Genomic DNA, 62,979 nt, shown 5'->3' on the forward strand with positions numbered 1-62,979 from the left:
AGGAGGAGGTGAAGCAGGAGGAGGATGAGGAGCTGAAGGGTGAGCAGAGGAGAGTCACCTGTGGGATTTTCTAGAAGATAACAGATACGAGCCTAGCATGCTAGTTAGCATGCTAACAAAGTTTGTTCAATTGAGCTGATATTTGGGGGACGGCCTGGGGGGGGGGGGCTAGAGTTACGGCTCGCTAGCTGATGAGCCGGGTCCCGCCTACTTTTGACCCCACCCTCAGGTTTGGGTTTGGGTTACGGGACCGACAGATGAAAAATGCTAATGTGTGTTATGTTGGCGAGCTGACATGCTAACTGTGTGAACGTGGCCTGACGTCGGTCGGCGGCGGGGGGCAGGCACTGAAAACATTTCCTCCGGGGATTTTCTAGTTGGTTTTACACTCACTTTTTTCAAGAGGGCTTTTTCATGTGACCCTCAACACAAGGTTTGAAAATCCCAGGCTTAAATTATTACTACAACCACCTTGACTACTACTATAATAATAACGATGATAATAACATTGATAACAGTAATGATGGTAATAGCAGCTAAAACATCTACAATTAAAACAACTTTTACTGTCATGCAAAAAACCCGTGACTCTTCCGGCCCTTGGTTTATCACGCTCGTCTGGTTTTTGCCCTCGGGAGGAAATAATTAAAGACCCCTGTCCTATGAGATTTACAGGGGTGGGGACGGGGGGGTCCTCAGGGTTGATCTTAAATATGCAGGGTGTCCAGGATGAGAAAAGGTTGAGAACCACTGATGTAATTGACTGAAATGAATTTCTCTGAAAAATGTTTGCAAGAGGGTTAAGCACAAGTTTGTATTGTTGAACTTAAACTCGCTTTTTATTTCCAGAAAAGAATTCTAATACTGACATTTATAATCACAATCAATCATCTTCTCTGCAGGACTGCTTAAGTTATCATATGCAAATGGGATAACCTTTGGCTGCTAACCAGAACACAATGTATGGTGTATTTTGTGTTTGTGCAGGACATCAGTGATGGGATGCCATGGTGTGAAGAACGTCTGGTCCGCAAAGTTCTGTTCCTCTCCCTCAGGGAATTCAGAGACAAACACAGTTCCACACACAAGCACTCGCACATACATAATCGTGTGCGTAAACTCGCTTTGAAAAATACACATTTACACACTCAGCAAAAGACAACACGTCTAACGAACAAACTCACACACCGAAACGTACGCAATGCAAAGACTACATGCACACAACAACGAGTCATCTGCAGGCCACGCAAAAACAGATGCAAAAGTACAAATGATTTGACACGCCTTGACGCTTATGATCGCACAAACGACCAGCAAGAAATAAAGAGATGTACTACTTCAGTACATAAAATGGAAAAGCAGTCCAAAACGTCTACAAGGAAACTTACACCCACTCCAAAGCACAAACAGCTACAGCATGGGCATGTGTATGGGAATTCCTTATCAACCAGAACTCTCCGATCCCATAAAACACAGAATACATTGCTGCTGCTGAATCCAAAATATCCAGAACCAGTGAAACTCCCGGTAAAAAACCCTTACACATCTAAAATCACGCAGACGCTGCGGAGTTCTTCCATCCCAACCAGGACGTTAAGGTCACAAGGCCCCAGCAGCCTCAGAGGTCAGTACCCTTCCAATCCTAATGCACTTGGTCTTGATTGTTATTGTGCCACCAGTTGCTCAGCAGAGCTGAAGGTGCGTGTACCTTTCGGCCATTCGATTTTTATTTTGATGTCGGACAACGGGAAACCATCCGATTTTCGTTTTCCAATTTGATATTGGTCGAGAGAAAACAGGAGACGCCTCATTCACTGCTGACACGGATGAGGTGGTGCAGAGCCTCCAGAAAGGGCGTAGGGTGGGCACTCAGTGGCAGTAAGGACTCAAACTGGCTGAGGCCAACGCTGGTGACCTGCCATGCCAGGGCTGAGACACAGAACCTAAAAACCCCATCTTGTAGACTGAAGACCTCTTGATCCTGCAAATGTGTCAGGCAGGCCTTTATTTTATAGTTGACTTGGTTATTTACCTACAAAGTTGTCAGGAGAATTGTCCTAGTTAAAACCTCAGGGAGACAGAATACACAGGAATCAGAGTGATTTAAAAAGTTGAAGACAATTTTATTACATTATTGTTGAAAAAGAAATTGCACAGTACAACCTTTGCATGATTGTTCAGAAGTTTTTCTAACTATGAAGTCGGACAGCGCCTCTTAAAGGCTGTTTTGTTTTGAGAAAGATCCACTTGTTTCCTGCACTGTAGACTTAAGTTTACTACAAGTAGCATAGAGGTTCTAAAAGTGCTGACACAGGTCATCCTTGAAACTCAGACTGCAAAATTAGACGTCATTCTTTATGAGATAAAAACAAACTTTCTCGGCTCGGGGACGGAGCCAAGAAGTAATTCGCCTCGGCGGTGGCGGCTGAGGCCTTTGCAGCTTCCTATCAATGAGTGCCGGCGGATGGCTAGCCTGGCTTAGCCAAGCCTAAACAAACAACTTTAATTATGGACTGTTTACATGGTGTTTGTGGTATTTTCCTGAATACCACTCGACCTACATGGACCTCAAATTTCCGTGGTACCTAAGTAATATTTCAAGCTGCATCCTGTGCCTTATATTTTCTGCAGCATATATAGTTAAGAGATTGTTCAAATACTACAAGCTTCTGTGTTTATGATCATGTTCAGGGGACATATTTGCCAGTATTAACTGCTGTTGCAGTTCTTGTGTATTTCTAACACTTAATCTAGGGTTTTTTATAAAGGGATACGGATGCTGACATGTCTTAAGTAAGGAAGTAAGGGTGTTGTTTTTGTGTATTGGTTTATTCTCGGTGCAGATGTGATACCTTTTATGGGAAGTGTATTTAAAAGATTTTTTAGTAACATTAATCTGTTCATCCTCATTCAAACTGAAAATCATTTAGAATGAAAAAAACAAGTTTGCTTTATTTGTAAATCAGCACAATATTTTATGTGTGCGCCAAATACAATGAGTGATTACATAGCGATTGTGCTCCTCTGTGTTTTCTGAATAACATGGGTGAAGAAACAGGTCTGCAAACCACAATATTTCAATAAATTGGAATTCTCCATGAAGCTTTAATCAGTAGCATACCTCTCTTGTCAGATACCATAATTAATATTTGTATACGTTTCCAAATATAACATTAAATTTATTAAAACTGTTGACTATGACTTGATATTATTGTTATTTACAAAGTATTTACTTGTCTAATGTCTGAAGGATCTGTGGTGAACGGTGTGAGACGGTGTCAATCCCTCCTCTCACCTGGTCCCAGCTGGAGTTGGCCTTTGCACCCTGTACATGCTCCCTGCTTCTATCATTGCAAAGATGACTTTTCCAACAAAAGGTAACTATCAATGCATTTTTGCAAGTTTGCATTTTTGTTAGCTGGGAGTGTAACTTATCTGTAGGGCTTGTCCTTCACATCACAACTTGAAGTAGGGGACTATCTGGACAAAAAATCTCCTTTTTGCACAGCTTTGGCTCCTAATTTACAGATGTTTTGTTCATGTTTATATGGGTATAGTTGAGCTGTTCATCATTGTTTATAACATAACTCTCAATTAGTTAAGTCAGAGAAAATAGTTTCCCCTGTTTTTTAAGGAGGTTCAATGATGTCAGAATACTTTCACAGATTAGTCGTAGAATTTATGAACTAAACATATTTCACTTGTCATTTTAAGTTTTGATTTGACTTTCATTTGTTCTCTTTTCTCAGTAAATTAAACTACAGACTTGACTCAGTCGCCTGTCTGCTCACTGTCAGGATATAAACCAAGGGTTGTCAGAGACCAAGAGCAACAAAAATAACCGTGGTATTTCGAAGAGGTACACATATACATTACAAACAAACTTCCTCTCACACAAACCCGAAATGACATAAAAAGAAAATCCATACATTTTCTAAGCTAGATTATTTATCTTGCACACACAAAAGAATGTATCACATTTCACCTTTGAAACAAGATGAAGGGAAAAGAAAGAAAAAAGAAAACAAACTAGGGGTATGTTAATTATTTAAATAAATTTGCATTTGAAAGAAAATAAATGGTAAATGAATCAGAAGAAATAATGCCACCGTACCATGTCATACAATCAATACAAGGTGAGACCCAGCTGCCAGCCCCCCACCCCACCTCGCAACCCAATATCATTCATACTATAGTGAGTAGTTTTCCAAGATCTTTTACAGTCAAACTTAATATATACATGAAAACGAGACACAAAGACAAAAATTATGTCAGTCCGTAACCTCATCACAAGTTGAGTACATTTTTTGGGTAAATAGCTGAGGCTAGGAGATCACGTCTGTGAAATACCTTACATTACCTCTCTGAACTGCAGTAATCCTTGCATGAGAGAGGACTCTAAATATCTCTCTGTACCACTGTGCAATGGTTAGTGGTTTATCCTTCACCCAATACATCAGGATATATTTTCTAGCCAATAACGTATGGTTACATTATAATTGTGGTTCTCAGAATGAGAGACTATCTCTCCACCCAGTTACATATTTCATATGTATGGGGAATGACCCCCCCATGCTCGTCAGGGTACATGGATATTTCTTTAAGACACTCCGGCTTGCCCAGTCACGCCCCACACATTACCTATAAAGCACCTGTGTGGTAGTAAATCAGTGATACTTTTGATCGACTCGTGTCTCCGAGTGGCCAAAAGAGCTAGACAGATAGTCTCTCACTCAGAGAACCACGGTTACAATATAACCATACGTTCTCTATCGTCTCGAGACTATCTCTCCACCCAGTTACATATTTCATATGTATGGGGTAACTCTTTAAGACACCCCGTGATGAGATGGTGCAGCCCATAACCCAATACACTGAAATGTGACAGATGAACTATTTACAAATGTACACTATTTACATGCCAATCAGATGATGCCCTGCAAGACACAAGGGCCAAGCCTAAAAGGTAGAGGGACTGCTTAGGTTGGACCACAGGACACCAGAAAGACCCAAGGAACCTCGATAAGGCTCTATAAGACGCAAAGGCCAACACCGTCAAGGAGACTTGGGTCCATGAGTAATCACAAAGGAGACCCTACACAGGTAGAGGCCTGGTCTCTGTCCAGTCATCTACTGATGAGCCACTCCCAGCACTCGCTCCGCAAAAGAGGGACTAGCTGCTACATTTAGATGGTAGAACTTAACAAAGGTGGACTCAGATGACCATGAGGCTGCTGCACAAATGGCAGCCAGTGAAGCACCTCGCCATAAAGCCCATGAAGTAGCCATGCCACGGGTTGAGTGTGCCCGAACCCCGGACGGGACAGGCATCCCAGAGTGCATATACGCCTGCTGGACTGTTTCCACAACCCAGTGGGACAGTCTAGATTTCGACAGGGGCCTGCCCAATTCGCTCGTGTCAAAGGAGACAAAAAGCTGATCGGTCTTCCTATAAGACCATGTGGGCTGGATGTACTCTGCCAGAACCCTAACTGGGCATAGCATAAACAGGCTCCGGTCCTCCTAGTCTCCCTCATAGTTGGTAAGAGAGCACAGCACAATCGACTGGGACCGCTGGAATTCGGATAAAACCTTGGGCAGAAAAGTTGAGTTGCGAAATCAAGGATCAGCTGCCTTCACTAAGTGCACACTCACCAATCCGAACAGCCTTAATCACTGCCACCATACCTCGCAAAGTAATGGGAGACCTTCCTGCCTCAAGCTGTTACTGCAGAAATGGCAGGATTTCCTGGACTGTGGTTAAGTAGGGGTCCAACTTGCGTGCGTCATACCAAGCAGTAAAGAGCCCCCAACGGTATGAATAAGCAGCCCTGGTGGATGGTGCCCAGGCTTCCTGCATCGTCTGGACTACAGGCTCGGAAAAGCCAAAGGCAAGAATCATTCCCTCTCAGGGGCCAGACCACCAGTCTGAGTCCTGCGGGGAAGGGGTCAAACAAGTGGGCGCTCCCATGGTGTTCCTTCCAAGAGAGGTGGAATCTCTGAGAACCATGGCATGTGGGGCCACAGGGGAGCCACTAAGAGCAGCTTTACTCTGTCCACTTTGATCCTTTGGAGGAGGGGTGGGAGAAGACCCAAAGGAGGAAAGGCGTAGAGCAGAGCCTTGGGCCACTTGTGTGCCAGAGCATCCCATCCCAGAGGTGGATTGTCGTTCCTGAGAGAGAAGACGATGTCGGCAATGTTTGAACTCTCTCGAAGCAAACAGGTCGACGACTGCCCTGCCGAAGCGACGCCAGATATCCTCGACTACCTGAGGATGGAGCCGCACACTCCCCCGGATGTGGGCCCTTTCTTGACATGATGTCTGCTGCTGTGTTTGACAGTCCTGGAACATGTACAGCTCTGAGTGAGCAAAAGAGTGGGTGAGCCCACCGCCACAGTTGGGTTGCCAGCTTGCAAAGGGCAGGGGAACCTAGGCCTCCCTGCCTGTTGATGTACACTGCAGTCACGACACTGTCTGTCCTGACGATGACGTGGTCGCCTCTCAACCTTGTCAGGAACTGCTGAAGTGCGGGGAAGACTGCTCTCATTTCCAGTACATTTATGTTCTGGGTTACCCAATGGCCAGTCCAGAGCCCTTTGACCCCGCAGCCTTCGTGCACAGCGCCCCAGCCTTTTAGGGACGCATTGGTGAAGACTAGCTGGCGATAGATCACGGCCCCTGGAGTACTCCCTTTTGCTATATTGGCCGAGTCCCTCCACCAGCGAAGGTGCCATGTAAAGTCCCTGAGAAACCATCACCGGGGTCCGGTGAGACAGGCACCTTTGGACAGGCCGCATATGCAGGAGTGCGAGAGGGACTACTTGCACCATGGCGGCCATTTGACCCATGAGGTGAAGACAAAGGCCCCAATCGACAAGGGAGTGTAGCCGGAAATGATTGAGGCAGGCTATGAAGGCCTGCTGCCTTTCCGGAGTCAAAACGACGGTCCCCCTCCTGGAGTTCAGAACCATGCCCAGAAACACCGTCACCTGGGAAGGCTGAAGCCTGCTCTTTTCGCTGTTCAGCTGTAGGCCCAGCCCATGGATGTGCTCCAGGAGGAGAGCCACATGATGGCAGCATTGTTCCTCTGAGCTCCCACATATCAGCCAGTCGTCCAGATAGTTGAGGATCCTGAGCCCTTGCTGTCTCATGGGTGCAAGTAATCCATCCATGCACTGGGTGAATGTGCAGGGAGCCAGAGATATACCGAAGGGCAGCACCTGAAATTCGAATATCCTGCCTTCAAAGCCAAACCTCAGGAACCGCCAGTGCCCCTGCCAGATGGATATCTGGAAGTAAGCATCCCTGAGGTCTATTGCCGCAAACCACTCTCCTGTAGAGATGGCTTGCCTGACCCTGAGGATCGTCAGCATTCTGCACCTCAGAGGACGATGATATTTGTTTAGCTCTCTGAGGTCCAGGATAGGGCGAAGGCCCCCATCCCGCTTTGGGACAGGAACTAGTGGGAGTAGAACCCAGCCTTGTGATCCTTGTGCTTCACTTCTCTTATGGCCTTTTTCTTCAAGAGGGTGGACCGCTCCTCTCGTAACATACAAGCATGCTGACGGGCGTGTACTGCAGTGAAGGTGGCTGACGTTGTTACAGGTGGTTTGCGGAGAAACTGCGGGCGGTAGCCTTGGACCTGTAGTCCTCCTCCGTAGATCACCGGAGACTGCTTTTGCACAGCGGCGACTTTCTTGAGCTTGCGGCAACATTCCAGCTGGGTCCGCTCCAAATACAGCTGAAGGATCCACTGGTAGCTTCAGAAAACAGTCTCAATCCCCCTGCTGGAGCTGAGACTGTAACAGCCACAGGTGGCGTCTGGCGACCCAAAGTGAAGCCAAAGTTTTGCCTGAAGCCACTGCCTGCTCCTTCATAATGGAGGAGAGACATAAAGAAGCAGACTGGAACTCATCCACAAAGCAGGATCCCTGAGAACCATCTTGTAGCTGGAGAGACAGGTGACGGGACATAATGGCTCCACTGTTAGCCAGTCTGGTCTGTGTAGCCATAGCCCTGTGCATTTTCGCTAACAGACCGTCCATGATCCTGTAGTTCTTGCTAGAGCTGGTAGCCCTACCTAGGACAGAGCTGGAGGGAGAGACCAGTGCCATGAGAGCCGAATCCACAGGAGGGAGCGGCCCACGGGCAATGTGCTTGCTGCCGTGCATGTTTGACAGTGTCCAACATCCTGCAGACCACCTGTGTGTAACCGGTGCACTGAATTGTTTGCACACCAGCTCCTTAAAATCAGGCAGGAGAGGCACTCGTATGGGTGTAGTGGGTGCCTCTCCAACCTCCTCAAACTGAGAGGAGGGCACCCCAAGGTTCTCAGGGAGGGCAATACCCAGAGCCCTGGTTGCCCTGCCAATAACCTCCTCAAAGTGGTAAGCTCCCCCACCTCTAGAGGTGGTTTCTGCCATTTCCTGTCCGCAAGAGAGGTCACATTCCTCAGACGAGAAGACAGTCTCCCCATCCACGTCCTCCCCTTCTTCCTCCTCCTCCAATTCCGGAGTCGGGGGAGAAAGGGGGTTAGTATGAGGATGGACTGATGTAGGCTCAATAACAGGGGCGGGAAGGGGAACCTGCCATGGCCCTGAACGCTCCCCACTACCTCTCATAGGCTCCGCCCTTCTTTTAGTTTTCCTACTGGGAACTGCAGGAAGAGGGGAACCTGCAAGTTTTACAGCGAAAAACCGGCAGCGGGCCTCTCTTGTGGTTGCAGGCATGACAAAGCAGTCCATACAGGACTGTGGATTCTCCTTTGATAACTTTGAATGTTGGTGACCTAAGCATAACACACACGTCATGTCCATCCTCCAGGATGGACGTGCATAGAAATGCCACAACCCACACAAAGATGTCCCTGGTAGCCAGCCATAGCTGCCATTACAATCTCACTCTTTTTCATTTTATTCTAAGGGGGCGGGGCCTAAGCGTGACGCGTCCTGAGCAACACACTTCCTTGTTTACAATCGGCCTGCGGCATCCCGTTAGCTCATGCTAGTAAACAGCACTTGCTTCACACAGAGGGACAAATTGGGACTCGGTGTGGGACTGAGGGGAAAAGGGTTCGTACACAACACAGACGACTTCTTAGTGTGTCAGCTGCACCGCAGAAATACACTTCAGTGTTGTCGTTCGTGAGACTCACCCACCGTACAGCTGCGCCGAGCAGAGCCCAGCGAGAAGTCCACCGGACGCGTTAACTGCACCACAGCAATACGTCTTTGGAACTTTGAGAGACGGGAGATCACCGGCTGGGGTTCAGTCCCGCTGTTCGCCGACTCTCGGGTCTGCGCTCAACACGGGCTCCACCAAGCTCGTCAGCTGCACCACAGCAATACGCCGGGATCGGGGATCTCAGCCACAGAGACTGGCTGGTTTTAGAGAAGAAACAAGCCTAATGGGTAAGGAAACAGCAATCAGGGAGGCTGCCGGCAGACAGACTTCCAAACCACAGTTGGTAAATGGATAAATGCTGTAACCCACACAGATTTTCTCTTTATGAGTATAACGGATTGACATACTGAACCCTGACTGAGTGGAGATCAAACAATCACTGAATTCACGCCCACACAGGCGCTTTATAGGTAACGTGTGGGGCGTGACCGGGCAAGCTGGAGTGTCTTAAAGAAATATCCTTGTACCCTGACAAGCAGGGGGGTCATTCCCCATACATACAGTATGAAATATGTAACTGGGTGGAGAGATAGTCTCGAGATGATAGAGAACAGCCGTTTGTCACACCATTTGAAATGTGGTCGAGTCAAAGCAACCGATTTTGATGAAAGGCCAAGAATGAACAGGCGTGGGTCGCTCTTAATGCTGAACCACTCAGTTCTCTAGAAATTGCATTAATCATTTGATCAGTTTGCATTGCCAGAAATAGTGGTAATATAAACCAACTTCTCTTCCACATTTATTATTTAGGGGGGAGGTCTGACCATCCATCTTATTCAATATATAAGGAGTTATATGGAAGTGGTGTAGTATTTTATACCTTCTCTCTGTGAGTCTGTTTCATGTGAAGATTAAACTAATTACCTCAATGGCTTCCTGCCAGTCATCCTCAATATGTACTGTGTCAAGGTCCCCCTCTAATTTCTCTGCATTGTCCCTGGTGTCACCTGTGAATGTGATTAACGATGTAAAGGACTTCGGGACTGCTCACCCACTTGAAAAGTCCTACATAAGTGAAGTCCATTTACCATTCTTTCAATGAAGCCATATTCTATGTTAACTCTCTTGGTACGCTTTTGTTTTGAAACTTTTGACTGATTCGTCCTAATCTTTAGCCTGGCACGCTGCCATTTTTTCTTCTGTCGCTTACTTTGCAAGCTCATATTTCTGTATATTGCAAACACCTTTAAATCGTTTTGTTTAATATTTTTATTGATACACTTTTAATGTCAATGCTTAACGTATGAATTAAATGCAGACTCGCCTATTTTTAAAAGATAAACAATAATGCAAAGGTTTTATATAGCCCTTTTCTGGACACTCAGACGCTTTACATTGCATTATTCATTCACTGTATACTCGATGGTGATAAACTACGTATGTAGCCACAGCTACCATGGGGCAGACTGACGGAAGCAAGTCTGCCATGTTGCCCCATCGGCTCCTCCGACCACCACCAACAACTCACTCTCACACTGCATTCACCCAGGCTTCATGGTGTTCCCTCACGGTCCCCCACCCAGGTACTGACCAGGCCCTACCAAATGTTATCAGAAAATCAGGGGGAATTCACGACCCCCCATGAATCTTTGGCGCCCCCCTTGGGGGTCGGCCTCCCTGGTTGGGAATCACTGCTCTAGAAGATGAGTGGAAAAAATCCGTAACATTTCATGTTGATACTGTTTGTATGTGTGTGGACAGACCACGGCTGCAGGCTCAGAGGAAGTTCGCTCAGTCGCCTCCCAGCTCTCCAGGACCATCAGCGTTGATGTCATCATCACACGATAGCCAAACGCACAGCCTGGCTGTTGTCACGTGTTTGACCAGACGCCAACCCAAGACTGAAGACTTCCTGTCATTTCTCTGTTTGAGAGGTAGGTTACAAACAATAAAAGTTGACTCTCCATGACATGACGATCTTGTCGTGTTGTTGGCAGAGTGTTTTTCTATCTTGGAACAAGTGCTGTCATTGATTTTACATTCATTCTGCAGATCAGCAGCAACGTTGTCTGGGAAGATTTTACCAGAATGTAGTACAAATTGTACTGACAGCTGACTGAGGTTTGGTCCAAAGGGCTTCAGTCTCACATTTAATTTTTTTATTTTGATATTGTCTCTAAATATCCAGGTGGAATCTGTCTGGCATTGAGCACATGGCTCTGCCTTAACGTTTTAATTCTAGACACTCCAGGATATGCCTCATACATTTTCTTTCCAATCTGTTTATGTCAAGGTGTGGTAGAGAATGTCCAATGGATATTTTCGATTGCTGTTCTCAGAAAACCAGAGCATCAGGAACCACACAGTAGATATAGAGAGATAGAGCTTTATTGTCATTTTTTACATACACACCATAGGCGCATACGAGAATGAAATTTTCTGCAAAAGGCTCAAACTTAGGCTTAGGTGTCTACAAAAAAAGCAAGAATAAATGTATAAAAGGTATAAAAACACACATTTAAAACTATGCTAAAGTGCATCACAGAACTTGAGTTGCACTGAGGAATTATTGCACTGGATGATTGCATCATCCTCAGACATGACAGCATTTCAGGAGTCTTCTGGCTGAAATGAAACTGTTGAAGAGCCTGGTTGTTCTGCACTTCAGGCTGCGGGTCCTCCGGCCAGAAAACCAAGTTTAGAGAAATGTCCATGGTGTGTGCAGTCTCTCACAATGTTTTTAGGTCGTGACACACAATGTTTGGCACCCAGGTCTTTGATGGAAGTACGAGAAGTCCCGATTAGCGTCTCTGCAGTCCTCACCACTCTCTGGAGGCCCTTCCACTCTGCAGCTGAGCAGCTGCCGCACCACCACCCTCGTTTACATTTAGCTGCTAACCACTAACAGAACTGTAGTTCATTCTATATCTCCGGGATGCGTTGCTCTGCGGCGTACATGTTTGTAGACGCCTCCACCATTGTGTGCGTGTGTGTGTCTGTACGTGCGCAAAGGTCTGCTACGCTATCACCATGATGTCACATTTACACTCGCGAGAGGATGGGCAGGATCACAGTTTATGTTTCATAGTGTACAAATATGCTTTTCATGAAAAAGGGTCGGAACGAGCTCTACAATATGTTAGATCTGTCTATTACATTTTAAGAATTGATTGAAAGACAATTTAAAGAGGACTGGATGTGTGAGGACACCAGGTGATGACACCTTTGAAACGTCCAGGATTGGTGCTTCGGTTTTGATGTTCATCTGTTTCTGGTTTGAGTGTCATGAAGTTCAGTTAGAAACCCAGCGGTCAAGTTCCATTTTAGTTTGAAGAACTATAACTTTGCTTTCTTCAATTTGGGTTAAATACTTCCTTATATTCAAGGTTTACCTAACTCGGGGGCAGTGTTGCCACAGTTTCCTTGAAAAAAAGTAATCTGATTACTGGTTACTAGTTACTCCTTTAAAAGTAACTTAGTTATTTTACCGATTACGTGTTTTTAAACGTTACTAAGTTAGATTACCACTTTTTTAGTTACTTTCAGCAGCTGCCAACAACACCCCTCACAGCCTCGGGTTTTGCTAAAAACTCTGCTGACTGCTGCCTGGCCTCCTGCACCGTTTATACATGTTTAACCTTTGACCTACATTCTTTTGTTTTATCTGACTCATGGTTTTATGTTCAGATTTTTACAATTATTGGTATTTATTTACCCGGTGATGTAGTTGTCATCTGTTGTTGCACTATTTATCTATTTATTTATTTATTTTCACTGCCTGCTAAATGCGACATTTTAATTGCTCCCCAGGGGCAAATGAAGTATTTGATTTGATGATGCGGGTCAGGTGAGCGTGCTGAGGCTGCATGGACTGCATGAGTGTCTGCTTAGAGGAGAATGAAGGAGCAGCCCGGTTCTCTTTTAATAAAATAGCAGCTTTAGAGAAAAGAAACCCGTCCTGTGGGATGCTACACTCGTAATGCACAGTGACTTTGATAAGTAACTTTAATCTGATTATTGGTTGGGAAATAGTAACGCGTTAGATTACTCGTTACTGAAGAAAGTGGTCATATGAGAGTAACACGTTACTAACTACCGGCATCACTGCTCAGGGGTCGTCAGCGTTCAATACTCAAAGAGCCCTTTGGATTCTTTTGCCACTAAATAGAAACACTGGGAAAGCCTCTTGTCATAGAAATGAATATGCAGCACAAATGCTTGGCTCAACTTCTCGTGTTGTGATTCGCTGCACAAACGGCTCAATTAACAATGAACATCTTGTCTTGCTCCTCAGATTCCGCAGCGATGCCGAGCAACATGGCCTTTTTAACAAGCAACCGACGGAAGAAGACAGCTCATAGTTTGCATCGGACTTCCTGCCTTTCCACCAATCATAAGGCCGTCGTTATGGAGAGGGACTTTGGCGTGTTCAGGACATTCACAGGTAATCATCCTAACTACACACAAAACAGAAGTTTGTGTTTGGTACTATTTGTAACACTGTTTATTTCCTTTTACATGGTGCCACATTTGTAGAGAACATACATTTGTGGAAGGAGCAACAGTTATGAATGTGGGTTGGACCCATGAAAAAATGGACAAATCTTGAGTGTCAGTTGTGGACAGCTTGCTATTGACTGTTTCGACCTTCTGACCAGGGACAGTCTGTGCTGTAGGCTGTCCAGGGTCGACCTACAGCAGGGGTCCTCAATTAGTTGCACCGAGGGTTAAAATATGACAAGTATGCAAAACCAAGGGCCGGGACAGCCGCTGGGTTTTTGCACTATTGCTTTAATTGCAGATGTTTTAGCTGAGTAGTCAAGGCGGTTGTCGTAATAATCTAAGCCTGGCATTTTCACAACTTGTGTTGGGGGTCACATAAAAAAGCAAAAGTGCAAAACCAACTAATTATTAACACACAGAGAGACGGAGACAGAAATACAGAGAGAGATTTACAGTTTGTTACTTTTTAAATTCCACAATGTTGTTTCAATGCTGCTTTGGTTTCTGTTCTCATTTCATCTATTTATTGTTTTTAATTGTGGTCGGTTGCATTTGTAGTATAAAAACTGACATATAAATGAACTTATTTGTACTATTGTTGTAATTGTTGTTGTAATACACCAGTTAGATGCCAAATTAACAAAAATGAATGAATTCACTCACCAATCAGTGAGAAAAGTGACGGGATGAGGAAATCCCTCTGATGTAACCTGTCGTCTCAATCCTGAGGCCAAGATGAGCATCAGAAAGTCTGTTTTTGGATTCTGCTTTTTTTAAGTCAGTGACCGGAGAATACTCCTCTGCTAAATCCTCCACTCTTCTTGTCGCAGTATTATCCAACAGCGGCACTTGCTTTAAGCTGCGTTTGCACATCGACACAATGAGTTACGGATATCATTTTCCCATCCTTCCTGCCACATTCCTGACATTCATTATGTGATGTAATGCATCTAAATAGAGTTCTTAAATGAGCGTGACTTTCCTGGTGTGTGTGGAGTCATATACTGTATACATACCCAGTTGCGGAGGTGACTTGTTTTACGCCCTGGGCGAGACGCATCTGAGACGAGGTGATTCTCATTTCCTCTGGTTTGCGGGGCGCCCTGGGCGGCTGGACACGTCTCTCATAGCAAAATCCGAAACTTAATGTAACAAATTCTCCCATTATTACACATTCCTGACAGATTAAAGATAGAAAGTGACGTTATGCAACGGCGCACAGCAGCCTGCTGCAGCGCACACCTTTGCATTAGTTTGCAACACCCCAGAACAATATTGGTGACGGTCCGTTACGACTCATGATAAAAGTTTGCGACTGTCAATGATGGCGCGTGACGCCTCGACCCTGTATCAGGTCAAAATCGTGATACGCTGTCAGGAATTTAGATTTGTGCCAAACTTGTCGCTACGTGTAAACACATCTTTAACAGCTTCACAACCGGTTTCTTGTTTTGCCATCGTGACTTGAAACTGCATCAACCATATCAATTGCACATTCTTCTTACTCGGCATCAGAAAAGGATTTCTTAGCTTTGCTGAGGTTCCATAAAACATGAGATGATGCGCTGTTGCGCTCTTGTGCCAATGCCAACATACCATAGACACAGAGTGCTTGTATGACGTTATGTTTTCAATTTCTGTTTTGCGGCTGTGGGATTTTGGACGGTAGTTTGCATTAAAGCTGGCGGCATGCCGCTTTAGATGATCCACTTTGCTGACAGCTCCGGTCTGCGTGCAGATATATATATATATAATATAAAACAAAATTGTTCAGTCTAATCAGAGTTGAACTGAAGGTTTTTCTGGTTGATTTTGTGCTTTTTCACACTGCAGGTCATGTTGTTTCTTTGTTTAATTTTGACTTACTGCTCATTGACGGGCGGTTTCGCGGGTATTGAAATTGAAATCCATGGACGTCCGAGCAGAGCACGGATTGACGTAATTACGTGAGATGCGCTCAGAGTCCGACTCCGACTACGGTGTGGGATGAGGTACAAACAAGGCAAAGCAGCGCATTTTTTCCCCACAAATTCCACTTTATTTCACGTTGATGTCCAGCGTGGGCCAGACAGTTGGCTCCGCCTATTGAGGACCCCTGACCTACCGCATTTCGACCGAGACAAAAGTGTGGTGAAAAGGCAGCCAACGCTTTGACTGCTGCATGGACAGGTTGGGTGTTGAGCAGCATCATCCTCATCTTCCACAAGGCCAACAGGAAGTGATGCAACCAGTGTCCGTCACATAGCTTCAAAGTGAGGAACCAGACTCTCTCCTCCACGATAACAACACTGCCCCCCACAGGAGAGTTTGGGAGTGCAGCGTGTGGAACGACGTCCTGACCTCAACACCAGTGAACACTGTAGAGTCAGAGCACAGAACTGAATCCAACACACATGTGGGATCAACCCCCACACCAGTATGGAGGCCTCCTCATGGTGGAGGAGGCTCCCACTGCTCCTCATGGTGGAGGAGGTTCAGACTGATCTTCATGGTTGAGGAAGAGGAGGTTCAGGTGGCTCCGCATGGTGGAGGAGAAGGAGGAGGAGGAGTTTCAGGCTGCTCCTCATGGTGAAGGAGAAGAAGTAGGTGGGTGTTCAGGTTACTCCTCATGGTGGAGGAGGTTCAGACTGCTCTTCATAGCGGAGGAGGAAGAGGAGGTTCAGGTTGCTCCTCATGGTGAAGGAGGAGGAGGTTCAGGCTGTTCTTCATGGTGGAGGAGGAAGAGGAGCTTCAGGTTGCTCCTCATGGTGAAGGAGGAGGAGGTTCAGGCTGTTCTTCATGGTGGAGGAGGAAGAGGAGGTTCAGGTTGCTCCGCATGGTGGAGGAGGAGGAGGCGGGTGTTCAGGTTACTCCTAATGGTGGAGGAGATTCAGAGTGCTCTTCATGGTGGAGGAGGTTCAAGTTGCTCCTCATGGTGAAGGAGGAGCAGGTTCAGGCTGTTCTTCATGGTTGAGGAGGAAGAGGAGGCTCAGACTGCTCTTCATGGTGGAGGAGGAAGAGGAGGTTCAGGTTACTCCTCATGGTGGAGGATGTTCAGGCTGCTCTTCATGGTGGAGGAGGAAGAGGAGGCTCAGACTGCTCTTCATGGTGGAGGAGGAAGAGGAGGTTCAGGTTACTCCTCATGGTGGAGGAGGTTCAGGCTGCTCTTCATGGTGGAGGAGGAAGAGGAGGTTCAGGTTACTCCTCATGGTGGAGGAGGTTCAGGCTGCTCTTCATGGTGAAGGAGGAGGAAGATGTTGAGGCTGTTCTTCATGGTGGAGGAGGAGGAGGAGGTTGAGGCTGTTCTTCATGGTGGAGGAGGAGGTGAAGGAGGTCCAGGTTGCTGTGACTGTGTCTGGTTCTTACACTGAGGCTCGTGATTGTTCCATGAATATTTAGTTAAAATGTTGACGTCTTGTTTCTTCAAGCTTCAATTATCCAATACAAATAAAACAAACAAGACAACAGCAAGGAAAGTTTTAGTTTGGCAGATGAGATTTGACCCATTTTTCTTTGGTTTTTCAGCTCGACTGCACAGCCCACCAACACATGTATCCTCACAGATGTGCAACCATGTGAAAGAGAAATGAACAGTTTTACTTCATCACAATAAAGAAACCCACTAAGCTTTTTGTGAAAAGTTTACTGGCTGGTGCAGTCTCAAAACTAAAAAATAAGAAAGATGTTTTTTGTTTCAATCAGTGTATGTTTGTTTTTACAGACAGTAAATCTCTGCGACAGAGGTCAACGCTGGTGAAGTCCTTCTACCCTGTAACAGTGCGCACACAAAGACGGACCGAGAAAGAAGAAAAGGAGAAGCAGCAGAGATCGAGGAGAGAGGGAAAGCAGGAGGACGGAGGAGAGGGCTTTGAGAGAAACCTCCCAAGATCTCGGCAGCTCCCTCTGGAAGTCCGGACGGCGAAAAAGGTCCATGTGAAGGATTGTATGTATATAGAATAGGACTGGTGGGCACCTTTGGTTTTAGTTCTCCTGTCAAATGATGAAAGGAAATTTGAAGTGGAAGATGAATTCCCAGTCACTCTTCCTCACTACAAACCGACCAATATGATTTTACTGTTTATATGTAAATGCTGTAAATGTACAGCACGTGTGTACATTTCATGACAGCTGACACACACCTGAACACTATCTATGTGTAGAAAATACTCCAGTAACCGTTTTACTTTGGTGGCAGATTCATGATGTGTGTTTGAATATCAGTATTTGGGACAGCTGAGAGTACACACATCATCCATCACAGTTCAAAAAGGATTTTTCCAACATTTGTTAGTGGCATATTGTGAATTATTTAGAAGAAAGACTTTCATAAAACATTTGGTTTGATGACTGCAAATGATTAACGAGGAAGATGGAAATTAAGAATTTAAGTCAATTAAATTTTTCAGCACCAAATACAACACAGTCATTTCAGGGCACTTTTACAGAGAAAACAACAGAACCAGAGTCAGAGGTGGAGACACCTGCAGAACAAGACTTACTTCTCTAACGAGCCTCTCTAAAGCCTGTTTCCACTGCACAGAATGTAACGGGAGGGACGGGACGGGACAGTAAAGCAAAGCACACCCACACCCGACTGTTGTACAGTCCCACCCCAGAGAGTATGGTTAAAACGTTGTTGGTTGTGAACGACACAGGCACTTGACGTCATTCCGCGATCGTATTCTCGACCCTCTAAGAACCAACCTGGGAGTTCCTGCCGGATCTCCGCGGCCGCAAAAAAAAAAAAAAAGTTAACAAAACAACCAGCATGCGCCAAGCGGAGTATGTAAACAACAACAGAGGATTCATGCGACCGATGAGATATTTACATATTGCTGCTTGCCAAGAGGGACGTCTGTCACTAATCAATCAGTAGATGGCTGTGTTGTTGCTCCCCCTTATCAGCCTCATTCTGTAGTGCCTGGTACTTCAATGGAAGGGTGAAAAAATACATGGTAACGGTTGAGTTTTGGTATTATTCACAACTTACTTACTTACTTACTTACTTAACTAACCGTCGTATACTATAACGTACCGTACAGGCACATACTGAACAGTGGAAACTAGGCTCAAATGAAACTGAGAGCTAGATTCCACATGAGAGGAGCCTGACAGCTGAAAGCTCCGCTTCCCATTCTACTTTTAGAAAACCTAGGAACCTCCAGGGGACAGCACTCTGAGAACCAAGTGTTCTGCTGGGTGATATGGAACTAAAGGCCACATCACCTCCATCAGAATAAGAAGAAAGTTCGGCACTCTGGGGTCTTGCCGGACAAAATGACGTAATTTTCTCAGCCAGCTCTTTCTGGTCAAAGAAATTTTTGTTCAGCAGTGCCAACCGTCCATGCCGAAGTATCTCCATGCCTCACTGCCAAAACTTCGGACCCTATTTTATTTCGTATGCTTAATGTTTTTCTCTTTGATGCCTGACGCCTCTTTGAGCCCAAAGTTGACCCACTAAACATCCTCAAATGTTGACCAAATTTGGCACGCTCATCAAGACTGGCAAAAAATTTAAGGAAATGTAAAAATAAACCCCAGAGTGCCAAAATGTGCTTTCGAGCACCACCGAGAAACACTAAAATGACCACCACAGCCCGTAGGAATGTTGTTGGGAGATCAAACCAAAACTCAATTGTCCGTCTCATCAAGACCTAAAAATCACGTGCTGATATCCCTGACCTAAATTCAACAGGAAGTCTGCAATTTCCTTTCAAAGTAAGATTTTCACCCAAAAAAGGCCCTCTTGCAAACGCTATTACCTCTGAGGGAGAAAATATTTTACCCCCTAAACATGCTCAAATGCTCACCAAATTTGGCATGCTCATCAAAACTGGTGAAAAATTTGGGAAAATGTAAAAATTCACCCCCAGAGAGCCAAAATGTGCTCTCTAGCGCCACTTAGAATCACTAAACCGGCCACCTAAAAACACAAACAGCCACCACGGCCCGTATCCTGCCTGTTAACCCATCAGTTAGCTGGAGAGCGTAGCAGCGCGCTATCAGTTCACTAATGCACTGTGAACGTCCAATTAGCATTTAGCATAGCACGGTTACGCCCAAAGGCAGCGTAGCGATCTGCCTTTTTACATGACTGATTTTCATATTGGGGAACTGACTGCGCATGCGTGAACACATCCATACACATCCATACACATCCATACACATCCATACACATCCATACACATCCATACACATGTATACACAGGCAGGAAATGGTAGGATGCAGTTCTGCAGCTGTTTCCAATGGTAGCCTACGTAAACACATGCTGATCAACAACAGCAAAGGTTCTCTTTCAGATGAAGCTCCATTAAATTACATGTTTTAATGCGAAGATATCCAAGGTAGTATTAACACTTGTTTAACAATGCACAGATTAAGCAATTTTATAACACAAAAACGTGCCCACCATGCAAAGTATTTCATTATACTAGTTTTAACCCTTTAGTCGTCTGGTGTCCTTTCTGTATTTATCACTCTCCAAACATAATTATTTCAGTTAATATCTGCTAAACATATTTTTCTGTTCCAGGTTGCCATGGTGACTAAAATGTCTGAACAAAGAAGCCCCTGCGTAAGGTCAGTCACCCCATTAAAGCCAAGAACGTGGGTTAGCAGCAAACAACCCCCCAGGTTGTGCACGAGGCCCAGCAACACCTGTAAAGCAAGACCCCGCCCACAAAGCAAATCCCAGGAAACCAGCAGCAAGCGCCTGTCTGTACATCACAATCACCAGCTTCCTGAGCACCAAAAGACTGTCTTTGACATTTACAGCAAACAAAACACATTTAGCACTCCTCTGAACTCGGGAAGAAGTCCACGCAGGAGAGCAGCTCAACTCCCACAGACTAATGGCTCCCTGACCGAACAGCAGAGTGAAATGGGCGGGTCCCTGAGATTGTCCAGGAGGAGGAGAGGCCTTCCCCCAGACACCAGCCCTGCTCCTTTGAATAAAAATGCTTCGGAGAAACGTTCTTCAAAGAAGTGTAGGACATTACAGTATAAAGGTGATGGCCGCTTATTGAATAGAGATATTGGTGAAATCCCACAAAAGGAGATAACTGGAGAGGACTGTGTGTGCCATATGCAAAAACCCCAAGGTGGCTGCAATACAGAATTCTTAAAAAATCAATGTGGTCATGTTAGAGAGGTGAAACTAGGGACGAGTTGTATAAGGGAAGACCCCCTTGACAGGATTGATGTTGAACAGTTGAATTGCGCGGATCCAACCGCTTTGGTAAAATCTGAAGATGTCATCGCAAACTATGACCTCACGAACGGGAAGGTGGTCAGTTGCAAACACGTGGGTAAACGAAAGCTCCAAATAATACAACAGATTACAATTCCAAAGTCAGTTACCCAGACAGCTCCCTCTCGAACTACTGCTGGAACTGCTAGTGATGGTGTAAGCATCGGTAAAACGTCTCTGAGCCCCACGCATGTCCACACACACCTTTCAAGTCGTTCTGCCAAGCATGGTGCTAAAAACAGACGTACCAAGTATACTTCACCAACCAACAGTCACTCTGTTCATACTTCTACAAGTGCTACAAAGAAATTGTTCAAGGGTACCAGAGAAGACGTTACCAAGGAGAGTCAACCTGCCAGTAGGTGTTGTAGCACGTCCAAGGGCTCTTTGAAGGGGCTTCCCCATACCAAGCCCACTACCTCAACCATTAGGACCAGATCCAGCCAGAGAACCCTCTGAAGCATTAATGTATGAAATATGTCTTGAACTACTAACTTTCATCATCCTCCATAGTGACGTTTCATCTTAAGGACTAATACAGAAAAACCTGAATGCTGTCAGATGATTATGGTTGTATGGGGTGATATTTCAGGTTTGCCTTCAGAAGTGCTTTAACTCTTTGTGTAACAGATTCAGTGATTTCAGGAAATATACTGTTCTGCTGCATCCCAAAAATATTTCATTGGATTAAGATGTGTTGGTTCTCATGTAGGTTTCTTGAACCATTTAGGTTCAAGAAACCTAAACAGAGTTTTCTGGTGCTTTAAGTTGAAGAATACAATTAAATCATCATGGGAGGGACGTGGTCACTTTCAATTCACAGACGGCAGAGCAAGTTACAGCCCCTGGCAAAAATCACCAGTCATGGAGTTGTTGACTTTCAGGAGTTTCATGGAGTTGTTTACTGTCAGTGATCAGCAGATCACAGACATGCCACCAAACTAAAGTTCAAATAGAAAAACAATCAAGCTTTAAGAAACACTGAAAGAAAGCAAGAATAAATAATGAGACTGGTGTTGCCATCACTTTTGCCGGGGTTGTGTGTCAGCGTCAGGGAGGGAACTTTATGAGTCTGCCCAAAAACTAAAACCTCCCCACACCATCACCAGCCAGGACAGTCGATACAAAATGGGACAAACCGATGCTTTGTCCACTAATGTTTACACCAAATTCTGCCACATATAACGAAAATCCTGAGTTATGGAACCCAGGAACATTTTGCCAGTGTTCTTTGGCCTAATTTGGGTGAGCCCTTGTGAATGACTCTCAGGCCCCGTCAACAAACGATTTTAAACTAGTTTTATTTTAGAAATGTTTGGCGTTCGTATGCAAACGCTTTGAAAACGATCGGTCGGGAGTTTGACCGGAGCGGCACACCTGTCGACCAGTACCACAGGCGTCGGACAGAAACCTCCCGTAGAGCAGAAGGGAAAAAGCTTACTTTGTCTTGATTTTTAGTTTGAATACAGACCGTGAAAGTGGGGCCTCACAATCCTTCTGACTTTTTGAGTTTTAAGCAGGAGGTGTGAAAGGTTACCACAGGGAGAACTGGTTTGTGGCGGCCAAGTGTTCATAGTGACGTTGCTTTTGGATCCTTCATTGTCGGCTCTTCCCATCACTGTGAAGCAGAATTCATCAAGCGGTGGACTGTTCACCCGCTAGTAAGGTTTTTGTAATACAACCATGACAAAAACATTCAATCGTCATTAAACTGTCTTTCTTCCACTATATAGTATCTGCTGTATGAGAGAAATGTCACCACATGTGATGTAGACGGTATAATAAATGTACACTTTAATAGATATGCGCTGTATCATTTAAAAGCGTGAATTCCTTCATTGTTACTGTCGGTCTTCTCACATGTGAAGAACGATTTAATATGACTGTAGAGTTCAAGTGCAGGATTCAGCGTTTCAGAAAAGTTGTCTTTTCGCTGTTTTCAAAAAGATGAAGATGGAGTGTTTCCAAAAAGTGGCACTCAGGAAGCCGTTTTCAAAAAGTTCAGTTTTCAGTGATTCTGAAAGCAGGTGTCCTTCAAACCATCAGCCAAAACACAAGGAACAAGTGGTTTTCACTTGGGAATGTTGTGTTTACACACCCGTTTCCTGTCCTGTGGTGGTCTGCTGCAGCAGCCTCTCTGATTGGTCAGCTTCACTACGATGAGCGCTGTCTCCTCCAGACCTTGGTTGAAGAGGTCTGGCACCTTGAACCAGTCTCATCATTCTCCTCAGCAACTGTCTTTGTTCACTGGATGCTGCTGCTGCCTGGATAGTTTCTGTTTTTACTCACACCGAAGAGACAGTCGCACATTTGAGAGGAAGAACGGGAGCAATCTCCGGCCAAGCAACCAGATCCAGTTATTGAGGAATATATACTGTATACCATTACACCAATACCAGACAAATCCATTACAACACGTCTGGGATATTATGGTTGTCATGTCACGATGTTCAGGAGTTTAGTGATGCCATTAGGAGCATGCAAACAAGCACATGCTGCAATGTTGTTGGCAAAATGACCCTGAAATGAACCAATCTTATTTTTGAACTGTTGGGAATTTCTTTCCATTTAGACTGTGTGGGAGTGAGGTCTTGCCTGCACAGCTGAGGAGACGCAGCAATAAATGGAGCAACAGTTTCAAAGAAACTGGAGCTTCTACAGAACAGTATTAAGGCCACTCCAAAAAACATTTGTTACAAAAGAAAAAAAGCCTTTCACTTTGAGAAAAAACTCAAAATACAACGTTGAGATGTTTTTCCATCATGCAATTTGAAAGAAAATGTAACTAGCCAATGGATGGAACTGCTTCTCCAAAATGCATTGCAGGCTGTCTGGTGAACTGGTTATACTTCACAACAGGTTGTAGCTCACAGACACAGTGTAGTTTTCAGTACTAGGTACTTTGTAGAGACGGTGGAGCGTCTCTTTGCTTTTGAGGAGTATGAGTGACGTGGGCACCGATCCCGGGGGCTCGGAGGCTGTAGGATGTATTATTATCAAACAAGCAAATCCTTTGTAAGATCCGATGTTCAGGTGCAGTGAGCAACGCTCTATAGTTCGATTTCTGTGATTCCATGTGATTATTTGGGCATCCAGAGGCACATGATGAGGGATGGACCAGAGGTGACGTTTCCACGTTGTATTTGGGCGATGCACGACGTGCACGATGAAATGAAAAGAATCTCGACATTGTATTTCAACTTTTTTCTCCAAGTGCAGGATGATTTTTTATTTTTTTTAACCTCTGATATTTTTGTTCTTGAGTGGCCCTAACACTCCTCCGTAAGCATCCCTTAGAGCAGTGCAGTTCTGTGATCACTCTGGCTCTGCTCCTGATGTTCAATTATTTCTAGCAGCAAATGTTCACAGTCCTTAATTGTGCTGTTAATGACTGCTTGGTGAGTCGTGGCCTTCAGAGGAGATAAACACCATTCGACTCTCTACTACCTGGTGTCAGTTACGCTGAAGATGAAGAAAGAATGAACTCTCAGTCTGGTTCACAGATACCAGGGGGATCGTTTCTGAGCTGTTATCAACACAGGGCACACTGACGGAGGACATGGAGAGTTACTTTACCAAGTACCTAGTTACACTTTCTATAAGGGTTATTAGAGAAAGGAAAATGATGAGGCTTTTTTTCTGAGGGTGACACACAAACTGCACGTCACACCGCAAGCTGATAGATGCTATAGAAGAGTGGAGATAGAATTCTTCACGATAATAATCTAAGAAAAGTTTCAACCGATAAGCATCAACAAAAACACTTTAGAAGCCCCTAATTGTTGTGATATATTGTACTTTTTTATATTGCAGTGTCATGGAAACCATACAATCATTGCCCAGCCACACTCATCCTCACACAGGAAGTCAAAATGGAAACGTTCTGGTGTCTTTGTTCCTGATCTGTCTAGAGATTGTTATGTACAAGTGCAGTTTGTGGTCATGGTTATTCTTTTTACGGTATTCATTAAAATAACCCACTGTAGATACATTTTACCTTTGAGTGTCTATAATTATTCCAATGTTTTCTTTGTAAAAAGCTGTCAGTAATGATTGAAAAAATATTATAGTTCTGAGTACTGTCAGGTTAAATTTGAGAAAAAAAGAAAAACCACTATACCCCTACCTAAAGTTTTGTGCATATATTCCTTTTCTTGAAAATAGAAACTACTTTGGTCCTTTCAAGCGACGTTGGTTCTTCTGGCTGGATTACAGCCAGGTCACATACATGAATGTTCCATACAGAAACATACATTTTTATTTTTGCCTTATGTATTGAATTCACATTTAAGACTCTGAAGTATTTTAATATGAGATTTGGTTTAGTGTACAAATGCATTTTCAAACAGGATTTTATGACTATATGATAAAGTTATGGTCATAAAGTTGTAAATAAAAAGTTAAATTGGTGACATAAAGATCTTTATACGAACAAACTAATAACATTAGAATGAAGCCAACACTTTTTTGTGTATGATGAAAATGTAAATGGCATGTCTACATGTTCAAAGATGAATAATAAGGTTCAGTTATTGTTTTAAGGCAGAAGTTGAATTCTTCATGTTAAGTCAGAATACAGGGAGCCAATAAGATGAAGTTGTGTCAAAATACAAACAAAGCACCACAAGGCTCTCCCTCGTGTTTTCTTGTAACTCAAACAACATAGATTTGAACCGTATGTCAGTAATGAGTCCAATCAGGAAAAGTAAAGTATGTACCACAGCGAGAAAGAAAGAAAGGAAAGACTTTATCAATCCACCCATCCTTTATACCCGTGGTTGGCAACCAACACTCAAAGAGCCATTTGGACCCATTTCTCACTGAGAAAAAAACACACTGGGAACTACAAAATCCTTTAGTCAATTAAATTTCTTTTTTTTCTTTTTTTTCGCCCTTGTCCTGTTCGGCAGCTTGGGCCAACAATATGATGTGATTGAGAGCCTTCTGGAGTCAGAACAGTTTTTGCTCTTCAACAGGAAGAGACCTGGAGTCTCCTCCTGTTGCTGCTTTATTAGAAGTTGGCATGGCTGCAGTACACGACCGGGACAACATACAATACCCTTGTTAGTGCTACATATATTATTTACAGTTATCACACTGATCTAAATACTTTCCAACTGTTATTAGATTAAACCAGCCTGAGCAGCTCTATCTAGACAGGAACATGATTTTCTAGATTAAACCAGCCTGAGCAGCTCTATCTAGACAGTAACATGAAGCAGGAACATGAATTAACAAAGAAGCAACAAAAGAAAAACATGATTTTCATAGTTGAACGAATGATGGTAGAAAACGAGAGACATCAGGAACACATCTCATTGATGAGGAGTGGAAATGTGTGTGTGTGTGTGTGTGTGTGTGTGTGTGCGTGCGTGCGTGCGTGCGTGCGTGCGTGCGTGCGTGCGTGTGTGTGTGAGAGTGAGTGAGTGAGTGAGTGAGTGAGTGAGTGAGTGAGAGAGTGCGTGCGTGAGAGAGTGCGTGCGTGCGTGCGTGCGTGGTTTGTCCACTGGGTGTGGTCGGAACTGTTGTGGGGGGCCTGTAGCGACACCCTGGGGCCAGAGGCCATTGGGCCCGGACATCGCCACCCCAGCAGCCGGCAGCCCCCCAGACCTGGGGAGGCCCCAGCGAACCACCCCAGAGAGCCACGCCCCCGCCCAGAGAGCACCAGATGGAGAATGCAGAGAGGAATCCCCCACCCCGGCAAGAGGAGCCCACAAGAGAAGGATAAAGGGCACAGGGCCCCAGGCCCCGACCCAAGCCACCAAGCCGAGACCGGCCGGAGCAGGGCCCCCGGGCCGAGCGAGCCGGGAGCCCCCCCCCCAGACCAGGAAGAGCGAAGTCTCGGCAGGGCCCGGTCGGAGGACAGTCAACTGTCCACCCCCAGGAGCCTCATATTCTACCACCCACACTCCCGCCCCATGAAGCTCCCCGCCTGATCTTGATAGACACACCCAGCACACACACACACACACACACTTGGGGGGAGGGTGAAGCCAGCCGGGCCCCCACCAGGCCACTGCGAGATCCATTCTCCAAAAATCCAACCGCGAATGGGGAGGGAGCACCACACCCCAGCCGCCCCGCGAGCGCCATGCCTGAGAGAGCACGGCCCCCGAATTCCAGTTGTATTCACCTCGGACCGGGCTGAGACCACAGCGGGAGGTCTGGGGGGAGCCCCATCTCCCGCCTCCCCCACCCTGTGGAGTGTTGGATGCATGTAGGGGTGTGTCTTTGTGTTTTCAAGAGGTGGATACAACGTGTGTGTCTAAGATGTGGTTTAAAATTGAGGGGTAGCAGCTTGCCCCCTCAAGACCCTACGTGACTACGTGTGGTTAAAATTGTGGGTGGTGCAAAGTCGGAGGAGGACCGCAGTTAAGTAGCCGGGACCCCCCACCCTTGGAACTGCCTCACTGTTCACTATTGTAGAGTGAAGTAAGGTAAGGTAGAGAGGGTTGTGAGGGAGGGAGGTCCCCCCGTCGGTAGGACCCTGGCCCAGCTGGACCCCCCCACACACATATTCCCCAGCACTCCCCAGACCAGGCCGCAGCCTCCCCAGCATAGACGCTAGCACCTCTAACTGCTGCCAACCACCCCAAGCCACGACGCCATGTGATGTGGTCTAGAAGTAAGTTTTTAAATAACTTTATATTCAGATTACTTTTGGATTTCAAGTTCATGAGCCTTTTTTGCGACGCTTAGGGAAACCAGGAGCATCAGGACTGATTTTTTTCTCTTTTATTTTCTGTGAGATCACCTGACAAGCAAAGTGAAGGTGAGACTGGGATAGGGGGGCCCAGGCATAACGATAAATCTTCACAGATCTTTTGCCAGAACGTTTGGACTGGTGTACACAACCATAGTGTGTGTAAATAGGTATCGGGGAGATCACCTGTGTAGTTTGAACACATGTTAGTGGGAGTGAGCCCCATCTTGAACATCCTTTGTCCTGTGTAATGAACTCTGTGAAGAACCTTGTATTGTATGAGCTGTATATTGGAGTTTTTGCTCATTTTCAATGTATTTGTACAGATTTCTGACCAAAACGTTGGGTCTCTGTTGATGTTGAGATCTTCTTCCCATTTGGAGGTGGGAAGGGATATTGAGATATTTGAACCTGACAGGATTGAGACAATTTTAGAAAGAGGTTTAGGAGCTGAGATCTTCAGGTTTGTCACTGTCTGAGGTAAGTTCAGGTTAATCTGTTCTAGTTTGAACTTAGTTTGTATTATTGACTTAAGCTGAAGATATTCCAGATAGTTGCTTTGACTGATGCCATATGCTTCTATTAGCTCATTAAATGGAATAAAAGAGTTATTGGAGAAAAGTTGTTCTCAGTTTCTTATTCCTTTATTTTGCCATCTTGGGAAGTTTCTTGGTTTCTTTCTTTGCAGGATGTCAGGATTGTTCCAGATGGGGTGAGTTTGCAGGGGATGAGTGGAGATCCATTCATTTTAAGAAATTCCCACCAAGCTGTCAGCGATGTGTTTATATTGATGCTTTTAAAGCAGCTGTGCTTTTTGATGACAGGACTGAAGAAGGGAAGATCTCTGACTTGGAGATCTTCACACAATGTTTTTTCAACGTCTAGCCAGCCTTCATCTAGGGGTTTCTGATTGATCCATTTTACAACATAAAGTAGTTTATTGGCCAGATAATAATTGTAAAAGTTTGGGAGTTCTGAGCCACCTTGGTCCTTGGTGTTCTGTAGTGTTTTTAAACTTATACGTGATGGTTTATTTTTCCATAAGAATTTTGAGACATGAGAATCAAGAGTGTTAAACCAGGTTTTTGGTGGTTTTGCTGGGATCATTGAGAAGATGTCGTTAATTTTAGGCAGGACCATCATTTTGATTGTTGCTACTCTCCCCATAAGTGAAATTGGGAGTGTCCTCCATCGGGTGAGGTCCTCCTCTATTGCTTTAATAAGGGGGGTGTAGTTTAAGTGTACCAAGTCTGACAGTTTGGCTGAGATGTTAATGCTGAGGTATTTGATGTTCCCTGGTTTTTGTAGGGTGTTAGGTGTGTGCTGAAAAATAGTTATTAGGCAAGACGACTTATTTATTCCAATTTATAGAATATTCTGAGATTGATGAGAACCTGTTTATTAACCCTATTGATTCTGGAAGAGAAGTCTGTGCGTTTTGCAGGAAAAGTAGCACATCATCTGCATAGAGACATATTTTATGTGTTACATTTACTGTTCGTATTCCTTTTATGTTATTGTTCTGTCTGATGGCTGCTGCTGGTGGGTCGATAGAAATTGCAAAGAGAGATGGTGAGAGTGGACACCCCTGTCTGGTGCCTCTCTCAAGATTGAACCTTGAGGACATTTGCTCATTGGTTTTAACACAGGCACTGGGTGAGGTGGACAGGATCTTTATCCAGGAGAGGTAATTTTCTCTAAATCCAAATTTTCGTAGTGTAGGGGGTAGAAATTTCCAATGTACCCTATCAAAGGCTTTTTCTGCATCTAAGGAGGCAATAATGGACTTTTGTTTATTGTGGTGGCAGTGGTCTATAAGATTAATTAATCTACGTGTATTGTTAGTGCAGTGGTCTATAAGATTAATTAATCTACGTGTATTGTTAGTGGAGTGTCGTCCTTTAATGAACCCAGTTTGATCAGGGTGTATGATGTGGGGTGTGATTTTTTCCAGTCTGCTTGCTAATGTTTTACTAATTATTTTAAGATCTACATTGATTAGTGATATCGGCCGATAGCTAGATGGTAGTGTGGGATCTTTATCCGGTTTTAGAAGAAGACTGATATTTGCACAGTTCATATGTTTTTCCCAGTTTTTCTAATGTATCAGTGCTACAAACAAATTTCCAATCAGCCGAGGGTCGATTTGAGACTAATTAATTAAGATGCCGAAAGATGAGAAGGATAAAGTGCCAGAACCACGCAGCAGGACTTCTGCAACTCAGCAGACACAGTTTGTCACGTTTGCTACGCCCTCGACACAGGGTGGTGCACCTGCTTGGTCAGGTGTGTGCTCCCTCCGCTACAGAAAGTTTACCAACCGATCTCAAGACAGAACCTCTTGCCTCAATACGCAGTGATCTACAGCCATAACGTACAAAAATACATGTATTGCAACTATACTGTATGTTCCCTGGCATATCACGGGATGGAATCGAACTGAAATTATCGCCGTCGGCGGACGATATATTATTATACGTCACAAATCCTGCCAGTGTGATCCCTCTGATTTTATCTGTTTTTGATATATTTGATTCTTTTTCTGGCTTTAAGATAAATATTCAAAAACCAAGCAGAACCAGGTTTAAATATTTGAGAATAGATTTTTCAAGAACCTTATCTTCTCTACAATCTTCATATTTTTCTCCTCTACTTACAAAAATCTAATCTCACCTACAAAGGATGGAACCATTTGCCCTTGTTGTAATGCCATGTTCCTAATTTGCAATAAAAACACAACTTGCTACCAGAAGACTTCTCTCACGCGTTTCATGTTGGTAGTCAGGATTAAAAAAAAGCACTTCCAGCCATCGACCCGAGTAAAAAGAATGCTTGCAGCTTCCTTGACCTACGAAAAACTTGATACAGTAAATCACAACATCCTGCTGGCTACATTACACAACTTTAATTTTTCCATAAACACTATAAAATGGATCTAATCATATTTAACTGATCGCTCTCAGCATATCACAGTGCAAAGCTGCCAATCTTCTGCCCTACCTGTCTCAACTGGTGTGCCTCAAGGGTCAATCCTGGGGCCTTTACTATTTTCTCTTTACATTATTGACCTCCCATCCACTTGCCCAGATGTCTCTATGCAAATGTCTGCAGATGACACAGTGTTATATGTTCATGGCAGCAGTGCATCCCAAGTGGCTGAAAAGCTGACTCAGGCAGTGGTTCACATCACTGCATGGCTGAAGCCCTCTTGTGTCAGGTGAACGGCTGCAGACTGTAACTCAGTATAAATATCTTGGTGTTATTCTGGACTCAAAACTGTCTTTCAAACCACATGCCAAAATGATCAGTAATGGTATCAAGTTTACCCTCAGCAACTTCAGACACATCCGGCACCAAATGTCAATACAAGCAGCTGAAATGTACATGCATTCAATGATCTTTTCACATCTAACCAGTGGCGGCCATCAGGGCCTGCAAGTCCTTCTCTGAAGGCCTAAGAAAAATATCAGAATCAGAGACTGATGTTGATTATATTTTGTCCATGAATACTGCTTAAATAATCCCAAATTGTCTGTCTGCTTCCTCTCATAGCTTCTGCCCTGGCTGCTGCTTCCAGACTCTAGTTTCATATTGAAGCTTTTAACCAATCATATTTCAGCCATCACCTGTTGCCGGGTAAAGAAATCTGCCTCAGATTCAATTCTGCAGGCGTCTGCAGCGTAAAATACGTGTCGGTCACGCTGCTGCTTTAACCGATCAGATTTTGATATTGGCGACTCAGGGCCTTCTTGAAGGCCTAGGCTGACATCAGCATATTCAAGCCCTCTGATTGGATGGTCAGAGAGTTCACTCTCCAGCGCTGGCTGACTACATCTGTAGCAGCTGCATGAATAAAAATATAGTTGTGTTGATTTAATAGCGGTTTTATCAACCCACAATGACTAAAGGAGAAGATAAAGACATTTGGTTGCAGATTTTTCGTCAAAACAATTTTCAAGACGGACTTTTCCAGGAGGTCATTGAACACACCGCAGCACTCCAGCAGAGGTCAGGTGCAATTTATCTACGCTCACAACAAACTCAAGGGCAGGATTCAGGATTATATTATTTGCTATTATATTATTTCCAAGACCATGAAAAGCTGACGTTTGTCAACGTCCTCGACCCCCAGAAGTTTTGGGAAAAGCAGCCGCTATTTTATGCCGCTGCAGCAGAAGGTGAGACTTGAACTTGGATTTTTTTCATTCATAAAGGTATTGATTCTATCTGTAATGCAAGGGCTTTTTATACTTAATTTCTGCATGGTAACATGGTTTTTGTAGCCATAACAAAGTTATAGAGGGGTGGATTGAGACAGACCGGTCTGAAATGCATCTAACCTACTATTTAACTGTCTGGTCACATGCTAATGCCACAACTCTCAAACCCATCCAGTCCCTGTACAAACGCACCATAAAAACTCTAGATCGCAAACCACAGAGCCAAATACTCTCATCTTTGCCTCATCTTTAAAATAATACATGGTTTGTCATCACCCCCACTCAAAAAGTTCATTAACACTAGAACATCAGAACTCAGTAGAACAAGGGGAGCAGCAAGAGGCGACTGGATCGTCCCTCTAAGAAAAAGTCTCTTTGGTCAAACCAGCTTTTCTGTCCCAGCTGCCCATGAATGGAATCTCACCCCCATAACAATTGTATTAAGCGGAACACTGGACCAGCTCTATACTCTCCACCGGGTGCTCGAGGGCTCATGGGAGTTCGCCCAACCAGTCCACATGTGTTTTGCGGATCTGGAGAAGGCGTTCGACCGTGTCCCTCGGGACGTCCTGTGGGGGGTGCTCCAGGAGTATGGAGTCCAGGACCCTTTGCTGTCCGGGCTGTCCCTGTACGCCCGGAGCAGGAGTTTGGGTCACATTGCCGACAGTAAGTCAGACCTGTTCCCAATGCACGTTGGCCTCCAGCAGGGCTGTCCTTTGTCCTTTGTCACCGGTTCTGTTCATAACCTTTATGGACAGAATATGGACAGAATTTCTAGGCACAGCCAGGGACCGGAGGGGGTCTGGTTTGGGGACCACAGGATCTCGTCTCTGCTTTTTGCAGACGATGTGGTCAGTGAACAACATTTTCAAAGTTAGTTATAATGCCAAGCAAAACCAACCTTTGTGAACAACGGTCAAAAGACGTACGCTTCCTACTGGTTTTCCACCAGAAAGGAAATTCTAAGGCGTATTTATCGTCCCCAGCAGTTAATAGTGATACCACCCCCTCTCGTGGTCTAACAAGGTAGTGAAGAATAAACCTTACAAATTTAACCCCAATCTGGCTCTTAACACTGTAATAGGGAGAATCAATGTCATCATAATGAAACTCCTCCGCAAATGACTATTAGCTGCATGTAGCTTAGGAGTGTTAAAACTGTTAAAATCAATGCTTAAGTGTACACACACAAACTTTTTTATTTTTTTTTATGTTTATTGCAACATGGTTCGTATGATTTCTGTTAAGGCACCTTATTTTTATACAGAATTCTCAATTAAACACACAGAAAATGAGTCTTGCAGTACCTTGTGTATTGCTGTTGGTAGTTTTCGGTTTAGTGCTGCCGCGGGGAAAGGCCTCCACTGAAAAATGACTCACTGACTAATCTTGTATAATTTTGGAATATAATGTTGTTCGGTCTTCAGCCACCAGCGCCCCCTGTTGTCCAATGATACTTTAACAGCTCGCCATTAGCAGTGAATAAACTTTGAACCCCATCGTCATGATTGACAGCTTCTGGAGCCAATCAACACGCGTCTCACATCCGTACCAATCAGAATCTCACATGTACTCTTACGAGAGGGAGTTGCAGTGTGAAAAAGTGTCAGAACAAGCTCCGATAGTTTTTCCTAATGGATTTTAAGAATTGATTTAAAGACAATTTAGTCAGACTGAATATGTGAGAATACCTGGGGACGACTCCTTCAAACAAGAATATTCATGTTGTTGAAGCTGCTTCTCATAGCTGCTGAAGCCGACATGTGAAAATGAATGTGGGGGCTCCACCCGAGTCCAGTCCACTCCAGAAGGCCCACAGAATTGGTCAACAAAACAGCAACGCTCCTGTGACTGTTTACACTCGTGTGAAGGTGTCTCAGTCCAGATCCATGTCTCTTCATGAAACGGCATTGACTCGATTCCTCCCATCCGACTTATGTCAGAGAAAAGTTTACCAGGCTGTTCGGCTGACATGAATGGAAGGGAATGAGGCTCCAAAATCAATTTGAAATGTTTTAACAGAAATGCTTTTTCATTTTAGGATTAAACTGCATTTTTTGACTCATAAATAAAAATGAATAATCAATCATCCAAACTGCTTTTTAATTTTCTTATACAAGACTGCTTATTCTGTGTCTTAATTAAAAGGAAAAAGAAAGACGTTTAAGTTTTAATATTCAAAAGATGCCTACATATATATATATATATATATATATATATATATACATGTATATATAGAAGCAGTGGAGCGCCCTCTGACGTCACTCTCCTGTGCCGCTTGGAAATGCGAAGTGGAATTGAATTTTGATCCTTTTTTTGCGGGTCGGACATGAAAACAAAAAAGTAATTCCCTCTTTAGGTTTTCTTTTGAGTTGTGCTATAAAATGTGCAACCTGAATAAGGAAGTGAAAATGCAGTTTGAATGAACTATTATTAATTTCATTTATGAGTCAGATAATGCAGCTACATCCTTGAAAGGAAAAAGCATTTTTGCAAATGCATTTTGATTTTCAAATTTGACAATTCAAATCTTAATCCTTTTCTTTTTCATTTCCTTTAAGTCACAGAATAAGCAGCCTGTTCAGAGAAAATTAAAAAGCAGTTTGGATGATCGATTATTCATTTTTATTTATGAGTCAAAAAATGCAGTTTAATCTTAAAATGAAAAAGCATTTCTGTTAATACATTTCAAATTCAATTTTTGAGCCTCATTCGCTTCCATAGACATGTACCAATAACACAACTCAAATCCATCATATATGCAGTGTATTTATGCCAAAAGCTTTTATTATAGATTATCAAAAATTTAGGGTCATTGACCTTACATCTTAGTTCATAATTCTCATGATCAAGGACAGGTATGAACAGCTCAGCAAATAGTACTAAACAGGATTTAGTGCAGATCACAAACAGACACAGTGAAACGTGTCTTCTCAGCTCATCTAAGAATTCTTCTGAGGCACCTTGATGGTCACCTGAAAACAAGCAGAAAATGTTACTCCCATCAGGACTGAATATTCAGCTACAGCAGTGCATATAACATAAAATAATGTACACAGTATTTTATAAACTGCAGCCTGCCACTCCTAAATGAATATAGAGGAAACACTGGCTGAAGAAGACCTTTCAGGATGGACAGCTTTGTCCCCGTCTCTCTGAGGCAGCGTGAATCTTTTTAAGATGAGGAAATTCCCACACTTGCTGTAGCCGTTTCAAATGATCCCTGCTCTCCTAACACACAGATCACTCTATTCTTAACAGCTCTCGCTCATCTTTTCTTTGGACGAATAGGCAGGCCAGATTAAAATTTGCAGTCTTATAACGCCCCCCTTTAGTTTGCCACTACCTGCTGAATGTCTCTGCTGCCCCTTGAGGTATTACTTGGCACAGGCCTTCTGTGTTTGTGTCGTGTGTCATGTTTACATGTAAGTATGTTTATGTCTTATATGTATGCGAGTAGTGATTTATCAAGCTGTTCAGCCTTAGTAATTCAATGTTTGTGTGGGAAATGTTTTAGGTTCTGTTGTGTGACGTTTGAAATTAGAAATTCAAAAATGTAAAATAAAAAAAAAAGAAGTTACCGTTTTAACTTCAGTGTAGTTTGTCAGCCCGTACTCTCCAAGCTCACGGCCATTACCTGAAGCCTTGTAGCCTCCAAACGGGGCCTGAGCACCAAACACGTCATAACAGTTTATCCTTCAAAGAAAGACACAAACACACACAATATCAAGAATAATGACACTTAAGACTGTAAAAGCAAGTGTAACATCGCCAAGCTCAGGTCCATGATGTCCAGAGAAGAGCTCAAAATGATTATCCACGCATTTGTGTCCTCACGCCTGGACGACTGCAACAGCCTCTTCACATGCCTCAACAAAGAAGAGCTGCTCGGTTCCAGTTAGTCCAGAACTCAGGCTCCAGACTTTAGACCAGCACCGGGAGGAGGAACCATCTTCCCTCTGTGTTAAGATCTCTTCACTGGCTCCCTGCTGAGCTTCATGTTCAATATAAAATCTTGGTGCTCACTTTTCGAGCTCTACATGGTCCAGCTCCTCTTTACATTGCCGACCTCATAAAGCCCTACAGCTCCACTCGGAGCTTGAGATCGTCTGGGCAGAACCTGTTAAAGGTTCCACGTAGCTGTTTTAAAACCCGGGGAGGCCGATCATTCAAAGCTGCTGCGCACCGACTTTGGAATGAAGTCCCACTGGACCTGCGCTCTCTGGACTCAGCGGACATCTTTAAAAAGTGCCTAAAAACACATTTGTTTGCTAAAGCATTCTAGTCTAATCGACCCGCGCTGCCACTGACTCTCAGCATTTGTCGAGTCTGTGAAAAGCGCTATGGAAATAAAACTTACTTACTTACTTAAATGTGAATGTGACACACAGAAATGTGTGATCTCATTTTGCCAATTAGTTTTGGGTATATTATGTTGAAAAATGTAAAAACGTGAAGGGAGGCATTTTCAATTCGAGTCTGTGTGTTTAGTTTGTTTTGGATGTACTCCCAAATTGCGCAGCCGTCTGCTGATTGGTAGTGACTCTCGACTTACCCGCAATATTTCAATATTTCATCGGTGGAACCACGGCTATAGTGTGTTTAGCGGCCCTTCTTCAGACGGGCAGAAGGAAGGGAAGGGAAACATGACCATCTCATACCTTTTTTCCTGATTTTTACAAGTTATTTCACATCACAAAACACAAGTGATGTCCACACAACTGTTATACCAAGTTGTGTTGTGACAAATCTCATACTGACTCCAGAATGACAATTTGTTTGTCTATTTAATGACTGTAATGTCCTTGTTGTAACATGCTAATGAGCATTAGCTTAGCACGACACATTAAGTAGCATGTTATGATTGATGTACCTCATTTCCGTAGTCCTTTTTACTTTTTGTTAACTTTGTAGGCTCCCTTGACATCCCTAGAAATATGTAAAGTTCACTACTTTGTATTTATTGTGTGTTCAGGTAGTTTATGCTAATTTTGCCAGCATTTCTATGGGGAGTCCCATTATCTCAGTTTAGCAGCTGTTTATGATATTGCAAAGCTTTGTATTTGAAGAAAGATGTGTGAATCTTATACAATTTGGTTTGAGACAAGCTGTTGACGTTGCTTAAAAGAAGAAATAAAGATTCCTTGCATATGTTTAAAAGAAATACATTTATATGTAAAAAAAACAAAAAACAAAAACTGGCAAAAGCAAGGGAAGGAAACGTGACCTGTTGTCCATCTTATAGCCTTTTTTCCAGATTTTTTCAGTACAATTTAATCTGTCAAACAGACTCCTTCTCCAGGGCCTCTTAGATGAAGCCTAATCAGGGTCAGAGAACTAACAGTGCATAGGACCCTATTGAAACCATAGGGATCATTATTATTATCATTTGTCAGCCTGAATGGATGCCTTTTCGAGGGCCTTAGCATTTAGCCTGACTTTTTGTGAAACTTTGCACACTTGTCAGGTCCAGTGAAAAGTTTGATCATTTTGGGGAGTTACACATGTGACTTGCAAAATGGCTGGACGGCGCCACCTGCAAAATTGGAAAAAGGTTGCTCCAGAATCCTGTTTCATCGAGAGCTACAAACATCGTCACACATATGGAGCAGGCCAAGACGAACAAAAAATTCTCTTACAGCAATACCAAAAACTCAACAGGAAGTCAGATATTTGGAAGAAAATGGCGGATTTTGATGATTTTTTCAAATTTACTAATTTTCCATCGCCGTGGAACAGGAAGTGCAATGTCAATAGACTGATGCAACGTATCAAGTTTGAGGTCAATCTGATCACATTCAGAGTCTGGCCCTCATCACAGCCATACAACAATTATGACCATCAGCCATGGCGCCACCTACTGGAAACAAGAAGTGGGGTGTACATGCTCAGATCTAACTTCACACGCTGCTTGAGAGTCCACGTATGGTCACAGTCAAAAGACAGTCACAACCATCGGGCATAACGCATTAGTATACGTGCAAATTGGCACGCATGTTAGCATTAGCATACGTGCTGATTAAAATACGCGCTAGCAAAAGCATACGCACTCATTATCATAGAAACTGACATAAGCATACATACATCCGTTAATTAGCATATGAGCTAACTGGGCTAACGTTAGCACATAGCCCTTCGATGTCAGGTCTTCCTATCATTGTGAAGCAGAATTTACCAAGCACTGGATTGTTCACCCACTAATAGGGAACGTGAGCTGGGTTCAGACCGTTGTGAGATAGGTTAGTTTTACCCACTGTGTTGCTGCAATAGTAATCCTATGGCCTAAAGTTAGCATCCGCACAAATTAGCATACGGGCTGAGGTTAGCATCTGTGTTAATTGGCATATACGCTAATTAGCATACATACTAATCAGCATATGGACTAACGTTAGCATCCACGCTGATTTGGATACGGGCTATTAGCATATGGGCTATTAGCATATGTACTAATTTGCATATATGATAATTAGCATATGTGCTGCATGAGAGTCCACGTATGATCCCGTTCAAGAGACAACCATTGGGCATAGCGCCACCCACTGGAAACAGGAAGTGAGGCGTACATGCACAAAACCTCGACATGCGACACATTCCGATGTCCGTGGGTGAGCGAGGACCCGTTCAACGCTGCTTGCAGCTTTAATGTTTGTTCTGTGCTTTCTGTTTCGTCTGTGGTTTTTCTGTGTTTGTTGCTTCATCTGTATTTGTTCAGTTCTTCATTAAATTGAAATAAATACTTGTTCAAATACAAAGGCTCTCCCAAAAGCCTCCTTTAAATAAAGCTTTTTTAAAAAAAAGAAGAAAACGTTTCACACAGTTTAACCTTTTTGTCCTGAATGTTCGCAGCACAATGGTTCCTAATCTTACCAGACTGTGCCAGCCCGGAGACCCTGGGACACGTAGTTGGCCTTGTCAATATCCTTTGTGAACACAGCAGCTGCCAGTCCATATTTAGTGTCGTTGGCTCGAGTAAGTACCTCCTCCAGTGATTTGAACTTCAAGATCTGCATCACTGGGCCAAAGATCTGTAAAGTATGAGAGGAAAAGTACAATAAGAGTTACAATAGGCTGGAAAAACAAAGTTTATGATGCCATAGCAGGAGGCCAGGACCCTATTGTATTTGTAATGTTTCTTATTAGGGACCGAGCCCTAGAGGCCTGGCCTGGAGGGCAGGACACTATTTTATTAGGGACCAAGGACGAATTGTTCGTCTTATCAAGACCTAAAAATCACACACTGATACCCCTGGCCTAAATTCAACAGGAAGCCTGCAATTTGCCTTTCAAAGTAAGATTTTCACCCAAAAAAGGCCCTCAACCTCTGAGGAAGGATACATTTGACCCCCCAAACATGCTCACAAGCGAGCAAAGCAAGCAGAGACTGGCAGTTGACTCACATCTTCCTGCTGGCCTCTGCATGACGGAGAAGGAGGTCATAAGCCGTGGCCCTTTGCCAGAATCTTCCTCTCGCTCTCCCTTTCCTCTTAATAACCCACCCGTGCATTTGCCCATGGGTCCATGAGCAAATCCCTTTGCCCCTGTAAGCCCCCTCCAAGCACAGCGCTGTGTGGCTGCCAACTGATGGGTCAATTTGGAAAAGATCCCCAAGAACAGAGCCTCACGCACGTTAACCTACGGCTGGATGTATTCACGGACGAGAATGAGTGAGAACAACTCACGGGGCAAGTAGAAGGATTTACAGTTGATGGTTCGGGGAACCGTGCTGGGCCAGTACCTTTCACCAGCCAGAGTTGATGTAGAAACATTCGCCACCTCCCTTGTGCGCATACGCACTTCCCTTTTCTGTGGGGCCTCACTTTCTTGCAAGCTTCCTTGGTCAACATGGCCAGTAAATCCACAATGGTAGTTGGGAAGGATAGAAATAAGTCTACTGGGGTAGTATCTCTGACATTTAAGACCTCTTCCCTTGAGTAAGAGCTACTGAGACTATGGCAGAAAACTGACATGAATGCCGTTTGCCGGGTCCTTTGCATGGCCCATTGTTCTTGTCCATAAGACTGGATACTCCAGAATGTAATTTGGTGCATGAGCAAGTACAACAGTGACTGCTTTTGCAACTTTTAGTAGCAGGATACTGTCAATGTGTGAACATCCGAGAGAGCATGGAGGTGATAGTATTGCTCAACCTCCTGCACTAAATGGTCGGATTGTGTTGGTCGGGGTCTTCAGGAAAGCATTCATAAAGACATGATAAAAATAGTAATAGCTCACACTCCATCTCTGTGTATGATTGTTTTTCCTAAAGACATTCTTACCTCCTCCCGAGCAATGGTCATGTTGTCTTGGACATCTCCAAACACGGTCGGCTGAATGAAGTACCCTCTGTCTGCCGCCACTCCTCCTCCACACATCAGCTTTGCACCTTCTCTTTTTCCACTGCTGATGTAGCCAAGAATCTTGTTGAACTGCTCCTGATCAACCTGCGCAGGTTATCATCACATACGTGTCAGTGCTGCCACACGACACAGTGACATCACTGAAAGCACCAAGTGTTACCTGAGGACCCTGCTCTGTCTTCATGTCAAACGGGTCCCCCACCACCCGTCTTTTTGCTCGCTCAACACTACGCTCCAGAAACTCATTGTAGATATCAGCTTGGACGTACGTTCGAGAGCCAGCACAGCAACACTGGCCTTGGTTGAAGAACAGGGCAAAGTGCGACTGCTCAACAGCATCTTCCACTGAGTCAGAAAATGAGAGATACGATTAACCTCACAAGAGAAATACTCAATGAAATGCAAATCAATTTATATCTTTTATATAATGTGGTTTTCAGAATTGATATTCTTTCTCTCATTGTTAAAAGGATAGCCCTTAACCTCAAGTACAGACATGAGCCTTATATTTCACCGGCCTGATGTCTGAACATAAGACATGTTCAGTTTAAAATACTTAAACTGATTTTTAAAAAAGCACTTTTTTTTTTTAAACAGTCCACAATTCGGCAATTCTGTACACGTGATCAACTAATTTACAAGTGTGTGTGAACAACCTCTGAAATTTTCGAGACTCTAACTTGAACAATTCGGAAAGAATTACATTTGTACTTTTCACATTTAATATTGGCTGTGCTCATTTTCCATTGACCAGCAGCCATTCAGAAAGACTCAATATCTCAGAACATAAAGATTTTGTCAAAGTGGCTATCTAAGATTTACTGCAATACTACACAGAAATAAGATGAAAAATACGTACAGTCAGCATCAGACAGAATGATATTAGGACTTTTTCCTCCCAGTTCCAGTGTGACTTTCTTCAGGTTACTGCTGCCTGAAGCCTGCTGGATGAGATGACCCACCTGGAGAACGTGATGAAAAGAAAAGATTAGAATTAAATACAAATGAGCTTTTTCTGAAACACTAAAATGAGCAGAGAAAAAACCCTGCTTAGATTTCTTTACTTTTTAGATCGGATTCTTGGATACATGTCACGTGTCATTCTCCTTTCATTACAATGACTGTTTGATGGTCCACGTGTGGAAATAAAAGTCTGAATCAGACACTTGGAGGCTGAAATCTAAATGTGGCATCAAAGTTCTGATTGGACCAGAGTTCTGTTTGATGATTTGTTAGACAACACAGCCATGCTTTTTAAAGTCACAATCTAATATTTTGAATTATTTTCAAGCCCAGCTGGTGGTAGGCCTCCTGTACTTGACGCACACATCAACCATCATGTTGAGATTTCCTTTCAGAAAAGTTTCACATCCAGACAGCAACATTGTGCAGTGTCGCGGGTTTCAGGAAAATTATGTATGTTTGCCCTTTTGACACAGAGAGCAGAGAACTTCTAAACTGTGCAATTATTCATAAAAACATTCAAACGGACAACTGAAACACTGCCAAAGGTTAAAGGTTATATTTGATAAATATCCATCTATCGGTAATCTGATGCTCAGAAAACATAGTGGACGTTTTCTGAGGATGAGTCAGTTTCATTTAATCAAATCGGCCCTTTAAGTCAGGTTTTATTAGGGTCCGAGCCTGAGCAGAGCCGGGCAAGATCCTATTGGAATGCAAGAGTTTATTAATATTTTACTTTCAGATAATACGTGAACTGCCGCATTTTTGACGGCTTAAACATGCTCAAACCTTAGTGAACATTTGCTCACACGTTAGAAGTGCCGAAATGTTTTTAAATGTTATGATCAATCAAGTCTAACATTTTGTGTTATGCATGAAATGCTTGAGAAACAAACTTCCTAGGGGGTAAGTCCTAGAGGCCTGAACTTTGGCGAGTGTATACAACGGGCCTTCTTGATGAAAACATATCAAAATGTAGCTTGAATCTGAAAAGGCGTGGCCATGGTGCTCCAATGAATATCTGAGGTTTTGCTGTGAAACAGGAAGCGATGTGTAACTCTGCTCTACATGTTGCAATTTGCCTGAAACTTCACGTGTGTCATCACAGTGCTGCCCTGAACCAATCCATATGCTAATGAACACACACAGCCATAGCGCCACCTATTGGTAAGAGCAAGTTTAAGGAATTATATTTTCACATACCATAGCCCCAAACTTTGTGATATCATCCTTGAGATTGGTTGGGATATGAAGTACATCGGTACACATAATAATATCATGACACCGATACTCTAAACCCAACAGGAAGTCCACCATTTGGCGTTAACGGTGAAAATCTTGCGTTGAACTCCAAGAGACCTAAAATTTTGCCTGTATATACAACAGTCCTTCTCGATGAAAAGGTTATGCAGAGGACCCGCACTGCTTGCAGCTTTATTTGCATTTTTCTTCCATCCCTGTATCCGTCTTCCATATAGCTGTATCTAAACACAGGTCTGTGTAAATTCTGTGTCAGTGCAGTCCAAGCTACTTTTTGCTGTATTACAATGAACAATGTTCTTGACAAACAATAAGTAGGGGCAAGAAATCAAAGAACTGCCCTACCTCCGTGGACCCAGTGAAAGCCACCTTGTCGACATCCATATGCTTTGCAATGGCAGCACCAGCTGATGGTCCCAGACCAGGTAAGATGTTCACAACACCTTCAGGAAAACCGACCTGGGATCATGTGGAAGTAAAAACAGGCCTCATGCAATAAAGTCTTCAGGTCAATGCAGTAACGTAGAAAGAATCAATATGCAATGTGCAAATAGACAGACTTTACCGTTCAAACAAACATGTCGGTTACATTCAAAGGTGATGATCAGAAAGCAGCCGTTTGCACAGTACCTCTCTGATCAAGCTGGCAACATAAAGAGCCGAAAGTGGTGTCTGCTCCGCGACCTTCATCACCACGGTGTTACCAGTGGCAAGGGCAGGGCCAAGTTTCCAGGCCAGCATCAACAAGGGGAAGTTCCACTGAAAAATCACATACAAGCAAAATAAAGTCATATTAAACTTTTAAGGAAACAAGCATTTGTTCTCTCTCCTTTTCAGTTCTAAAATAGAGCAAAGATTCATCCATGCAGTTTCTGTTCCTGTTTGGACTCATAGTATCACAAACAAAAAACTGTTCAGGGTTTCAGAAATGTGTAAGTAACATTAATTATGAGTCAAATGTAAGTATCAGTGGTGGCTGGCCAATAGAAGGCGCCAGATGTTGAAGTGAAGACAATAAGTTGTGAGTCTCTGATTATTAACTCCGTCACATCTCTTCTAATTTATCGGTTTTGAAGGGAGAAATTTGGCTGAAAAGCTGCAGATCAAGTTCAACATTCTCCATTGTAGTTATTTTGAAATCCACATAAACAGAAATATGTTCAGAATTTTGCAAATGTGTCTAGGTTTGTTAAAGTTTGACTGAAAATCCCACTGCACACAGTACGGTTAAAATGTAGGTGGGGTTGAGAATAACGCGGGTATGTGTTCGGCACAGAACGCAGAAGCGGCCAGCTGCAGTTCATACGGCCATCTAAGTTAAAGCCTTGAGCCTCCTTTCTCAGTGACACAGCTTAAACTTTCTCATTGTGAACAGCAGCGTCCAGCTCCCGCTGAAACTCCTCCTCTCCTGTTACTGAGAGGAGCGTCTGCACCTCGGTGAAAGACCATGATGCTGTGTCACGTGCCTACGTTTCAATAAATCGAGTTAAAAAAACAAAAACCGGTACCTCAACGGAGGGGTTATAAAAATCGTAACCAGTGGCGGCATTTTTTTTCCGAACCATCCACAACTTTTGTCAGTGGGGCCGCATGAAACTCGTCCCGCCAGGTTCCGTCACGGCACAAACAGTGCGGTGGGACCACGGACCACTGTCACCCCTTATTCATACACAAACCCAAATAAACGCTACACTTTTATTGAATTAAGAGAGGACATGTTTCGAACACAAGACTATCAAGGTCCACTATGTTCACACACAAAGAAAACGTTTGATGAAAGTTGACAAAATGACCAGATAATTGGGATGTTCTAGGGATTCTATTTCTTGCTCCAGGTACAAAAACATGCATGTGAGGTTAACTGGTGACCCTAAATTTTCCATAGGTGTGAACGTGAGTGTGTGTGGCTGTCCGCCTCTCTGTGTTTGTCCTGTGACTGGTGGTCGGTCAAGGGTGTCCCCCCACCCGTCCAGCTGGACCTGCCCTTGCCTATAGTGAGCTGGATGGATGGATGGATGGATGGATGGATGGATGGATGGATGGATGGAGTTGATGTCCACATGATCTCTTCATGCTCAACATGTGCACAGCCATCCTAATAATGTGTGAAGCACTCTTAACACAAAGTGGTCAGTTAAAAAACTTTATGGTATGAATTAAATAGTATAATTCAGATTAAACCAAGACTTACATAACTACTCAGTCTTACCGGTATGATTTGTCCACAGACTCCAACAGGTTCATGTCTTGTGTAGCAGAAATAATCTCCATCTATGGGAATGGTTTTCCCCTCCCATTTGTCGGCCCAGCCTCCGTAGTACCTAATCACACATTGAAAAGTTAAATTCAGAGGGGAAGTACAACTTTGTTTAGTCAAGTGAGATTAAATTAGAAGGTTAGGACATGAATAAATGCTACATCTCTATCCGAGATGGGTTAGGGTTAGGGTCTGCAATTGTCTGCCAGCGTTGTTTCCTGGCTTTGGCTGCAGCAGCAGTTTTGCGTAGTTGATGTGTTTGAACTTTTCATATTGTTGGAGAGTTATTGTCGGTTCCACCACAATAAAGTAAGCGACTGTGCAGGGTTTCTCCATGTTTGTGATTGGTCAGATGCTGCAGACCCCTCTCCTTTTATATGGATACACACTGATCAAGATGAGAAAACCCTGAGTTGAATTAACTAGTCGATAACCTGCTTTATAGTAAAGTTCATAAGGATCACAAATGTGCGGGTAAGTCAACCCAGGTAACAGAGCGATATCCCAGGTATGTTAAGCCTGGTTGGTAGAACTGGCCTCAGGGCACACGAGAATGTCCCAACATCCATACTCTAAACTCAACAGGAATTTCACCATTTGGCGCTGTGAATTTTTGGGGGAAAAACAAACAAACAAAAACCTCCTCCTGGGACAGGGGTGGAGAATCCTGTTCCTCGAGGGCCACATTATTGTACGGCTTCAATGTGTCCTCACTTGGACACAATATCTGATTGGCTAATTATTAGGCTTTCTGCAGAACTTCATCTTGATACATTCAATAACAATGGAAAAAAAGCAGGACTGAGGCCCTCCAGGACCAGGATTCCCTACCCCTGTCCTAGGGGGTAAGTCCAACAGACCTGGAATTTGCTCAGTATATACAACAGGCCTTCCTGACAGAACAAAACAAAACAAAATCAAAAACCCAACCATTCCACATGAGCAAGTGACTGTGGAAAGAAAAACTTCTTTTAATCAGAAGAAACCTCCAGAACCAGGATCAGAAGTGGAAGATTTCTGCTATTCCAGTTGGGTTAGGGTTAGGGTTGGGGTTGGGGTTAGGGTTAGGGTTGGGGTTGGGGTTGGGGTTGGGGTTAGGGTTGGGGTTGGGGTTGGGGTTGGGGTTAGGGGACTGTTGGGAACATCAGCTGCACACCACTATGTTGGGAATCAACTTTATAGACAGTTAGCCATCGTTGAGGATTAATAACTATCAAAGATAGCTGTTAATTATTGTTTTTAAATTAAATCTTACTTGCATGCAAAAACCTTGGGGCAGCAAATTTGTTATTTTCTTTTTGAAAATTCTATTCCACTGCCGAAAATTCATGAAACAACGTCACTACATGATAAACGATTATGTGTTGGCACTTTATAATATAAACGATTAAATTCAACACCCCTATTACAGTTTGTCTCTAAGGAGTGTCCTTACAGAGCATCTCCACAGTGTCTCTCCACAGTGTCTCTCTACAGTGTCTCTACACAGTGTCTCTACAGAGCATTCTTAAAGAGCATCTCTGCACAGTGCCCTTACAGACGGTCTCTAAAAAGCATCTCTTCACACTGTCCTTACAGAGCTACTTTACTCAGTGTCTCTTCACAGTGACCTGACAGAGCGTCTCTATACAACATCCATGCAGTGTCTCTATGAAGCGTCCTTACAGAGAATCTCCACATAATGCCCTTAGAGTGCATCTCCAGAGCATGTTTACAGTGTCTCTGATAAGCATCCTTGAGGGTCTGTATCCTTACAGAGTCTCTAATGAGCGTATTTACAGAGCATCTTCACACAGTGTCCTCACAGAGTGCCTCGACAGGGAGTCCTTAGAGAGCATCTCTATCAAGCATCTTTAGAGAGTGTCTCTGTATTGACCTTATGCAACTCTGCCCACATTCAATTTTCCGTTCTTCCGTATTTCTATCTTAGCATTTAGCATTTCCGGTTACAGAAAATTACATTGTGGTGGACAGCAGCCCAGTTTTTTTATCTCGTCTATAAAACTACCATAAAACAAACAACGCTGCTACAGTGTTAATTTGGTTGACGAAGGCTATGATGAAAAATATTAGTCAACTAACCTTTTTCACTGACGAAGACTTAATAAAAACTAAATAAAAAGTAAGACATGAAAACGAAGACTGACGAAATATAAGTGACACTTTAGTCAACGAATCAAAACGGGACGAACAAGTTAGGGCGGGACAAACGGACAAGAGATCCAATCAGAGCTGCTCTCATTGCGGGACAAGTTTGGAAGACAGCCAATATTAGAGGGGAGGTTGATCAATGTGAAATCAGCAGAGACTATTTTAAGAGACGTTCTAAACTTTACACATTTTGCGGGACGTTTCCACATCAGTTAAATTGTTTACATTATATTTAGTTGTGTAAAGTTGCAGTCTTAGTAACACAGATTTGCTTGATTCCAGTTTACTTTCAGTTTCACTTTATATTCGCTCGTTAAGCACTAGAAGAATGTGTGTTGCTGTCCAGCCGGTCTGAGTGCACCAGCCCGCAGCAGCAGCAGGTCACAAACTACAGAAATGACATCTGGTCACACTTCACATATGACAACAAAGACAAGAAGACTGTCTGTAAACAGTGTGGAGCAGAAATCACGAGGAAAAACTCCACCAACCTGAAGCTGCACTGACAGACTTCTCATCCAGAAACACATCTGAAGGTGAACACACATGCTGAGGTTATTAAATCAGATAAACCACAGTGTTTCTGCTAAATTTGGAATAATAGAAAAGCTAAAAGAAAGTACCTCGGAACTGTATTTTATTTAGAAGATTGACTGAACTAATGAGTTCAAATATTCAAAGTGCTCAAATTCAAATATGTTTTATTATAGTGGATGTAGTAGGCCTGTCGGGACAATCAATAAATCAATTAATTGCATGATAATTAAAAATGAGCTGGTGCTCTCTCAGTTTAATGTTGTTTTAGAGAGTTGCCAGATGTCTGAGCCTTCCAGTGGGAAACCGGGTAAGGCTCACTGTAAACGGGCCTTAACATGTAGGAGGAAAACAGCCAATCTGGCAACAGCAGCCACCAGAGTGGCACCGCCGCATACGTCATCAAAATGTGAAGCATCGCGGCAAAAACAATTAGAAGACAGCAGCTCTACCTCAGACTCTGTCTCCACCATTAATACTTCATCTTCGTATGGTTACCCTACTTTCCTGACGACAAGCCACTGCTTTTTTATTATTTTTTTTACTTGCTTTGAACCCTGCGGAGGACGACTCGTCTTTTTAAGGGTTAACAAGCTTCATGCTGCTGATACTGGGTGATGCGTTCAGGTGCATCACGTAACTCCAAAGCTCGCAGCAACATATTGAAAAAAAAAAAGAATTAGGAACTAGTTTATTTTTGGATGTCTTTTTTCATAATACAATTCCAATTTTAAATATTCTTAAGAAATAAAAGTTTATCTTTAAAAGGGTGTACTTGCATTATTATACCATTATTAATATATTAGTGGAAAAATGATATCAAAACGGCAATATTATCGTTTATCACAATAATTTCTGGGATAATTTATCATCCAGCAAAATTTGTTATCGTGACAGGCCTGGGATGTAGTATATCACTGAACAAAGTGTGTGTGTGTGTGTATGTGTGTGTTTTCTGGAGGATTGGCATGCTTTTCACATATTTTGTGAAAATGCCATGCTCATGTTTTTGTAATACAACAGTTAAATCTGTGTCTGTATTGCATATTGGAACTTGAATAACAGACTGATGGATATTTCCAATGACCAGATATTCTTGGAAAACACTCAACTAAGTCTACTGTGGGTTTAGTCAACTAAAACTCTTGTGACATTTAGTTGACTAAACTAGACTAAAACTAAATGGCATGTCACTCAAAAGACTAAGACTAAGACTAAATCTGAATTTGTTGTCAAAATTAACACTGCGCTGCTATCAGGATATTAAAGTGGGAACACATGAATACTGGCATCGTTTTTCCTCATCCTTCCTTAATGATGACATGAGAAAGTGGACTGTACATGAAAGCTGCTTTCACTTTGTTTTCCAGTTATTATGACAGCTCCGCACGGACCATATAATGCTACACACGACGAGCCACGGATTAACAGATCAGCAGCACACACAGCCAGCCGATAGATAGTAGATAGTTAGCCACGGCTCGCTACGGAGCACTGGAGCAGCAACCCCCACAGCCCGCTGCGGATAGACACGGTGCACCGATCCACACACAGCCAGCCGATAGAGAAAGGTAGCCACGGCTCGCTATGGAGCAGCAACCCCCACAGCCCGCTGCGGATAGACACGGTGCACCGATCCACACACAGCCAGCTGGCGAGACAGAGCGTCAGTCCACATGAGCAATGTTTAAAACTCTTAATTCAGAGATAGACTGTCATCCCTGTTCACCGTACAGAGCGAGCTGCTACTACGAGCAGCGACACAACACTACGATAGTCCCACCCGCCAGTTGTCAGACAAAACGATGAAATATTGCAGCCGGGTTTTGGCACCGAATAAGGTCAATATGTGTCACAGTATTTGGGTCAGGAAGTTGTCCTTGCTTTGCAAGCCAGTGGCAGAATTTCAAAATCTATTTTGACATCCTGGAGGCCAGTCCAGTGACATCAGGACGACTATACCAGTTTCTTTATGTCACTTTGTCGGCAGCATCACTTTGTTAAAGCTCTCTCGTTGAGAGTAACAAGTAGCAGAGCTACACTTCTACAAGGCTACACTTTTTTAACAAAATCTTTGTTGCTCGTTGCTCCAAGTTTCCCAAGAAGCAAACTGCAAAGAAGAACGTCACAACAAAAGAATATGTGTTACATTTGGTTACCTGAGGCATTTCACCACATTAGGCACATCCACACTATAGGACACAGCATAGGGCTTTCCATTGTCCAGAGTCTCCAGTTCCTGCAGGAATAACACAAAAGTTTCACTTCGGAAGCCTTTCGTACTCGGGAAATCAATGTCTGTCATAATAGCTAAATAAGCATATTGATGAAGAGGCATCCAGAGAAACTGTGTTAAACATATTCTACAGCCTGCCAAAGGGTCCAGCCTGGCCCACGGGGAGACATTACATATGGTGCTTTTCCACTATTTCCTCCTCAGCCTTACTCAACTTGACTCGACGAGCGTCTCGTTCACCGCCGCCATTTGTTTTCAACCTGATCACACCAGTAAACGCTCAAAAACAGAGATATATGCACAGAGATAAACCCCGTTCAGCAGCGACAATGTGCAGGTGTTTATTGTCTGGTGGCCGACCAGAGGATTCAGGAGCTCCACGTAGCGACTCGCTGTGAGTGTCAGGAGGTCTCCGAGCCCCTGTGTCTTGAATTAACTGGTTTCCCTGTTAACTGGTGACCGGCTTCTATGAGTGTCTCTTTTTCACAGCAGATTTTAAAAAATCCGACCAAAATCTGTAACTGTCCTTGCGAACGTCGTTTATATGCAGTTCCATTCAAGTTTAAAGTATGATTTTGCTTATCTTATTTTAACATCAGCTGCTACTAACGGCTTGTGGCAGAAATGACCAGTTAACAGGGGCACCAGTGAAACCGAAACACCGGACAGTGACACAAGGTCGTAACAATCCACATTTTGTTATATTATCATAAAAAAAAAAAAGCGTTATTTGAGCTGATTTCCAATCATATCGGGATGATGTGCACGTGTGTTTGTGTGTGGGTGGGTGTGTATGGGGGGGGGGGGGGGGGGGACTCTGCCCATGATGTGGGTGGTCTTATTATATCTTAATGGAAAGCAACCAAGGCTGAGTGGAGTATAGGCGAGGCGAGGAGAGTCAAGTCGAGTAAGGCTGAGGAGGAGCAAGTGGAAAAACGCCAAACGTATACAAAGTAGGAAGAAGGCATCACTGTTTTTACTTTACTCATTACATTGGAAATATACACGAGAACGGTTGCCACAAATTGAGAACATTGTTAATGGGTAAACGGTAAAGAGGCAACATTTTTTCCTTGAGACGGTAAAACCTTGCAGGAAGAGATTTAATGATAATCTAATATAATGTTATCTTACTTTTGCAGAGAAAACGTTTTGAGTTGTTCTTTTTACATTATCCAGCAATAATTTGACAAGTTACGTAACACCAAAGCAAATAAAAATCTGTTACACGACAACACAACGGAAACATAAATAAATCAAATTCAGTTCTAATTAATTTTTTCAAATTTCTATTTTCCATCCGGCCCGATGGTGAAGTGGTGAGTGGTGAGGTGAGGTGGTCATTGGTTCTAGAACCAGCCGAGCCTTTCCCTGTGGAGTTTGCATACTATGTGTGTGGGTTTCCTCCAGACACTCCGGTTTCATCCAAAAGTCCACAAACATGCATGTAAGGTTAATTAGTTAAATTGTGTGGCTGTCTGTCTCTCTCTGTTGGTCCTGACCCGTCCTCTGGAATGGAAATGAATGGTACCTGCATTCTGTTAGTTTTTCTAACTTCAGCAGAATAAATGAATGTTTTCAAGATTACATGACTCTGTTGTTGTGAATATTTTAAAATTTAACTTGTACATAGAAAAACCTGATAATGTCACATTATTTTCATCATTTAAAGGAACATAATCTCAGGAGAGTGTAATAAATAAATTTGCTACATTTCCCAGATTTTCACATATGCAGTATAATGTTTTGCTTGATACTTTTACACGTATACACTGAATACATGAAAAGATGAACTTCCCAATTGAGCTTTCTCTAAATAAATATGTCCAAATTGCTACTGGTGGGACAGTCTTTCATTAAATGACAGTCAGACAATCAGATTGTGGAACAGTAAATTAAAAAAAAAATTCTATATGATTCTATGAAATGTTTTAATTATTTAATATTTACTGACAGCCAGGTAGGCAGCATCCCTCTCGATGGCATCAGCCAGTCGGTTCAGCAGCAATCCACGTTGGGAGGCATCCATCCGTCGCCAAGGTGACCCCAACCTGAAGGCATCCCGTGCTGCTTTCACCGCCTTATCCACGTCCACCTGAACATTAAACACGTCCAACAGCAAGGAGACAGTCAGCTACTGAAGCCAAAAGGTAGTGCCAGGTCCATTCCAATGTGAATTTAAAGTCAAACTACGTGAGGAGCATCACAGCAGCACTGTGTGTGTGTGTGTGTGTGTGTGTGTGTGTGTGTGTGTGTGTGTGTGTGTGTGTGTGTGTGTGTGTGTGTGTGTGTGTGTGTGTGTGTGTGTGTGTGTGTGGTTATATTTCTATACGCGGTTTGAAAAAACAAAAAAAGAAATATTGCCTTTTCTTAATCTAATCTTCTTTCTGTACCTTGTTCTCAATAATAAGGTAATAAAAAAATGTAAAAAGATGGAAGGAGTTGATTCTGGTGAGGTTCAGGGTTTGGTGACCCAGCCTTGCTCATGAGCTTTCTAAGATAATGAATCCAGATGTAATATATACAGGTGTGTTAAATTACAGTGTCAAAAATACTACAAAGCCCCATGACATGGAGCTTGGGTCAGATACTCCAAACTATTTTCTAATGCAGGCTGCATTTTTAGCATGTTGACTTTATAAAGAATTCTTACCTCCGTGAGGCGATATAGGTCATTTCTCTCAAACAGGTTGAGAGATTGTTGTGTTCCAAATGCTCACTTTAACAAGACAACTTGGGATTAAAAAAGTGTTAATCTAAAAGCAATCAGACACCTTTAATATTTTACCTGGGGAGAATCTAATGCTTACCTCCTCAGCCTCTGCCACTTGACAGATGACTTCCCCAGTGGCTGGATTGATGGTAGGAAACGTTCTTCCACTCACTGCATCCTGGAACTGGTTGTTGATGAACAGCTGAAACATCACATGGAACCATTAAGGAGTCTTCCCACAAAATTTAGGTTTTATTCACTTCTAAAAAATTACTGCAATTGAAAAATGGAATTCCCATGGTTTGTTTTTAAAGTTCAGTTAATGTATAACCAATTTGTTATAAAAAGTGAGATATCTGAGATATAAGATATCTGAACTATATCTTAATCAGTATTTCATTCAGCGTCATTTATCTGAAGCATATATTCTTACTTTAAAAAGTTCCGAAAACAATTGTTTTTCAAATCTTTTAAAAAGTCATTAAAAAAAGGAGAAACCAGAAATGGTTGTTGACCTTTGGTGCAGGACCCATTTTGTAAGAGTCACACTCGCCATTTTGCTGTGAGCAGATTTTAATCATTAACTACTGAACTACTGGAAGTGTATTCATTTGATATGGGAAACATCCCATATCAAATGAATACACTTCTGTTCAGTAGATTCAGTGGATTTGAAACTTGCGTAAGTGTTTATCTATTTGTCCTTCGTTATTTCGTGATACTGCTGTACAGAGTAGTGCCACATGTCAGTGAATCATGCTGGCTTGCAGGGATTGCAGTTTTATTTGAGAGTATGTGCAGGGTTGTGTCGTTAGTGATGAGAGCAAAGAAGCTCAGACGTCTCTACGAGGCGGTTCTGGTATTCTTATTATAACCCCATTATATCCTTCCCACGCGTTATTTTTTATGTTTTTCTCTATAACCACTCCGGGGCTCCGTGTTCGCTGGAGTTTTCAGAACGCCGGTTCAGCGTCGCTTCCGCCTTGTAGGAAGCGATAACTCCAGCGATAACTCCGCCCCCACCTGATGACGTGTCTGACCCAGTCTGGCTCAGCAACGAAGTGGGACCAGCTTAGCACCAGTTAAGCCCCTGATGGGCCGGGGCTTTGGCGGTGGAAAGACAAAGAACTGGTGCTCAGTCTGGCCCTGGACCAGAACTAGAACCTGGTTCTTTCTGGTGGAAAAGCCCCCTCAGTGACACCACCATGTTTCCTCATGTGAAGGAGCAGCACTGCCTCTCTCAGACACACACAGTCCTGTGTGCACTTAGTCAGGGGTTTTAAACAACCTGATGATTGAGCTGGGGGTGTTCAGAGAAAGATGAACCCTCCAGATGAGCACAGGAGTCAGGAGGAGAATATTTTAGGCCTGGGTTCAATTCAATTTAATCAATTTATCTCAAGTCCCCCCCCCCCCCCCCCCCCCCCCAGTTTTTCGCACACCATTCTACCATTCCTTGTGGGTTTCCGAAGTTGCTGTTACACTTTTCTTTAAACCTGGTGTAAGTGGCCACTTACAGTATTGTTTTGTTGTCATTCATGTTCTGGGGTTCATCCCGCCGACAATTCATGTTTCCGGGTTGTAACTTGCCTACAAATTGTGACGTCACATGCGGGTTTTGACAGTTGACGCACACTGAGACTGACGGGCCTTGACAGCAGCGCGCAAGGAGCGACTGCTATATAAAACATAACCGGTAGGTAATCCCAAAAGGTGTCACAGAAAGTGTTAAATTAAACTGTGACATGCATGTGTTGCCCTGTGTTTCTGCTTAAGGCAAACTCTGTTGGAGTGTTGGGATCATTGAGGAAATGAGGACCGGTGTTTTGAGCCCTTGGTAGGCGAAGCGAGGTGTGTACAATGACAGCGCGTCTTTTTGTTTGTTATTATTAGTCGGGCACTGTGTATTATTGTTAGATTGAAATGTAATGAAATAAGTGAACTGATGTATTTTTTGTTCATAATATCCTGCAGTTTCACGGTGCTGGTGCTGGTGCCTGTTCTGAAGAACAATGAAAGAAAAGAAAAATAAACGTTTGCACCCGTCGAGCTCCACGCTTTCTTCTTGATGCCAAGGGCAGCAACACCTGGTTAAAGCATGCATTTTAGCTCGGAGGACAATCACAGCAATAAAGTTGCACTTTTGACAAAATATCTGATGTCTGCACTCATTTTTAAGTGCATTCCCAAAAAAATGCACTTAAAAATACACTTAACTCAAAATTTTAATTTTTCTTTGAAAAAATCATGGATGTTTTTTTAGGCCAAAATGCCCAACCCTAGAATATTTTAGAAATATTCAGACTTTTTCACCGAGTACTGTGTGGATGTGCAACAATAGGTAACAATACTATTACGTGTACTCAGTTTTCTATTAAAATGTATGAAATTGTCATGATAATTTAAGACTAGTGGATGACCTGTGTGAGGAGTTAACAGGCTGTCATAATAACTTTACTGAATATGTTCATTGTGCAGTTTGGATCAATAAAACCCCTAAAGTTGGGACCGGTGTACAGGAAGGATACCAGCACCAACCTTTAATATTATCAAACGTTTGTTTATGATAGTGATGATTTAACTGCCATCATTATCATTTAAAATGATAGTCGATCTGGACTTGGGCATAAATGGTAAAACTGTAATCAGCTTCTACGAGATAATAAGATCATTTGAGTTAAAAATGCAGAACGTGAGTAACCATTGGCCACAGTCACCGAAACAGTTCAGTAAAGATAGACCAACATTCACACATTGGAACTTCCAGGATCAATAGCGCCGACTCGACACCTTTTCTGAACCTCTGTAACACAGACAACAAGCCACAGCCGACTGAAGCCTGTTTTATTTTCTCAATGCGACGTCAATCCTTTCTTTTGAATCATATTGCTTCAAATGTGCAGCTGCAAGCCCCGCTGCCGACTGCAAGCCCCGCTGCCGACTGCAAGCCCCGCTGCCGACTGCAAGCCCCGCTGCCGGCTGCAAGCCCCGCTGCCGACTGCAAGCCCCGCTGCCGACTGCAAGCCCCGCTGCCGGCTGCAAGCCCCGCTGCCGGCTGCAAGCCCCGCTGCCGGCTGCAAGCCCCGCTGCCGGCTGCAAGCCCCGCTGCCGACTGCAAGCCCCGCTGCCGACTGCCCATGGAAAACAATGGAATTTTTAAGAGAGGCTCAACGTCTCATTTAGAAAGAAAAACAGTTTTCCATACGGTTGTAGCTTTTTGTCCGTGTAACAGAGGTTCAAAACAAGTGTCGAGTCATCGTAAATAGCATGTCGTTTTCGAACCACTTACTGAACCACAGAAAGTCAGTTTCTGTGTTAAAGGAGTTCAGTAAAGATAGACAGACGTTCACTTGTTCGAAATTCCAGGATCAATAGCTCCAGAACGACACGCTGTTTACAACAAATCGAGACTTGTTTTGAACCTCTGTTACACAGACAAGCTACAACCAATGGAAACCTGTTTTTCTTCTTCTAATCGAGATGTAGAGCCTCTTATAAAATGTAAAAAATTACATTGCTTTCTATGGGCAGTCGGCAGGTGCTGACGCTAAGGGACGGTCAACAAATTTCCCCATCGAGAAGAATTTCTCTGCCAAAAATGTATTTCTTCAAAATAATAAAGTCTGATGTCAAGCAAACAACTTCACAATGGATGATGCTCCACTTCTGGCTATACGACAACACTTGGATTCAAAAATTTGTCTTTTATATAATCTTGAGGAATTTTTATTGTTGGATATTTTATTATAATTTCAGTAGCTTTTGATCTATCGGTTGTAGTGTCACTAAAATCACAACACATATCAAGGACTATAGTATGTTTATACGACACCAATTGGATTTGGAAAATTAACTGTACTTGAATTTTTAAAAAGTTTTTATGACATATTTTATGATTATATTGTCAATAACTTTTGATCAATTGGAAAATACAATAATGAATCTTGAGTTACAATAAAAGCTGAACGTAAAAGGTTGTGGGGTCACTGTGCATGGAAATGTGTCCCTCTCAGACACCAGAGGGCAATAGTGAGCACAAGTAAGGTTTACATCAAATTGTATGGAAGCTTTCAAATCCAACTGCTGTATTATAAACATGTGGTAGTCCTTGATATGTCATGTGAATTTGATGACTCTGCAACCAATAGAACAAAAGTTATTGAAGTTATATTCATAAATTTTGTAATAACACAAAACAAATTCCTATTTCAAGTCTAACTGCTGTAGTATCACCATACAGTACGTCCTTGATATGTGATGTGATTTTGGTGAGACTACTACTGATGGATCAAAAGTTACTGACGAAATATCATAGAATTTGTAATGAAAATTTCCTAAAATTCAATTACAGTTAATTTTCCAAATCTAATTGGTGGCGTATAAACAAACTATAGTCCTTGATATGTGACGCGATTTTGGTGACACTACCACCGATCGATCAAAAGTTATTGAAATTATATTCAAATATCCAACAATAAAAATTCCTCAAGATTATATAAAAGACTCATTTTTGAATCCAAGTGTTGTCGTATAGCCAGAAGTGGAGCATCATCCATTGTTAAGTCGTTTGCTTGACATGAGACTTCATTATTTTGAGGAAACATTATTTTGACAGGAGAAACGCTTCTCAATGGGGACATTTGTTGACGGTCCCTTAGCGTCAGCGCCGCTGCACATTAGAAGCGATATCATTTAAAAAATAAAGGATTGACGTCTCTTTGACAAAGTAAAACACGATTCAGTCTTTTGCAGCTTGTTGTCGGTGTTACGGAGGTTCAGAAAAGGTGTCGATCTGTAGTAAACAGCGTGTGGAGTCGGAGCTGTTGATCCTGGAAGTTGGAAGGTGTGAATCTCTGCCTCTCTTTACTGAAGTGTTAAAGTTTACCAGCAAACCTCAACATTTATCTTCATGTTTACCAACAAGGAGCTCCGAGTTCCGGTCTGCTCAGCACAAACACCTGGCAATCACGGCAGGTACCGCCACAGTCACACGATCCACGACATGTGAGTCGACCTGTTGATTACGCAGTTGGCTGGAATTCAACCACGGCGGAACCCGTCCTACCTTCTGGTACTGGACCTCGGGCTGGGTGTTGGGCGCCGGGATGGCGGCTGCAGAGAAGAGACGGGCCGACGGCCCCCCGAGGCGGAGGCCCGTCAGAGAAATCACTGTCCGGAGCATGATGCGGGTTAATTTGGTACAGAAGCGACTCGGACTGACCCAGGACCTGGAACGGGAGGGAGGGGGGTGCAACAACACAGGCCGGAACAGAGACGCTGCGCAGCCTGACTCCGCCCACCGCCTCGGTACGTCAGAGCGGCGGCCATCTTGTGAGGGGCAAGACTGCCCCGTCAGCCTGAACAAGTCTGGTGACAGCGACGTGTTTTCTGAAGAAAACCACGCAAATATACATTTACATGACGGTGAAGAATCATTGCTTTAATTTTTAATCTATTAAATTAAAAATTATTTAAATTATTTATTTAATGTAGCATACTAATAGAAAGTATTGAGAGGAAAAGGAAGAAGTTTGCAGACGGGACATTGGGACGCTGTCCTCTCCTTTTAGAGCAACATGATGGAGTTTATGACAAAAATATGCAAAAGCGTTTATTTACACACAATGTGACATTTATGTACAATGAACATGTACTTTAGGGCACAAGTTATAACGTTTTTGTGGAACCAATTTAGATTTTTTTTTAACATATTTACACACAATAACATATTAACTATTATACTTTCATTTATTTTTACATAGTTACCTTTAATATTACATAGAAAATAATTGTTATATATTTACCTATTACATATTTATTTATTGTGACACATTTATCTATTACTACATATTATATGACATATTCTCTTCCAGCTCTTCATTTATCAGATGTTTCCCTCTCAGTTCCTCCAGAAGACCCCCCACTGTGCTCTTTGCCCTCCGTTCTCCATCTTTTATTCCTCTTCTCTCTCCTCAGACTCTCCACCTCGGCCATGGCTTCACTGAGTCTGGCTGTCAAAGCATCAGGACATGTGGGCAGTGCATAGGAGAGGTCCTAGTGAGGACCAGATGGACCTGTTCAGAGTCCTGTGTTATCACATTAATTCACTGCTTGTGTAACGTGCAATCAATTGATCTGCTATCCTAATCAATATATATAATATATAATGTTTGTGTACATGTCAGTTTGTCTAAAAGGAGTGACATGTTGCTCAGCTAGTTTGAGCACAGCCAGACAGAACTTCCTACTGGGATCAGGCTGAGGTTCTCCTGCTGGAACAGGCGGGGAACAGTACACTGACTGGTTCTGAGACGCTGCAGTGTCTGCCTGTTTGGAGGTCCAGCTCGTCCTGAAATGAAACGATGGAGACAGAAGGAGAGTAACAGATAATTAACGGGGCCATAACAGGTATCATACACTGCATATTAATACTGCAGTACACTGCACACGCTGACTTATATGTTGACTGGTAAGCGTCACCACCAGTTGGATGCACTTTATGTTTGAACTATGGAACAAGGCAAAGGGACATTTTCCAGACATCTGAGGAATACAAATGGGGACTAAAAAAAAAAAAAAAGAATCTGGACTCAGGATCCATGATGAATAACGATGCACAGCTTCCTATAGTATGTGAAGGTTTTACGTTGACACCACGTGTTGTGGAGAATATCTTATTTAAGAATGTTAATATTCTTCTTTATGTTCTTTTTCTCTACCACGTAAATGTAAGTGCTTAACATCCATCCATCCATCCATCCATCCATCCATCCATCTTCTCCCTCTTATCTGTTTCCGGGTTGTGGGGGTGTCAGTCTGAGCACCGTCACCCAGATCACCTTGCACCCATTAAGAACCTTCCTGCAGGTGGAGAGCCCACAGGAAGGTGGCGCCCAGCGTGGGTCATGAACCCTCTACCTTGAGCCTGAGGGTCTCATGCTCTACCTACTGAGCTCGCCGGGGGACTAGTGCTTAACATTTAAGTCTCAATTTGATTTTATAACTCTAATAATACTTTCTCTATATTTTGTTTTTGTTGACTTAAATGAATCCCCTCATCATCACTATTATAACTAGTTTTATTTGTTTGTATTCTTTCCTTGCGGGGATATCTCCACCTGTAAGTGTTGAGAATCTGAACAGCCTGTGACCAAATAAGCGCCAGCACACATGCAACAATGACCGTATTGAAAGGAGAGCCCTAGTATATTTTGTTCTGCCTGAGCAGAGTTTGTGTAAGAGTTCACGTTAGCATAGCGTGTTATATGCTCAGAAGAGTGAGGAGAGTGTGCAGGGCAGTCTCAGGGTTAAGGAAGACCAGCCCAGGAGTCCAGGATGGTAACGGGTTTATCTGTGTTTTTCTGCTTGTTTTTGTCAGTTTTCTTTTGAGTTCATTGGTGGTTAATGGTTTCACTCAAACATACACTAATTCTTTCTTAATTTTTTTTCTCAACTCTCCCGGACCTTAATTCCTACAAACTAGTTTTAGGCGGGGACATTAGCTGCGTCCTCCATGCCCAACTGAACAGATCAAGTGTGAGGCCAAATAGCAGCTGCAGCGGCTAATAATTCCTTCCTTTGCTCTTGTGGTTTATCAGACCCCTGGCGGATAAAAAATCCAACTACGAAGTAATTCTCCTTCTTCTCCACCGTGCATCACAGCATTTTATTGCTGATAACCAACTACTACCTTTAATTTCCGACAGCAAATATCCCAGTACAGTATTATCAGACCACAGCCCAGTGCAGATGGAGCTCATTTTTCCAGCCAATGGAGCGCCCCAATGAACTTGGTGGCGAGACCCCCAATTACTTTTAAGTAAGTATTTTAGAACATATCTCAGTCATCAGACTGACTTCTTTTTGGAAATCAGTGACACTCAGGATGTATCAAGTGGAGTTTTGTGGGAATCTATGAAAGCTTACATGAGGGGCCAAGTTATCTCCTCTGTGGCACAGAGGGATGAGGAGCTTTCCAGACAGCTTAGAAAACTGGCTGACAAAGACACAGATATTGATAGGCGCTATGCTCTTTTACCTACGCCAGATCTTTTTAAGGAGAAATTATTGTTGCAAACTGAATTAATACACTTATGACATGGAAAGCTGAAAAAAATATTTCCACAGTCAAACAGTTTTACCATGAGCATGGAGATAAAGCGGGGAGGCTCCTTGCGCTTCAACTTAAGCAACGGTCAGCAGAACAAATGATCCCAGGAATTAATACAGGTGCTGACTCGATATCTCACAGCCCCCGAGTTATTAATGACCAGTTTAAACAATATTATTCTACTCTAAATCAATCGGAGGAGTTTTACGAGGAATTCTCTCAAAACTTGCAGCCATCCTTAAATCTGTTTATGATGAATCTTTGACAAATGGAAAATTACCGCCAACGCTTACCCAGGCCTCGATGTCAGTCTTACTAAAAAAAGATTAGGATCCTGTACAGTGTAGCTCATACAGGCCAAAAAGCCTTCTGTGCTGTGATTATAACATTTGAACTAAAACCCTTGTACAGCGATTAGACCCTATAATCCCCACAATTATTAATGAGGACCAAACAGGCTTCATTCCCGGACGGCAATCATTTTTTAATGTGAGAAGATTATTTAATGTTTTATTTTCCCCCCATTCAACTGTACATCCTGAAGTTATTTTAAGCCCTGACACGGAAAAGCATTTGATAGAATCGAATGGACCTATCTTTTCGCAGCCTTAGAAAAATGTGGAATGGGGCCCACTGGAGGTGGTTCAAAGTCCTATATTCAACACCGATGGCTGCAGTCAGGACAAATGGCCTGATCTCAGAATACTTTTCGCTCCACAGAGGTAAAAGACAGGGTTGCTGCCTGTCGCCCTTCCTGTTTGACATTCCAATCGAACCACTGGCAATTGCCATTAGATGTGATTGCAGGATCAAGAGTATATCCAGCGGTGAAACGGACCACAAAACCTTGCTTTATGCTGATGACCTGCTTTTGCAAATATCAGATCCAAGTGAGAGCATAGCATGCCCCACCTACTCCACTGGCTGCAAATTCACTTATCTTGGAATATGGATGGCAGGTTCAATTAAGGCTATATTTCAACATAACTATAGGTTTATTTTAGATCCTACCAAAACAGACCTGGATAGGTGGTCCAAACTCCCATTCTCACTGGCAGGACGGATAAATGCGGTGAAGATGATTGTAATGCCCAGGTTTCTTTATTTGTTTCAAATGATCCCCATTTTTCTCCCCAAATCCTATTTTGCTCAGCTGAACCGCTTTATCTCTTCGTTCATATGGAATAAAAAAACCTGCACGTATAAAGAAGGCAAGCCTGGAGAGAGTTAAATCTGATGGTGGCTTGAGTTTACCAAATTTTTTATTTTACTATTGGGCAGCTAATATTGTCGAGCGGACATATTGGATCACCACGTTCGTAGATAAGGAGGGTCCGGTCTGGGCTGTGATGGAGCTGAGCGCTCCACCCTCAGTCTCCCCGATTTCAATCTTAACTGCCCCTCTCCCACTGAATATTAAAACACCCCAACTGAACTAGAATTTGGTGGTCCAAAACTCAATTAAAATCTGGGGTCAGTTCAGAAAACATTTTAATTTGACAAGTATATGTAGCTTCTCTCCAATAATGTTTAATCTTCTTTTTGCATCGTCCCAAATAGACCAGGCTTTTTCCGTTTAGCACAGAAGTGGCTTGGTCTACTTTCAAGATCTTTTTTACTGATGACGGCTTTGCATCATTTAATTTTCTATGTGAAGATCATAACTTACCAAAGTCTCACAACTTCAGGTATCTTCAGGTTGGGAGTTTTGCCTCTAAATGTTTCCCAGGGTATCCATCTCCACCCTCCAAAGACCTACTGTATCTTGTCCTTAATGTAAATTCACTCAATAAAAGAGCAATATCAAGAATATATGTATTAATTCTGGATAGCTGCCCTCATATGTGGAAAGGAGAAGTTGGAGAAATAATACCTGAAGACACTTGGAAAGACACCATACAGCGTATACACACATCCTCTCTCTGCATTAGACATGGCCTGGTCCAGTTTAAGGTTGTCCACAGGTTGCACTACTCTAATGACAGATTGTCAAAACTTTACTCTAATGTTGTACCGAACTGTCCTAGATGTCAATACTCCCCTGTTTCTTTGGGGCACATGTTTTGGTCATGTCCTTCTCTATGTGGTTTCTGGTCTTCAGTCCTCCAATCACTCTCAGCCATACCTGGCCAAACCCTGCAGCTTGACCCTTTGATAGCGATCTTCAGTGTAGTTAAGGACGAGCTAAAAATGTCCCGCCGCCACAAAAATGCAATTGCCTTTGCATCGATGCATGCCCACCGTCTGATACTAATGAACTGGAAGGGGAAGAACCCTCCTGCCTTTGTTCATTGGATTAGAGAGGTAATGTTTGTATTGGCCCTGGAAAAAACTAGGTATGCAGTACACGGAATGGAGTATAAATATGACAGAACCTGGTCACAGTTCATAATTCATATCAAGAGCCTGTCTTTTGCCTGTATATATGTATAGTTCCTCATTTGTTATCCGAAGGGAACATACTCTTATAGATCATTTACTATACAGTGTTGACTGGCGTCTCTCTACACATATAGTGAACGAACTACTAACATATGTCTACGCTGTCAGCTCATTGGAGCAGACATTCACACACGGGACACAATGACGGCAGAGTTAATTTATTAATAGTTCCTC

The 62,979-nt window shown here is 43.2% G+C and overlaps 2 protein-coding genes across 2 annotated transcripts; one reads left to right on the forward strand and one right to left on the reverse strand.

The window, feature by feature from the left end:
• Positions 1-3,063: 3,063 nt before the first annotated feature.
• Positions 3,064-18,341, forward strand: LOC308114969 (uncharacterized protein). The gene is made up of 4 exons (XM_080472244.1): positions 3,064-3,377; positions 10,886-11,058; positions 13,419-13,568; positions 17,328-18,341. Exons 1-4 carry the CDS (start codon positions 3,241-3,243, stop codon positions 17,564-17,566), a joined length of 699 nt encoding a protein of 232 aa, XP_080328370.1. The 5' UTR covers positions 3,064-3,240; the 3' UTR covers positions 17,567-18,341.
• A 15,756-nt stretch (positions 18,342-34,097) lies between these two features.
• Positions 34,098-57,535, reverse strand: LOC308114979 (aldehyde dehydrogenase, mitochondrial-like). Its single transcript, XM_080472260.1, has 13 exons — positions 57,319-57,535; positions 52,351-52,455; positions 51,495-51,635; positions 49,464-49,543; positions 44,572-44,683; positions 42,993-43,121; positions 42,708-42,821; positions 40,996-41,098; positions 40,297-40,481; positions 40,056-40,220; positions 38,647-38,804; positions 35,361-35,475; positions 34,098-34,754 (listed from the first exon to the last, which is right to left on the reverse strand). The coding sequence occupies exons 1-13, from the start codon at positions 57,433-57,435 to the stop codon at positions 34,722-34,724; spliced, it is 1,557 nt and encodes a 518-aa protein (XP_080328386.1). The 5' UTR covers positions 57,436-57,535; the 3' UTR covers positions 34,098-34,721.
• Between the last annotated feature and the right edge of the window lie 5,444 nt (positions 57,536-62,979).

The sequence above is a fragment of the Lipophrys pholis genome (assembly GCF_963383615.2).
Source record: "Lipophrys pholis genome assembly, chromosome: 9".
Classification (NCBI taxonomy): domain Eukaryota; kingdom Metazoa; phylum Chordata; class Actinopteri; order Blenniiformes; family Blenniidae; genus Lipophrys; species Lipophrys pholis.

Bases quoted from the DNA above. Each gene is read 5' to 3' on its own strand.
- LOC308114969 (XM_080472244.1), top strand. From the start codon at position 3,241: ATGTCTGAAGGATCTGTGGTGAACGGTGTGAGACGGTGTCAATCCCTC. The intron at 3,378-10,885 runs GTAACTATCAAT...GTGTGTGGACAG, and splicing joins GATGACTTTTCCAACAAAAG to ACCACGGCTGCAGGCTCAGA. The intron at 11,059-13,418 runs GTAGGTTACAAA...CTTGCTCCTCAG, and splicing joins GTCATTTCTCTGTTTGAGAG to ATTCCGCAGCGATGCCGAGC.
- LOC308114979 (XM_080472260.1), bottom strand. From the start codon at position 57,435: ATGCTCCGGACAGTGATTTCTCTGACGGGCCTCCGCCTCGGGGGGCCG. The intron at 35,476-38,646 runs GTAAGATTAGGA...CTTTCTTTGAAG, and splicing joins CTCCGGGCTGGCACAGTCTG to GATAAACTGTTATGACGTGT. The intron at 34,755-35,360 runs GTAACTTCTTTT...GCTTGTTTTCAG, and splicing joins ACTACACTGAAGTTAAAACG to GTGACCATCAAGGTGCCTCA.